The following is a 72,089-nucleotide window of genomic DNA, read 5'->3' as shown; positions in this document are numbered from 1 at the left end:
TCCTGAGGCTCAAGCCTCCCACGTTTGCCGGATCAAGCAATCCCCTCGATGCCGACGATTGGATGCGCACGATTAAAAGAAAGCTGGAAGCCATCGGATGTCCAGAAAATTAGCGTGTTCAACTGGCTGCCCATCAACTTTCCAGGATGGCTTTAGCCTGGTGGGATACCTTCAACGTCACCATCAGAGATGCTACCTAGGCAGAGTTTGAAGCGGCTTTCCGGGAGCACCATGTGCCCTAGGGGCTCGTTCAGCTTAAGGAAGACGAGTTCCGAGAACTGACTCAAGACGGAAGATCTGTCAGCGAATATGTGCACAAGTTCACGGAGTTAGCCCGCTACGCGCCAGATGACGTCAGTACCGAGGGCAAGAAGATGGCCCGTTTCCTGAAGGGACTCAGGACAGAACTCAAGACAATTCTGGCTAGCCAAGACTTCCTCAGTTTCTCTCACCTTTCCAACAAGGCTATGCAAGTTGAAAGGGCAAGGGAGGAAGAAAAAGGGCATCTCAAGAGAAAGTTCCAAGTTCTCCGGGCTCAGCAGCAAGACCGGCACCAGAAGACTCGATCATTTGGATTCCCACCCAAGGGACCAAACTTCAGTAGACCAGCTGGACCCGCCCCGTCACGGTTCAGTCAGCAGAGTCAGAGCTCTTTCCATGCCCCCTCAGTTGCAAGTAACCAACCCCCGGCGAATGCATGTTGGCACTGCGGAGATCCCAGTCATTTCAAGAACAACTGTCCCCAGCTGAAGCCACCAGGACCCGCCTACTCCAACTCGGTGAATGGCCCTAAGAATACCCCGGCATCCGCCCCCAAGGCGCCCTCCTCCAGCAGCCAACAGAACAAGACCCAGTACCAAGGAAGGGCACGAGTTAATCACGTCGATGCCCAGGAGGCTCAGCAAGCTCCGGGAGTAGTGCTCGGTGAGTTCCTTGTTGAATTTACTCCTGCTACCGTACTTTTCGATTCTGGAGCATCCCACTCTTTCATAGCCACTAGTTTTGTGGAGAAACACGGCATTCCCTCTACTCCTCTAGGGATTCCCTTGGTCACCCGAACCCTAGGGTCCGACCTTCTATGCCAGCTCAAATGCTCCCAAGTTAGAATCCATTTAAGTGGGGTAGTATTCTTGGCAGACTTAACCGTCTTGCCATCCAAAGGAATTGATGTGATCTTAGGGATGGATTGGTTAACTAAACACAAAGGTATCATCAGTTGCGCAGACAAGACAGTCCTCCTCACAGACCACCAAGGAAAGTCACTCTCTTGTCAGGCCCAGCCACCCGCCAATGATCCAATGATGTTCAATCTAGCAACAGGAAGTATATCAGTGGTAGAAGAATTCATGGATGTGTTTCCAGAAGAACTACCAGGAATGCCACCAGAAAGAGAAGTGGAATTCTACATAGATCTGATCCCTGGAACGGCACCCATCGCGAAGAGACCATATCGCATGGCTCCTACCGAGTTAGCAGAACTGAAGCTTTAAATCGCAGATCTTCAGCAAAAGGGATACATTCGTCCTAGCTCATCCCCTTGGGGAGCACCATTCATGTTCGTCTCTAAGAAAGATGGAAGCATGAGAATGTGAATTGATTACCGATCGTTAAATGAAGTCACCATCAAGAACAAGTATCCACTTCCTCGGATCGACGACCTCTTCGATCAGCTTCAAGGGGCCAAGTACTTCTCCAAGATAGACCTAAGGTCTGGTTATCACCAATTGAGGATCAAGGAAGCAGACATCCAGAAGACTGCATTTGTCACCCGGTACAGGCAATATGAATTCACAGTTATGCCGTTCGGACTGACAAACGCACTCGCCTTCTTCATGAACCTCATGAACAAAGTGTTTATGGAAGAGCTAGATAAGTTTGTCGTAGTCTTCATTGATGACATCCTCATCTACTCCAGGAACCACGAAGACCATAAGCGTCACCTTCGGATCGTCCTCGGAAAACTCAGAGCACACCAACTTTATGCCAAACTCAGCAAATGCGAATTCTGGTTGGAAAAGATAGCCTTCCTTGGGCATATCTTGACCGCAGAAGGAATAGAAGTAGACCCTTCCAAGGTGGAAGCAGTATCAAAATGGAGGCAGCCGACCAACGTCAGTGAGGTTCGGAGCTTCCTGGGAATGGCAGGATATTACCGCCGCTTCATCAAAGGATTCTCCAGCATAGCAAGACCGATGACAGAACTTCTCAAGAAAGACCATAAATTCGTGTGGACCCCAAAATGTGAAGGAAGTTTCCAGATCATAAAGGAGAAGCTCACAACAGCACCCGTTTTGTCACTACCAGATATTCATCAAGATTTTGTCATCTTATGTGATGCCTCGAGGCAAGGCTTAGGGTGTGTACTGATGCAAAACAAGAAAGTCATTGCTTACGCATCGCGCCTACTCAAGCTGCACGAACAGAACTACCCCACCCATGATTTAGAATTGGCAGCCATAGTGCATGCTTTGAAGATATGGAGGCATTACCTAATCGGAAACAAATGCCACATTTTCACCGATCACAAGAGTCTGAGGTATATATTCACTCAACCAGATCTCAACCTCCGTCAGCGAAGATGGTTAGAGCTGATCAAGGATTATGACCTGGAAATTCATTATCACCCCGGGAAGGCCAACGTGGTAGCAGACGCCCTCAGTCGAAAACCATTCGGAATAAAGAGAACCAACTGTTTAGAAGATTGGAAGAAAGAATCAGCTCAACTGAATACATGTCTGGGAAACAGCAACAGTCTCGAAGTCAAACCAATGCTAGAAGACCTCATATGCAAAGCTCAACATCTAGACTCAGAGACAGCAAGAGTTGTGGAGAAAGCCCGCAAGGAACAACTCCCGGACCTCAGAACAGATGACCAAGGAGTCCTTTAGTTCAAAAATCGTCTGTGTGTACCAAAAGGGGAGGCCCAAGGAGTCCTGCTCAAAGAAGCTCACAACTCAGCCTACTCCATCCACCCAGGGTCTACCAAGATGTACCTAGACCTCAAAACCAGATACTGGTGAAGAGGGATGAAGAAAGAGATAGCTCAGTATGTGGCCCGGTGTGACATCTACCAACGAACGAAGGCCGAGCACCAAAAACCTGCAGGCCTATTGCAACCCCTCCCGATACCTGAATGGAAGTGGGAAGAAATAGGCATGGACTTCGTAACCGAACTGCCCCGGACGCAAAAAGGGAATGATTCCATCTAGGTAATAATAGATCGCCTCACCAAGGTAGCCCATTTCATTCCAGTGAAACTACCTTTGGAGGAGCCACCCTTGCCAGGATTTATCTCAAGGAGATAGTCAGACTCCATGGCATCCCAAGAAAGATAGTGTCAGACAGGGGAACCCAGTTCACCTCCAAATTCTGGACAAGCCTTCAGAAGGCTATGGGCACCAAGCTAGATTTCAGCATCGCTTATCACCCTCAGACAGATGGGCAGACAAAAAGAGTTAACAAAGTCCTCGAAGATTTATTAAGAGCATGTGTGCTAGCATTCGATAGAAGTTGGGAATCCAGTCTACCCTACGCAGAGTTCTCATACAACAACAGCTATCAGGCCAGCATCAAGATGTCACCATTCGAAGCACTGTATGGACGAAAATGCCAGACCCCTCTCATGTGGTCCAACGTAGGGGAAAAGCACTAGAAGGACCTGCTTTGTCAAAGAGGCAGAAGAGAAAGTTGCCCTGATCCGCAGGAGATTACTTGAAGCTCAGAGTCGGCAGAAGAGTTATGCGGACAACAGGCGGAGGGAACTTAGATTTGAGGAAGGAGACTTCGTCTACCTCAGGGTCTCTCCGATGTGTGGTGTCAGGAGGTTCCAAGCAAAAGGAAAGCTAGCACCCCGGTTTGTCGGCCCCTATCCCATCATTGGCAGAGTAGGACCCGCAGCATACCGTCTTGAATTACCAGAGTCCATGTCTGACATCCACAATGTGTTTCACGTATCCCAGCTCCACAAATGCCTGCAAGCACCAGAAAGTCACATCGATGAAGAGGCAGTGCAGATTCAGAAAGATCTTCAGTACCGTGAGAAGCCAATGAAGATTCTTGATTCAGCAGTCAGAAATACCCGCACCTCAGAGGTGAAGCTCTGTAAAGTTTAGTGGAACAGAGAAGGAGAAGAGGAAGCTACCTGGGAGAGTGAGGACTCCTTGAGGAGGGAATACCCTTATCTTTTCTCAAATCCAGTCTGAATCTCGAGGGCGAGATTCCTTTAAGTGGGGTAGGTTTGTAACATCCCAAAAATCCCAACCCAAGGTTTGAAACCCTAACCTCTTAAACCCCCCCACTTTAATTTATTTTCTCCCTTAATTCTACCCCTAGATCACCTCATCATATGCATACACTTGTAATGATAGGAGCACCTCACATAGACTATATTTATCACTCAAGATCATTTAGAGAATTTTGATTCAAAGGAAAAAAGAAACAAAGAGAAACAAAATTTGAAAAAGGAAAAGAAAGGAATTAGAAATCAGAAAAAGAAAAGAAAAAGAGAAACTCCCCCCCCCCCCCCTCCTCGGCTGGGCCGAATCCGGCCCAACCAACCCCCGCGCGCCCGCACCTTCCCCTCCTCTCTCCCCGACCCAGGCGGCCCAGCTCCGCGCGCCGCGCGCCTCGCTGACATCCTGGCCCCGCCCGTCAGCGACCCGCCTCCCTCCCTCTCGCGCCACTCCCTCTCCCTGGCAGCTTCGCCCCACCTGTCAGCTTCGTCACTCTCGCCCATCCCTCACCGGCGCGTCCGCCGCCGAGCCCCCCCCTCGCCCCGTCGCCTCGCCATTAAGGCTCGCCCAACCTCCTCGACAACCGTGCCACTGTGCCCGAGCCATCCCCACAGCCTCGCCTGCCCGAGCCGTCTCAATCGGCGTTAGCGTCATTCCCGCCATCATGGCGAGCTCGCCGGTGCTCGTCGTCTCCTCCATCCCTCTCCCTCCCCCGGGCGCCTATAAAAGGACCCACCCGAGCCTCGTCTTCACCACACCAGCTCCGGCCACCTCCACTGCTCTCCCCCGAGCCAATCGAGCTAGCGCCGCCGTGCCTCCCTCGTCGCTCCAGTGAGCTCCTTTCCCCCTTTCTAGTGATCCTTTGTCCAATTAAACCATGCTCGAAGCTCCGCCACACTCTCACGGTCACAAGGCAACACTTTTCCCCTCCTATTGTGCCCGGCAACCGCACCGGCGACATCACCGCCGCGGACACCCGCCACCACGCCGCGGATCGACCGCCATAGGCCCTCGCCGGTCAAATTGGCCCCACCCCCGTGATCCCCTGCACCCGCCCGTGCCTCGCCACCGCCTCCCCGTCGAAGAACCGGACCGACGGCAGAGAACCGCCGCGGGATTCGCCACCGGCCGGACTCCGGTCGAAACCCCCCTCCCTCCGTTGCTGTCAACGTCGTCAGCCCCCTCCCTCTCTGTGGCATGCGGGCCCGCGCCACGGTGTCATTCCCCGCCGTCGCTCCCGCGCAGCTGGGCCAGCTGGGCCGCAAGCGCGCTCGCGCCCGAGTGGGCCGAAATCCCCCCCCCCCCGGCCCAGCTAGCTGGAAATTCCTTTTTCTTTTTCTTTTCCCCATTTTCATATATATATACTTATATGCTAATATTTTATGTACCAAAAATAGTTCAAATAAATTATAGGGCACCAAGATAATGAGATATAAGAAATGGCACACCCCCCCACTAAAAGTCACCATGTTTGATGTATTGTTATTATCTGTGTTTGATTAGCGGAAGAGGGATCCGATCCTCCGGAATTTATAACTTCGGAAGAAGGGCAAGAACCCGACCCCTCCGAGATAAACCTCTTGTGTCAGGAAAGCTTCAACGAAGGCAAGTCCATCCTTCCCTTGATGCATTATTTACCTATTTCTCTCTACCACTGCCTAAGCCTGGAATATGGGATGGGAATCGAATTGCATGGTGAGCATGAGAGAGCCCGCATTAACTGTTACCTTCGATTACAAGATATGGGATAAGTAAAAGGGTGCAAGTAACTTGTTTTCCAAAGAGTGTGCGATGAAGGGTATTCACCCTCATCACCTGGTGAGTAGGATGATCAGGGACTCCCTGGTTTAGGGGAAGGCCTAAGGTGAAGGCTCAGCTGGTTTAGGCATGAGCAGAAGGATCGTCCTCTCGTATAAGAACCGGTTTGTCATCTTTCATTACCTGTACTCACAAAAAGTACAACCACTCGAGGCTGTGTGGGCAGCCACTCGATCTGAACTCGTACGATCCAACCCCAGGGTTATGAAGGCTGGGGAGCACCGGGAGGATAAGGAGGGGGAATGTTTTGTCCGGTTTGGACATGGCGGTGGCCTGACTCCTTCCGGTATAACCGTTAAGGTTAGGACGTGCAAGGAAGGAAAGAGTTTCGGATTTGGATTTCATTGGCCATGAGATCGCAGAGCCAGACTAGTGGGTAAAGTGTACCCCTCTGCGTAGAGTGTAAACCTATTCGAATAGTTCGTGTCCACTGGTATGGACGAGTCTGGTATGGTATGGCAATTAGTGTTTCTACTACAACCGGGAACAGGGAAATGTGTGTGTGTGTTCTGGAAAGAAAGAAGTGCCACGGGAGCGAGAAGCTCAGTGGTGGTCAAGCAAGTGTTATTTCTAGTGTCTTGGGAAAACCTTGAACAAAGAGTACTGCCTTTCTCTAAAAAAGTATGAGTGACTTCAACTCCACCATATGAAGCATGTACAATATAGGTCACTTTCTCTTTACGGGAGCCGGGTGGGCTTGCGGAATACCTAGTGTATTCACCCAGATTTATTTATGTTTTTCAGCAGCTGAAGACTTCTTTTCTGCTATGCTTGATTGATGGGGCTGTGTCTTCACCCAGTTCTGCCTGTGGCCTGGGCTATTTTATCTTCCACTACGCTTTGTGATTTTCGGCTCACTCTCGAGCTTGTATCCCCCGGTATTGTAATAACATTATTCAGACTCTGTAACTATTTGAAGTAATGAATATGCTTACTAGCCTCCTGGGACTAGTAATTGTATCACATTTGAGTCCCAAAGGATCGGGACGCTTCAGTATAGTACCTCGCACCTTGGTGAAGCAGGAGATGAACGTCCGGAGAGCCTCCCCGGGCTCCTGCCTCACTGCGTGGAGGTGGGCCTCCACACCATGTTGCTGGTAAGCGCTGGCAAAGTTCGCAACGAACCGCGCGCAGAGCTCTTCCCAGGAGTAGATTGACCCTGTGGCGAGGTTCATGAGCCAAGTCCGGGCAGGCCTAGACAAGGCGACATGAAAATATGTCGCCATCACAGCGGTGTTTCCACCTGCTGCTGTGATAGCGGTGACGTACACCTACAGGAATTCCGACGGGTTTGACGTACCGTCGTACTTTTTCGGCAGGTGCGGCCGGAACTTGGATGGCCATGACGTCGCGCGGAGATGATCCGCGAGAGCGACGCAGCCCACGCCGGCCAAGGGGACACTCGCTTGGGACCGGGTGCCCATTTGGGCCTGCGATGCTACCGCAGCGAAGTCTTGATCGAGGTTGCGACCCTCGATGTTTTGCCGGCGCTCGTGCGCCCTCTCTAAAGAGATCCGGGCGTCCTCTCCCGCATGCCTACGGTTGAGCTCTGCCCGGAGGTCGTCGGTCTACGCGCCATTTACTGAGGGTGAGCGCACAGACGCCATCGCCTCACGTTGGCACCGGGATGATCGAGGCTTGGACCTGGTCGAGGTGGAATGCGCCATGCCGAGCAGCCGATCGACGTCGTCGTGCCACTGCTTCATGGCCCCTGACGAGGCCGTGGAGCTTGGAGGGTGGCACAGCAACTCTCTGGCCGCGGACAATGCGCCGGGCGCCGCCCTTGACGGAGTCCGGGACGCCTGTGCAGGCGTATGCTACCGCACAACGTGCACAGCAGCAGCCCCAGACACAGGGAGGTTGGATACTCGTGGCACGGAGGACGCAGCTTCTTCCTCCACCACGAAATCCTCTGAAGTGTCGGCGCGGTGCTCAACAATTTGCACCATCATGCCGAGCAAGAAAACAAGCAAAAACCTAATGCCAAGCTCCCTACCTGGCGTGCCAAATGTCGGAGAGGGAATTCTCCGGCCGGGTGGCGGAGTGCACCCGCCCTAAATCCTAAGATGAGGAGGGGGCTTAAGCGTTTTGCTTGTTGGTAGATGAACGATGAACTCAGGAACACATGAGGATTTAGAGTGGTTCAGGCCGCCGGAGCGTAATACCCTACTCCACTGTGTGTTGGATTGTTGTGAAAGCTTGAGAGCTGAGAGTCTAAGTCTAAGTTCGGTCTGTCCCTTTGTAACGTTGCATGCCTCCCCTTTTATAGCTCAAGGGGGGCGCGTACAAGGGTGCTGAGCCCCGACATGTGGGCCCAGGAATATAATGGATGAATACTTGGAGTTGCTAGAGCAATCTTCTTGCACCCTGACATCCGCGATCTGTGTGGTATTGGCGTGCAGGGGAAGCTTCCCTGGCAACGCGTAAGTGATGATGGACATAGTGCACCTTGCAGCACGGGTGTACTGTTTGGCAATGGACTGGACAGGCACGCCACCTGCAGGATGGCCTGGACGCCGCCTGCCAGCTGAGTGGATAGGTCACAATAAATGCTGAGGCGGCTCATCGCCTGTCAGCAGGGTGGACAGGCGGCGTGTCCTTTCCGCAATAAATGCAGAGACCGCGCGGCACAGAGGTCTTACGTCAGGCTCCGCCCGCTGGCTTACGTCACGGGCAACAAGCCACGTGGCAGCATTGGGTCTCCGCCTGAGCGGGGAGCGCAAGCGCACAGGATAAAGCCTGGACACGTGTCAGTACCGGACCCTTGCTTAGGCCAGGGTATCCCCTGTCCCGGGACCCTGCTTTGGGTGGCCCGGATCCCGCTCAGAGGGGTCCAGACCTCACCCAAGGGGTCCGGCTTGCTTGCATGGGAGCCCTGGACCATACTCGGAGATCTGGGTCGTGAGTGCAGGGGTCCGGCGCTTTCTCAAGGAGGTCCGGACCTACTGATGGTATCCTGGAGTATACCACCTTTTCCAGCCATGCGGCGGCCCCGGAGCTGCCCATGCGGAAAGGTTGGGTGCTGTTTACCGCGCGACTAGAGATAGTTGCGCGGGCACCGTGTTTTTAATGTTGTAGTAAGGGGTGCCCCTGATTCAGGGTACCGACAGTCCCATTTATATGGGTATATGGATTGAGTCGTATCTTAGACCTAAAGAATCATGTCAAAAGTGTTCCTTCACCCAGATATGTCTCTTGTGTGTGTGTTTGCACTTACTCACTTATATAGCCTTTAAAATACGGGTCATTTATGTAGGTTGTACATGTACTTAAGGCCTTGTTTGGTTACATAAGATTGGAGGAGATTGAGGGTATTGAATCTTTCCTATTCAATTTTGACTAGCAATGAATTTAATCTCTCCAATCTTATTAGCAATGAATTTAATCTCTCCAATCTTATTAAATCTACTTCTAACCAAACAAGCCCGAAAGGTAGGAGGGGGCATCTCTTTAATCATATTATTCTTCACTATGGTTCCTTGTAAGAGCTTTGATAAGCCCTAACACAGTTACAGGTAAATAACGTGTTTGTTCCTATCCTTCTCCGCCCGACCTTTCGCTTATAGGGTTTTACACGCAGTCGGCTCGGAGGCCTAACCGCGCGGCAATGACAGTGCACTGACCTGTGTGCCGTCGGGTACGCCCAAGACCAACAACCGGAAGCACGCAGACATGCTTCCGGTTGAGAAGACCATCGTTGAGAAGACGGAATTTCACACTCCTGGTCAACCGTTGTTGAATTCTCTTGGCTTTCTCGGTCCAGCGCGCGCGGCAAAGTTTTGTTTGAATGCCGTCACGTTAGTTTATGGGCTGTAACAGCTTTGGTTTGGTGATTGATCATCTCCAAACCTCGGGCGGGCTACATACCTAATAATAGCCTTCATTTCTTCAGCCCATGATTCTTCTACGCGTACTGTTAGGACCATGGCCCAATAAGGCAAGCAATTGTGGCCTACTTAGCAATAGAAAATGTCAATCTACCTCTTTCAACTATCAGAAAAGTCAGTTTTTCCTACTTCGACCCTACAGCCACAAACAGGTGCTATCTCACCTCTTAGAACCGGAAACTTTTTTAAAATTTTATGTTTATTTTGGTCAATTTTTAAATATATATATATATAATAATTCATAAAAAATATAAAACAAAACAAATCAGTTGTGTTGAACTCCATTTGAATAAATCTATACAGTGAATATATGATATGATATAATTTTAGTACAGAATTTTATTGTAATTTTAGATCTATTCTTTTTTTGCAATTAATTCATAGTTTATCTAATTATGAGCAAATTTTTAAGGTGGGTTAATCGTTGCATATTTGAACTGTAGTAAAAATCTCAAGCTTGATGGATTATATATATGACCGAGTTATAGATTTATCTAGGTTTATATATTGATTTATCTATGTTTATATAGACAAGGCCATAACTTGGTCATACTGCATGACCCAAGATTAGCCCATCCTAAAATTTTTGACTATATAAAAAGGAGGACAGAATCTAAACTATAGATTATTTACAAAAAAAAATAAACGTAAAGATATAATAAAAACTTTGTATTGAAGTATACCATACCATATGTTCATTATTGTGTGTATATATACTCATGTGTGGAATATATGATTGAGTTATAGATTTAACTTCATTTAAAAAATATATAACAAATATAAATCTAAATAAATCTGCAACTCAAATCATGCATGATCCAATAAGCATGATATTTTTTTACTATAGCTGAAGAATGCAATGACTGTCTTATTTTAAATATTTCAGCGTAATTGGATTGGATCCAATAAGCTGATGGGGGGGAACCGTCGCGCCCCCAGATAAAGGCGAGCGGGGACCGTGCAGTGCAGACGCTTTTGCGAGATTCTGCCCTTGCCCAGCGCCGTTTTGGCTTTCGCGTATCGTATCTCTGGAAAAGCTCGAGGAGGCCAAAGAGGCAGGGCGATTCTGCCGCGACCAATGGAAGCACCGCCGCTGTGTTGTTTAGGTTATCTTACAGGAAAGCAAAAGTTGACGTCGCCCATGGGTGTTTATATATCAACAGTACTTGTGTTGGGTTTATCAACACCAGTCGTAGTAGTGCCCTCAACGTACTTGTATGACCTCTACCCGGAAAAAAGAATATATTGATATTTATGACGTCGAATAAGTGTTTATATATTACAAAAATGATGATAAACAATTTTTATGTTTATGTCTCATAAAAACTTTAAAATCCCATGTAGGAACTTGGATTGACGGACTAGTTTGACAAATGACAATACAACATTTTGGTCAGCAGTTGCGGCCCCCCCGAGGATGGGGCAGAGGAGAGGCCCAAATTTAGAGCCCCAATCTTAATATAAATTTAGTATAGGATATAGTAGTTTAGCAATGAACTATCAAAGAGATGACCAATACGGCGTGGCGTGTCCACAACCTGAAATAATCTTTTAAGATAATGTTGTAATATGTATATGTTGCTTAATATTGAATGTTTTCATATGTATCTTGAGTGTTTATATTGGTAATATTTGTATAAACATAATTAAAAGGGCTTTAAAAATCTTGTCTAGGACCTCTAAAATCTCAGAACCGTTCGTTGTTGGCCAGTATTTTTTAATTTTGAAACCTATTTTTATTTACCGTTTCCGACTTCGAGATGGCAATATTCTAGAACATTCTGTATCACTTCTGCTCTTTCAGCACATCACTGTTTTTTGTGTTGATTGATTCTCTTCGCGCAGAGGTTTTATGCATGCATGCAAGCAAGCTCTCTTTCCTTAAAGTTAATTCCCTCTCCAAATTAAAAGAACAACACGTCCGTGGTCACCTTTCGCTAGTGCCTGTTGATGGGGAATTGGGAAGCTCGCGTGCATGCATGGGTGCTGACTGCTGAGGAGGAGCTAGGCAGCTAGCAGCGCACAGCACAGGAGAAAGGGCACGCAGACGCAGGCAGGTGAGGTCGATCCTCCTCGTGAGCAGGGCAAAGCCATGCAGCCAAGTGTCTGATGAGCCCATGCATATCTCAACTTTTTCGGAACACTTTAACATAAATAAATAAATAAAATTCATGCATGGGGCTATAAATTGCACGGCACGCAACAGGGCCGGCCGGGGGGTTGTTCCTTTTGCAGCAATCGAATCCTGGCTGCCCTCCTTTTAAGGTTCTCTGTAGAGGATTCGGAGTTGTTTACTACAAACATGCATGGATCATGTATCCAGCTTTCTTCCTTTGCAGCTTGTCGCAGGGTATGTATCTCCTGCAGACTGCACTGCCTGGAACATGCATGTACAGAGTCTTAAACCCCCCTCTCAGCCACGCGAAATCTACCTGGGTTCCTTTCATGCATCTTCTACGGATCTTTCTCGCACTACCAGAATCGGGCGCTAGCACTCGGCTTTATCGAGTGTGACACTTGGCAAAGAGAGCTCGACAAAAAATACATCGGCAATGACTTCTTTGTCGAGTACTTTTTATCGGCCCTCGACAAAGACTTTACCGAGTGTCACTCGGTACTCGGCAGAGAAAAGCCGCTGTCACGGCGCCTGGTAACGGAGACGCCGCCTTTGCTGAGTGTTCTAGGTGACACTCGACAAAGAAATTACCTTTGCCGAGTGTCACCTAATACACTCGGCAAAAAGATTACCTCTTTTCCGAATGTCCACCAGCCTGCACTCGACAAAGGGTCCACCAACGGGGTCCTTTGTCAGTTTCTTTGCCGAGTGCTATAGGAGGCACTCGGCAAAGCTTGCTTCTTTGCCGAGTGCCAAAATTCAGCGCTCGGCAAAGATAATGGCCGTCAACTATAGATGGCCGCTGATGGCCCGTTGCCGAGCGCCGCCATTCGTCAAGTGTTTGACACTCAGCAAAGATTTCTTTGCCAAGAGTCATGCTCTCGGTAAACGCGGTCGTTACCGAGAGCAGAAATTTGCCGAGTGAGGCACTCGGCAAAGACTTCTTTACCGAATGCTCGACAAAAAGCACTCGTCAAAGCCCCAAACACTCGGCAAAGAGTCGAATTCCGGTAGTGTCAGCATGTATATCTTCATATTTTTTTTCTTCATTGCTTTTATTTTAAAAGACACAAAGAGTACTATTCTTAGCACATATAAAGAAAGTATATAGAGAATAAATATAAAGGAAACAAGATCATGAAACTCATGTTAGTTTCGGCGTGGGGCGCAAATTCCGAAAGATATATATATATATATATATATATATATATATATATATATATATATATATATATATATATATATATATATATATATATATATATATATATATATATATATATATATATATATATATCCTTGTGTTGAGATTCTTCCTTTTGATGGTTCTTTCTTCAATACGCACATAAGTTACGGGTTCAAATAGAGTGATGCACTTGGTTGAATGGAGGGAGAATCAGATGCCCTAGTCATGAAAAGACTCTACCCCTAATCTGTCTTTTCATTTCTTTTTGCATATTCCATGTGGGTGTGCCGCGAGTTGACAATTGACCTTGACCGTTTTGACCCAGGTTCATGCATGCATGGGCCATGACAACAAGCGCTTCTCTGGGGAAAAGAATGTGTGCCAATTGGTGGTGGTGGTGCCCATGACTCCACGAAAGAAGGCAGCTCGGTTTACTATACATACATGTCACAAAAGGAGATGCTCTATGAGAAATGCCGTGGCAGAAGAAGACAAGCAAAAGGCATTATCTCAACCTCTCCTTTTCTCGTACGCAGATTTTGCAGGAATGCAGCTGAGTACGTAGGAAGAACCGCAGGTTAGTTTTATGTTGTAGTATAAGCTATACTTGTGGTGTATAATTAATAAGGCCAGTTCCAATGACAATTTTAAAGTATTTTTTTATTCTTATTACTTCTGTGATACATATGAGTTAGTACATTAATTAATTATAAAAAAAGAAGAGACATAGGCAAGTGATGACATAGGCAAGTGATGCCACTTTAGATTTCTAGTGATATGAAAAAGAGAAATAGAGAGAGAAAAGAAACATGCTGCTCCCTGGTAGCCAGCTAAAAAAACAGAGTAGGACATATACACCACATCTAACATCTAAAAAACGGTCATCCACGAGCCAAGGATTTTCAACCATGAGGAAATGGTGGTGCTGGCGACGCCTCCTCTTATAATAGAGATGACAATGCTACTTTTGCATTTTGATAGGTGAGGAAAAATACTACTTGTATAATATAGATGACTTGTATAATAGAGAACACTTCCCTGTATTGCTATTGCTACTTGTATAATAGGGAACACTAGAGCAATTCTACTTGTAGGAACATGACTTGTATAATAGAGATGACACATACTAGGTAGAAAATAATGCTACTTGTATAAAAGAGATGATGTGCTACTTGTATAATAGAGATGAAGTATGCATTTTTGATATGCTATTGCTTGTTTTGGTTTCATTTTATCCGTACCTCTTGTCTTATTTTTAAACCTCCCGACACAATAGAAGCACTTGTGGTTGAACCTGGAGTAGAAGGGAAAGAATCTAAGACCCCTATAGACGCGGTTGATCAAGTGTTGACATCATCAAAATTTCTTCAAAATATTGGTCTTGTACCTGCCACAAAGAAAAGTGGCAATAGTTGTGATCCTACACGTGTGTCAGAACTTGAATCAGAGAAGCAAAACTCATTAGAAGTTAGAGCTCAGTTAGATGCCCTCAAGAAGAAGGTAGACGAATCAGAAGAAGCAAGGGCTAAGGAGTTAAAAAAGATTATTGCTCTGCAAAAGGAGCATATGAGACCAATGCTCTCCTTCGTCCTCTTTAGCCTCAATAAGTAGTTGGTCGATTCATTTTTGTGTAGCCCTTTGCTATTGTATGGCCCTTATTTTGCTATTCTTTTGGTACTATCCTTTGCAGCTAGTGTGATGAAAACATGATACCATTTTTTATTTTGCTATTTTCTTTTGGTACTATCATCGACACACTGCATGATGCTAATGACGAAACATGATGCTAGTATTAATTTTTTTGAAGGATTTGGTTATTGATAAATGATATCTATGATAATATGTTGCTAAGTATATGTGATGATCATTGATTGTTTGTTTAATTACAATAGATTTTGCTTATATTACATTGTGATTTGTAAAATTGACGTTGCCCGAAACCCACCAGCGAGAGACGGCATGTGACACGAGGAGCCGGGAGGCTCCCAGGACTGCTGGTGGGTCCTGGTCTTAGCGTACGACCAGGACTGCTGGTGGCTCCCAGGACTGCCGGGAGGCTCCCAGATCTTAGCGTACGACCAGGCTTCGAGGTTCGCCTGGCATGCCACCTAACCTATATGAAAGGGAAATGTGCCCTTGGGCCATTTCTAAGTATTTTGGTGATTGAGTGTCAACACAAGTGCTTAAATGTGAATCAATACCCATGGATGAACAAAGTGCAAATCTAGAGCAAAGGTATGTTTCTAAGTCTTAGTACATTGGTTTTGTGTACTAATATACTTGTCTAAGTATTAGAAACAGGAAGAAGAAGAAGAGAAGAAAGTTGGCTGTGTACAGCCAACAGGTTGTTTCGGTCTGGGGCACCGGACTGTCCGGTGGTGCACCGGACAGTGTCCGGTGCGCCAGGCTATCTCGGCCGAAGAGGCCGCTCTCGGGAATTTGCTGACGGCGTACGGCTAAAATTCACCGGACTGTCCGGTGTGCACCGGACTGTCCGGTGAGCCAACGGTCGGCCAGGGCCAACGGTCGGTCGCGCGATCCGCGCGGGACACGTGGCCGAGCCAACGGTCGGAAGGGGGCACCGGACTGTCCGGTGTGCACCGGACATGTCCGGTGCGCCAACGGCTCCCGCATCTGCAACGGTCGGCTTCGCCATTTAAGGAAAGGAATCGGGCACCGGACACTGTCCGGTGTGCACCGGACTGTCTGGTGCGCCAGACGACAGAAGGCAAAGATGGCCTTCCAGATTTGTTCTCAACGGCTCCTAGCTGCCTTGGGGCTATAAAAGGGACCCCTAGGCGCATGGAGGACAACACTAAGCAACTCTTGAGCATTCTTGATCATCCACACTCAGTCTTTGCGCATCCGTTTGTGATTCTAAGTGATTCGAGCTCTGTTCTTGTGAGAAACTGTGAGATAGTCTTTGAGCTCGAATCTTGGCCGTGTGTGTGCGCGTTTCGCTGTGGATTTGTGTGTGTTGCTTCCCTCCCTTACTCCGTGCTTCTTTGTGAATCTTAAGTGTAAGGGCGAGAGACTCCAATTTGTGGAGATTCCTCGCAAGTGGGATAAAGATAAGCAAGGCAAAATACTGTGGTATTCAAGTGGGTCTTTGGACCGCTTGAGAGGGGTTGATTGCAACCCTCGTCCGTTGGGACGCCACAACGTGGAGTAGGAAAGTTTTGTACTTGGCCGAACCACGGGATAAATCACCGTGTCTCCTCTGTGTTGAATTCTCTGTGATTGTCGTATTGTGCAAGATCTTCTCTTTAGCCACTTGGCAATTATTGTGCTAACCTCTAACAAGTTTTTGTGGCTATAAGTTAAGTTTTTACAGGATCACCTATTCACCCCCCCCCCTCTAGGTGCTCTCAATTGGTATCAGAGCCATTCTCTTCACAAAGGGACTTACCGCCCGAAGAGATGGATCCTAAGGGGAAGGGAATCGTGATCAACGACAAAGAGAAGGAATCCTTCGTCAACGAGCCGAAGGACGACAAGCCTACCGACTCCGGCTCGGGGCATAGACGGAAGGAAGGGAAGAAGAAGAAGACAAGGCGCATCAAGGAGATCATCTACTACGACGATAGTGATGAGTCTACTTCTTCCCAAAAGGATGATGACAACGACTACAAAAAGACGGTCAATTCGAACTTTTCATTTGATTATTCTCGTATTCAACATAGTTCGAATTCGCATTTGCTTTCCATTCCTCTTGGCAAACCTCCACACTTCAATGGGGAGGACTACGGATTTTGGAGTCACAAAATGCGTAGTCACTTATTCTCTCTCCATCCAAGCATATGGGAGATTGTGGAGAATGGAATGAAATTTGATAGCTCGGATAGCCCTATGCTTATAAATGAACAAATTCATAGAAATGCACAAGCTACTACTGTTCTCTTAGCGTCTTTGTGCAGGGAAGAGTACAATAAGGTGAGTGGCTTGGACAATGCCAAGCAGATATGGGACACCCTCAAGATCTCTCACGAGGGGAACGACATCACCATGCTCACCAAGATGGAGTTGGTGGAGGGCGAGCTTGGACGATTCGCCATGATAAGGGGAGAGGAGCCAACTCAAACTTACAACCGGCTCAAGACTCTTATCAACAAAATAAGGAGCTACGGAAGCACACGTTGGACGGATCACGACGTCGTCCGCCTAATGCTCAGGTCCTTTACCATTTTTGATCCTCATCTCGTGAACAATATTCGTGAGAATCCCAGGTACACGATGATGACGCCCGAGGAAGTACTTGGAAAATTCGTGAGCGGGCGGATGATGATCAAGGAGGCAAGATACGTCGACGACGCGTTGAACGGTCCACTCCATGAGCCTCAACCCATTGCTCTAAAGGCAACGAGGAGCAAGGAGTCGCTACCTAGCAAGGTGGCGCAAGTTGAGGCGGCCGGGCTCAATGATGAAGAGATGGCTCTAATCATCAAGAGATTCAAGACGGCGCTAAAAGGTCGAAAGGGACAGCCAAGCAAGGCCAAGACCAAGGGAAAGCGATCATGCTTCAAATGCGGTAAGCTTGGTCATTTTATTGCTAACTGTCCCGAAAATGATAGTGACCAGGAGCAAGGGAAAATGGGAAGAGAGAGATCAAGAAGGTTTACAAGAAGGCCAAAGGCGAAGCACACCTTGGAAAGGAGTGGGATTCGGATTGCTCTTCGTCCGACTCCGACGACGAAGGACTCGCCGCCACTGCCTTCAACAAATCGGCTCTCTTCCCCAACGAGCATCACACTTGCCTCATGGCAAGGGAAAAGAAGGTAATCACTCGTAATGCTAATACTTATGATTCTTCTAGTGATGATGAATCTAGTGAGGATGAAATTGATTACTCTAGTTTATTCAAGGGATTGGATAGAACTAAGATAGCTAAGATTAATGAGTTGATCGATGCCTTAAATGAAAAGGATAGAACCTTAGAGAAACAAGAAGACCTCTTATATGAAGAACATGATAAATTTGTTAGTGCACAAAATTCACTTGCTCTAGAAGTTAAAAGAAATGGAATACTTTCTTGTGAACTTTCTACTTGTAATGAAACCATTTCTTCTTTAAAAGGTGAAATTAACGATTTAACTGCTAAACTAGAAGTAGCAAGTAACTCGTATGTTGAAAATATTACAATTTGCACTAGGTGTAAGGATTTTGATGTTAATGCTTGTAGTGAACACTTAGTTTCAATTTCAAAACTAAATGATGAAGTGGCTAGTCTTAATGCTCAACTTAAGACTAGCAAGAGTGAAGTTGATAAAATAAAATTTGCAAGGGATGCCTACACAGTGGGTAGATGATAGTCGCCTAGAGGGGGGGTGAATAGGGCGAAACTGAAATTTACAAATATAAACACAACTACAAGCCGGGTTAGCGTTAGAAATATAAACGAGTCCACGAGAGAGGGCGCAAAACAAATCCCAAGCGAATAAGCAAGTGAGACACGGAGATTTGTTTTACCGAGGTTCGGTTCTTGCAAACCTACTCCCCGTTGAGGAGGCCACAAAGGCCGGGTCTCTTTCAACCCTTCCCTCTCTCAAACGGTCCCTCGGACCGAGTGAGCTTCTCTTCTCAAATCAAAGCCGGGAACAAAACTTCCCCGCAAGGGCCACCACACAATTGGTGCCTCTTGCCTTGATTACAATGGAGTTGTGATCTCAAGAACAAGTGAGAAAGAAAAGAAGCAATCCAAGCGCAAGAGCTCAAATGAACACGGCAAATCACTCTCACTAGTCACTAGGGCTTTGTGTGGAATTGGAGAGGATTTGATCTCTTTTGTGTGTCTAGAATTGAATGCTAGAGCTCTTGTAGTAGTTGAGAAGTGGAAAACTTGGATGCAATGAATGGTGGGGTGGTTGGGGTATTTATAGCCCCAACCACCAACTTGACCGTTGGCTGGAGGCTTCTGCTCGATGGCGCACCGGACAGTCCGGTGCACACCGGACAGTCCGGTGCCCCTGCCACGTCATCACTGCCGTTGGATTCTAGCCGTTGGAGCTTCTGACTTGTGGACCCGCCTGGGTGTCCGGTGCACACCGGACATGTACTGTTTGATGTCCGGTGCACCGGCATGGGCAAGACTGACGTCTGCGCGCGCTGCGCGCGCATTAAATGCACCGCAGGGAGCCGTTGGCGCCGCAGGGAGCCGTTGCTCCGCTGGTACACCGGACAGTCCGGTGCACACCGGACAGTCCGGTGAATTATAGCGGAGCGGCTGCCGCGCGAACCCGAGGCTGGCGAGTTCAGGAGGCCGAGCTTCCTTGGAGCACCGGACATGTCCGGTGCACACCGGACAGTCCGGTGAATTATAGCGCGCCGGCTTCCGAGAATTCCCGAGGGTGAAGAGTTTGAGTCTGAGTCCCCTGGTGCACCGGACAGGTTCTGTTCACTGTCCGGTGGCACACCGGACAGTCCGGTGCGCCAGACCAGGGGTGCCCTCGGTTGCCCCTTTGCTCCTTTATTGAATCCAAAACTTGGTCTTTTTATTGGCTGAGTGTGAACCTTTTACACCTGTATAATCTATACACTTGGACAAACTAGTTAGTCCAAAGATTTGTGTTGGGCAATTCAACCACCAAAATTATTTAGGAACTAGATGAAAGCCTAATTCCCTTTCAATCTCCCCCTTTTTGGTGATTGATGCCAACACAAACCAAAGCAAATAGAGAAGTGCATATTTGAACTAGTTTGCATACTGTAAGTGTAAAGGTTGCTTGGAATTAAGCCAATATAACTACTTATAAGATATGCAAGGAATGTTTCTTTCTTATATAACATTTTGGACCACGTTTGCACCACATGTTTTGTTTTTGCAAATTCTTTTTGTAAATCTATTTCAAAGATCTTTTGCAAATAGTCAAAGGTAAATGAATAAGAGTTTGCAAAGCATTTTCAAGATTTGAAATTGTCTCCCCCTGATTCAAATGCTTTTCCTTTGACTAAACAAAACTCCCCCTAAAAGAGATCCACCTCTTAGTGTTCAAGAGGGTTTTGATATACCATTTTTGAAATACTACTTTCTCCCCCTTTTGAACAAAATAGGATACCAAATGATAAATACTTTTGGAAAGCACTAAGTTTTTAAATTTGGTGGTGGTGGTGCGGTCCTTTTGCTTTGGGCTCATTTCTCCCCCTTTTTGGCATGAATCGCCAAAAACGGAATCATTAGAGCCCTTGAAGTAAGTTCCTCCCCTTTGGTCATAAGTAAATGAGTTAAGATTATACCAAAGACGAGGTCCGGTCCTTTTGCTTTTGAGCTTTTACTCTCTCCCCCAAGGATAGAGTCCTTTTTTTTTGATGCTCATTTCTCCCAAGGAATAGAGAGTTGCTCGGAGTGATGGCGAAGCATGAGTTACGGAGTGGAAGCCTTTGTCTTCGCCGAAGACTCCAATTCCCTTTCAATATACCTATGACTTGGTTTGAAATAGACTTGAAAACACATTAGTCATAGCATATAAAAGAGATATGATCAAAGGTATTCAAAAGAGCTATGTGTGCAAGCTAGCAAAAGAAATTTCTAGAATCAAGAATATTGAGCTCATGCCTAAGTCTGGTAAAAGATTGTTCATCAAGAGGCTTGGTAAAGATATCGGCTAATTGTTCTTTAGTATTAATGTAAGAAATCTCGATATCCCCCTTTTGTTGGTGATCCCTAAGAAAATGATACCGAATGGCTATGTGCTTAGTGCGGCTATGCTCGACGGGATTGTCGGCCATTTTGATTGCACTCTCATTATCACATAGCAAAGGGACTTTGGTTAATTTGTAACCGTAGTCCCGCAGGGTTTGCCTCATCCAAAGCAATTGCGCGCAACAGTGACCTGCGGCAATATACTCGGCTTCGGCGGTGGAAAGAGCGACCGAATTTTGCTTCTTTGAAGCCCAAGACACCAAGGATCTTCCCAAGAACTGACAAGTCCCCGATGTGCTCTTCCTATTAATTTTGCACCCCGCCCAATCGGCATCCGAATAACCAATCAAATCAAACGTGGATCCCCGAGGGTACCAAAGCCCAAACTTAGGTGTGTAAGCCAAATATCTCAAGATTCGTTTTACGGCCGTAAGGTGTGATTCCTTAGGGTCGGATTGGAATCTTGCACACATGCAAACGGAAAGCATAATGTCCGGTCGAGATGCACATAAATAAAGCAATGAACCAATCATCGACCGGTATACCTTTTGATCCACGGACTTACCTCCCGTGTCGAGGTCGAGATGCCCATTAGTTCCCATGGGTGTCTTGATGGGTTTGGCATCCTTCATCCCAAACTTGGTTAGAATGTCTTGAGTGTACTTCGTTTGGCTAATGAAGGTGCCCTCTTGGAGTTGCTTGACTTGGAATCCTAGAAAATACTTCAACTCCCCCATCATCGACATCTCGAATTTTTGTGTCATGATCCTACTAAACTCTTCACATGTAGACTCGTTAGTAGACCCAAATATAATATCATCAACATAAATTTGGCATACAAACAAGTCATTTTCAAGAGTTTTAGTAAAGAGTGTAGGATCGGCTTTTCCGACTTTGAAGCCATTAGCAATAAGGAAATCTCTAAGGCATTCATACCATGCTCTTGGGGCTTGCTTGAGCCCATAAAGCGCCTTAGAGAGCCTATAGACATGATTAGGGTACTCACTGTCTTCAAAGCCGGGAGGTTGCTCAACATAGACCTCTTCCTTGATTGGTCCATTGAGGAAGGCACTTTTCACGTCCATTTGATAGAGCTTAAAGCCATGGTAAGTAGCATAGGCCAATAATATGCGAATTGACTCAAGCCTAGCTACGGGTGCATAGGTTTCACCGAAATCCAAACCTTCGACTTGTGAATACCCTTTAGCCACGAGTCGAGCTTTGTTCCTTGTCACCACACCATGCTCATCTTGCTTGTTGCGGAAGACCCATTTGGTTCCTACAACATTTTGGTTAGGACGTGGAACCAATTGCCATACCTCATTCCTTGTGAAGTTGTTGAGCTCCTCTTGCATTGCCATCACCCAATCCGAATCTTGAAGTGCTTCCTCTACCCTGTGTGGCTCAATAGAGGAAACAAAAGAGTAATGTTCACAAAAATGAGCAACCCGAGATCGAGTAGTTACCCCTTATGAATGTCGCCGAGGATAGTGTCGACGGGGTGATCTCGTTGGATTGCTTGGTGGACTCTTGGGTGTGGCGGTCTTGGTTCTTCCTCATCCTCCTTTTCTTGATCATTTGCATCTCCCCCTTGATCATTGCTATCATCTTGAGGTGGCTCATCTTCTTGATTTTGCTCTTCATCATTTTGAGCCTCATCCTCATTTTGAGTTGGTGGAGATGCTTGCATGGAGGAGGATGGTTGATCTCGTGCATTTGGAGGCTCTTCGGATTCCTTAGGGCACACATCCCCAATGGACATGTTCCTTAGCGCAATGCATGGAGCCTCTTCATTACCTATCTCATCAAGATCAACTTGCTCTACTTGAGAGCCGTTAGTTTCATCAAACACAACGTCACATGAGATTTCAACTAGTCCAGTGGACTTGTTAAAGACCCTATATGCCCTTGTGTTTGAGTCATAACCAAGTAAAAAGCCTTCTACAGTTTTAGGAGCAAATTTAGATTTTCTACCTCTTTTAATAAGAATAAAGCATTTGCTACCAAAAACTCTAAAATATGAAATGTTGGGCTTTTTACCGGTTAGGAGTTCATATGATGTCTTCTTGAGGATACGGTGAAGATATAACCGGTTGATGGCGTAGCAGGCGGTGTTGACCGCTTCGGCCCAAAACCGGTCCGGTGTCTTGTATTCATCAAGCATGGTCCTTGCCATGTCCAATAGAGTTCGATTCTTCCTCTCCACTACACCATTTTGTTGTGGAGTGTAGGGAGAAGAGAACTCATGCTTGATGCCCTCCTCCTCAAGGAAGCCTTCAATTTGAGAGTTCTTGAACTCCGTCCCGTTGTCGCTTCTAATTTTCTTGATCCTTAAGCCGAACTCATTTTGAGCCCGTCTCAAGAATCCCTTTAAGGTCTCTTGGGTTTGAGATTTTTCCTGCAAAAAGAATACCCAAGTGAAGCGAGAATAATCATCCACTATTACAAGACAATACTTACTCCCGCCGATGCTTATGTAAGCAATCGGGCCGAATAGATCCATGTGGAGTAGCTCAAGCGGCCTGTCGGTCGTCATGATGTTCTTGTGTGGATGATGGACTCCAACTTGCTTTCCCGCCTGGCATGCGCTACAAATCCTGTCTTTCTCAAAATGAACATTTGTTAATCCTAAAATGTGCTCTCCCTTTAGAAGCTTATGAAGATTCTTCATTCCAACATGGGCTAGTCGGCGATATCAGAGCCAACCCATGTTAGTCTTAGCAATTAAGCAAGTGTCGAGTTCAGCTCTATCAAAATCTACCAAGTATAGCTGACCCTCTAATACTCCCTTAAATGCTATTGAATCATCACTTCTTCTAAAGACAGTGACACCTACATCAGTGAATAGACAGTTGTAGCCCATTTGACATAATTGGGAAACAGAAAGCAAATTGTAATCTAAAGAATCTACAAGGAAAACATTGGAAATGGAATGGTCAGGAGATATAGCAATTTTACCCAATCCTTTGACCAAACCTTGATTTCCATCCCCGAATGTGATAGCTCGTTGGGGATCTTGGTTTTTCTCATATGAGGAGAACATCCTTTTCTCCCCGGTCATGTGGTTTGTGCACCCGCTGTCGAGTATCCAACTTGAGCCCCCGGATGCATAAACCTACAAAACAATTTTAGTTCTTGACTTTAGGTACCCAAACGGTTTTGGGTCCTTTGGCATTAGAAACAAGAACTTTGGGTACCCAAACACAAGTCTTGGAGCCCTTGTGTTTGCCCCCAACAAATTTGGCAACTACTTTGCCGGATTTGCTAGTAAGCACATAAGATGCATCAAAAGTTTTAAATGAAATGGCATGATTATTTGATGCATTAGGAATTTTCTTCTTAGGCAACTTAGCATGGGTTGGTTGCCTAGAACTAGATGTCTCACCCTTATACATATAAGCATGATTAGGGCCAGAGTGAGACTTCCTAGAATGAATCTTTCTAATTTTGCTCTCAGGATAGCCGGCAGGGTACAAAATGTAACCCTCGTTATCCTGAGGCATGGGAGCCTTGCCCTTAACAAAGTTAGATAAGTTCTTTGGAGGGGCATTAAGTTTGACATTGTCTCCCCTTTGGAAGCCAATGCCATCCTTGACGCCAGGGCGTCTCCCATTATAGAGCATACTTCTAGCAAATTTAAATTTTTCATTTTCTAAGTTATGCTCGGCAATTTTAGCATCAAGTTTAGCTATATGATCATTTTGTTGCTTAATTAAGGTCATGTGATCATGAATAGCATTAACATCAATATCTCTACATCTAGTGCAAATAGAAACATGCTCAACATTAGATGTAGAGGGTTTGCAAGATTTAAGTTCTATAACCTTAGCATGCAACATTTCATTCTTAGTTCTAAGGTCGGAAATAGTAGCATTGCAAACATCAAAATCTTTAGCCTTAGTAATTAAATTTTCATTCTCTAATCTAAGGCTAGCAAGAGATGCATTCAATTCATCAATCTTAGCAAGCAAGTCAATGTTATCATCTCTAAGATTGGGAATTGAAACATTACAAACATGTGAATCAACCTTAGCATTTAAAATAGCATTTTCATTTCTAAGGTTGTCAATCATCTCACGGCAAGTGCTTAGCTCACTAGACAATTTTTCACATTTTTCTACTTCTAGTGCATAAGCCTTTTTAACCTTAACATGTTTCTTGTTTTCTTTAATTAGACAATCCTCTTGGGAGTCCAAAAGGTCATCCTTTTCATGAATAGCACTAATCAATTCATTTAGTTTTTCTTTTTGCTCCATGTTAAGATTGGCAAAGAGAATACGCAAATTATCCTCCTCATCACTAGCATTATCATCACTAGAAGATTCATATTTAGTGGAGGAGTTAGATTTAACCTTTTTCCGTTTGCCGTCCTTTGCCATGAGGCACTTGTGGCCGACGTTGGGGAAGAGGAGTCCCTTGGTGACGGCGATGTTGGCGGCGTCCTCGTCGTCGGAGGAGTCGCTTGAGCTTTCGTCGGAATCCCATTCCCGACAAACATGGGCATCGCCGCCCTTCTTCTTGTAGTACCTTTTCTTCTCCTTTCTTCTCCCCTTCTTGTCGTCGCCTCGGTCACTGTCACTAGACATAGGACATTTAGCAATAAAATGACCGGGCTTACCACATTTGTAGCAAACCTTCTTGGAGCGGGACTTATAGTCTTTCCCCCTCCTTTGTTTGAGGATTTGGCGGAAGCTCTTGATGACGAGCGCCATCTCCTCATTGTCAAGCTTGGAGGCGTCTATTGGTTGTCGGCTTGGTGTAGACTCCTCCTTCTTTTCTTCCGTCGCCTTGAATGCAACGGGTTGAGCTTCGGATGGCTCGCCAAGCTCGTTGATTTTCCTCGAGCCTTCTATCATGCACTCAAAACTTACAAAATGCCCGATAACTTCCTCGGGGGTCATTTTAGTATATCTAGGATTACCACGAATCAATTGAACTTGAGTGGGATTTAGAAAAATGAGAGATCTTAAAATAACATTTACCACTTCGTGGTCGTCCCACTTCTTGCTCCCGAGGTTGCGCACTTGGTTTATCAAAGTCTTGAGCCGGTTGTACATGTGTTGTGGCTCCTCCCCTTTGTTAAGCCGGAACCGACCGAGCTCCCCCTCGATTGTTTCCCGCTTGGTGATCTTGGTGAGCTCATCTCCCTCGTGCGCGGTTTTGAGTACATCCCAAACCTCCTTGGCGTTCTTCAACCCTTGTACTTTGTTATACTCCTCTTTACTTAGTGAGGCGAGGAGAATTGTTGTGGCTTGTGAGTTGAAGTGCTCGATTTGGGCTACCTCATCCTCATCATAGTTCTCATCCCCTACGGATGGTACCTGCGCACCAAACTCAACAACATCCCATATGCTTTTGTGGAGCGAGATTAGATGAAATCGCATTAAATCGCTCCACCTAGCGTAATCTTCACCATCAAAAGTTGGTGGTTTGCCTAGTGGGACGGAAAGTAAAGGTGTATGTTTGGAAATGCGAGGGTAGCGTAGGGGGATCTTACTATACTTCTTGCGCTCTTGGCGCTTAGAAGTGACGGAGGGCGCATCGGAGTCGGAGGTCGATGTTGATGAAGTGTCGGTCTCGTAGTAGACCACCTTCCTCATCCTTTTGTGCTTGTCGCCTTTCCGATGCGGCTTGTGGGAAGAAGATTTTTCCTTCTTCTCTTTGTGGTGAGAAGAAGATTTCTTCTCCTTCCCTTTGTTGGAGGAGCTCTTCTTCTTCTCCCTCCTTTTGGTGCGGGACTCTTCCGATGAAGTGCTCCCGTGGCTTGTAGTGGGCTTTTCGCCGGTCTCCATCTCCTTCTTGGCGTGATCTCCCGACATCACTTCGAGCGGTTAGGCTCTAATGAAGCACCGGGCTCTGATACCAATTGATAGTCGCCTAGAGGGGGGTGAATAGGGCGAAACTGAAATTTACAAATATAAACACAACTACAAGCCGGGTTAGCGTTAGAAATATAAACGAGTCCATGAGAGAGGGCGCAAAACAAATCCCAAGCGAATAAGCAAGTGAGACACGGAGATTTGTTTTACCGAGGTTCGGTTCTTGCAAACCTACTCCCCGTTGAGGAGGCCACAAAGGCCGGGTCTCTTTCAACCCTTCCCTCTCTCAAACGGTCCCTCGGACCGAGTGAGCTTCTCTTCTCAAATCAAAGCCGGGAACAAAACTTCCCCGCAAGGGCCACCACACAATTGGTGCCTCTTGCCTTGATTACAATGGAGTTGTGATCTCAAGAACAAGTGAGAAAGAAAAGAAGCAATCCAAGCGCAAGAGCTCAAATGAACACGGCAAATCACTCTCACTAGTCACTAGGGCTTTGTGTGGAATTGGAGAGGATTTGATCTCTTTTGTGTGTCTAGAATTGAATGCTAGAGCTCTTGTAGTAGTTGAGAAGTGGAAAACTTGGATGCAATGAATGGTGGGGTGGTTGGGGTATTTATAGCCCCAACCACCAACTTGACCGTTGGCTGGAGGCTTCTGCTCGATGGCGCACCGGACAGTCCGGTGCACACCGGACAGTCCGGTGCCCCTGCCACGTCATCACTGCCGTTGGATTCTAGCCGTTGGAGCTTCTGACTTGTGGACCCGCCTGGGTGTCCGGTGCACACCGGACATGTACTGTTTGATGTCCGGTGCACCGGCATGGGCAAGACTGACGTCTGCGCGCGCTGCGCGCGCATTAAATGCACCGCAGGGAGCCGTTGGCGCCGCAGGGAGCCGTTGCTCCGCTGGTACACCGGACAGTCTGGTGCACACCGGACAGTCCGGTGAATTATAGCGGAGCGGCTGCCGCGCGAACCCGAGGCTGGCGAGTTCAGGAGGCCGAGCTTCCTTGGAGCACCGGACATGTCCGATGCACACCGGACAGTCCGGTGAATTATAGCGCGCCGGCTTCCGAGAATTCCCGAGGGTGAAGAGTTTGAGTCTGAGTCCCCTGGTGCACCGGACAGGTTCTGTTCACTGTCCGGTGGCACACCGGACAGTCCGGTGCGCCAGACCAGGGGTGCCCTCGGTTGCCCCTTTGCTCCTTTATTGAATCCAAAACTTGGTCTTTTTATTGGCTGAGTGTGAACCTTTTACACCTGTATAATCTATACACTTGGACAAACTAGTTAGTCCAAAGATTTGTGTTGGGCAATTCAACCACCAAAATTATTTAGGAACTAGATGAAAGCCTAATTCCCTTTCAGTAGACACCCCTCAATTAAGGATGGTCTTGGCTTCAAGAGAGAAGCCAAGAACTTAACAAGCCATAAGACTCCTATCTCCACCAAGGAGAAAGGGAAGGCTCCTATGGCTAATAGTGTTAAGAAGAATCATGCTTTCATGTACTATGATAGGAGATACTCTAGAAATGCTTTTAGAAGTAATGATGTTTTTTCACATGCTTATGACTCTTATGCTATGACTGCTTCTAGTTCTCATGTTATGCATGGTAGAAATGTGTTTAGAAGAAATGTTGTTCACCAAATGCCTAGGAGAAATGTAGTTCATAATGCTCCTAGGAAAGTAGTGAATGAACCTTCCGAAATTTATTGTGCTCTAAATGCTTCCTTTGCTATTTGTAGAAAGGATAAGAAAATTGTTGCTAGGAAGTTAGGGGCAAGATGCAAGGGAGATAAAACTTGCATTTGGGTCCCTAAGAATATTTGTGCTAACCTTGTAGGACCCAACATGAGTTGGGTACCTAAGTCCCAAGCCTAAATTTGCCTTGCAGGTTTATGCATCCGGGGGTTCAAGCTGGATTATTGATAGCGGATGCACAAACCATATGACGGGGGAGAAGAAGATGTTCACCTCCTACGTCAAGAATAAGGATTCCCAAGATTCAATTATATTCGGTGATGGGAATCAAGGCAAGGTAAAAGGGTTAGGTAAAATTGCGATTTCTAATGAGCATTCTATCTCTAATGTATTTTTAGTAGAGAGTCTTGGATATAATTTGCTATCTGTTAGTCAATTATGTCATATGGGGTATAACTGTCTATTTACAAATGTAGATGTGTCTGTCTTTAGAAGAAGTGATGGTTCACTAGCTTTTAAGGGTGTATTAGACGGCAAACTTTATTTAGTTGATTTTGCAAAAGAAGAGGCCGGTCTAGATGCATGCTTAATAGCTAAGACTAGCATGGGCTGGCTGTGGCATCGCCGCTTAGCACATGTAGGGATGAAGAACCTTCACAAGCTTCTAAAGGGAGAACACGTGATAGGTTTGACTAACGTGCATTTCGAAAAAGATAGACCTTGTGCAGCTTGTCAAGCAGGTAAACAAGTGGGAGGAGCGCATCACAGCAAGAACGTGATGACCACTTCAAGACCCCTGGAGCTGCTGCATATGGACCTCTTCGGACCTGTCGCCTATCTGAGCATAGGAGGGAGTAAGTATGGTTTAGTTATTGTTGATGATTTTTCCCGCTTCACTTGGGTGTTCTTTTTGCAGGATAAGTCTGAAACCCAAGGGACCCTCAAGCGCTTCCTCAGGAGAGCTCAAAATGAGTTTGAGCTCAAGGTGAAGAAGATAAGGAGCGACAACGGGTCCGAATTCAAGAACCTTCAAGTGGAGGAATTCCTTGAGGAGGAAGGGATCAAGCACGAGTTCTCCGCTCCCTACACACCACAGCAAAATGGTGTGGTAGAGAGGAAGAACAGGACGCTAATCGATATGGCGAGGACAATGCTTGGAGAATTCAAGACCCCCGAGTGTTTCTGGTCGGAAGCCGTGAACACGACTTGCCACGCCATCAACAGGGTCTACCTTCATCGCCTCCTCAAGAAGACTTCGTATGAGCTTCTAACCGGTAACAAACCCAATGTATCTTACTTTCGTGTATTTGGGAGCAAGTGCTACATTCTAGTGAAGAAAGGTAGAAATTCTAAGTTTGCTCCCAAAGCTGTAGAAGGGTTTTTGTTAGGTTATGACTCAAATACAAAGGCGTATAGAGTCTTCAACAAATCATCGGGTTTGGTTGAAGTCTCTAGCGACGTTGTATTTGATGAGACTAATGGCTCTCCAAGAGAGCAAGTTGTTGATTGTGATGATGTAGATGAAGAAGATGTTCCGACGGCCGCTATACGGACCATGGCGATTGGAGAAGTACGGCCACAGGAACAAGATGAACGAGATCAACCTTCTTCCTCAACTATGGTGCATCCCCCAACCGAAGATGACGAACAGGTACCTCAAGTGGAGGCGCTTGATCAAGGGGGAGCACAAGATGATCAAGTGATGGAGGAAGAAGCGCAACCGGCACCTCCAACCCAAGTTCGAGCGATGATTCAAAGGGATCATCCCGTCGATCAAATTCTGGGTGACATTAGCAAGGGAGTAACTACTCGATCTCGATTAGTTAATTTTTGTGAGCATTACTCCTTTGTCTCTTCTATTGAGCCTTTCAGGGTAGAGGAGGCCTTGCTAGATCCGGATTGGGTATTGGCCATGCAGGAGGAGCTCAACAACTTCAAGCGCAATGAAGTTTGGACACTGGTGCCTCGTCCGAAGCAAAATGTTGTGGGAACCAAGTGGGTGTTCCGCAACAAACAGGACGAGCACGGGGTGGTGACGAGGAACAAGGCTCGACTTGTGGCAAAAGGTTATGCCCAAGTCGCAGGTTTGGACTTTGAGGAGACTTTCGCTCCTGTGGCTAGGCTAGAGTCCATTCGTATCTTGCTAGCATATGCCGCTCACCATTCTTTCAGGTTGTACCAAATGGATGTGAAGAGCGCTTTCCTCAACGGGCCAATCAAGGAGGAAGTGTACGTGGAGCAACCCCCTGGCTTCGAGGATGAACGGTACCCCGACCACGTGTGTAAGCTCTCTAAGGCGCTCTATGGACTTAAGCAAGCCCCAAGAGCATGGTATGAATGCCTTAGAGACTTTTTAATTGCTAATGCTTTCAAGGTTGGGAAAGCCGATCCAACTCTTTTTACAAAGACATGTGATGGTGATTTGTTTGTGTGCCAAATTTATGTCGATGACATAATATTTGGTTCTACTAACCAAAAGTCTTGTGAAGAGTTTAGCAGGGTGATGACGCAGAAATTCGAGATGTCGATGATGGGCGAGTTGAACTACTTCCTTGGGTTCCAAGTGAAGCAACTCAAGGACGGCACCTTCATCTCCCAAACGAAGTACACGCAAGATCTGCTAAAGCGGTTTGGGATGAAGGACGCCAAGCCCGCAAAGACTCCGATGGGGACCGACGGACACACCGACCTCAACAAAGGAGGTAAGTCCGTTGATCAAAAAGCATACCGGTCAATGATAGGTTCTTTGCTTTACTTATGTGCTAGTAGACCGGATATTATGCTTAGCGTATGCATGTGTGCTAGATTTCAATCCGATCCTAAGGAGTGTCACTTAGTGGCGGTGAAGCGAATTCTTAGATATTTGGTTGCTACGCCTTGCTTCGGGCTCTGGTATCCAAAGGGGTCTACCTTTGACTTAGTTGGATACTCAGACTCCGACTATGCTGGATGTAAGGTCGATAGGAAGAGTACATCGGGGACGTGCCAATTCTTAGGAAGGTCCCTGGTGTCATGGAACTCTAAGAAACAAACATCCGTTGCCCTATCCACCGCTGAGGCCGAGTACGTTGCCGCAGGTCAGTGTTGCGCGCAACTACTTTGGATGAGGCAAACCCTCCGGGATTTTGGCTACAATCTAAGCAAAGTCCCACTCCTATGTGACAATGAGAGTGCTATCCGCATGGCGGAGAATCCTGTTGAGCACAGCCGCACAAAGCACATAGACATCCGGCATCACTTTTTGAGAGACCACCAGCAAAAGGGAGATATCGAAGTGTTTCATGTTAGCACCGAGAACCAGCTAGCCGATATCTTCACTAAGCCTCTAGATGAGAAGACCTTTTGCAGGTTGCGTAGTGAGCTAAATGTCATAGATTCGCGGAACCTGGATTGAATTGTAGCATACATGTACTTATGCTTTTGATCATGTTCCTTTTTGCATTTTGTTGCTTATTATGGTGCTCAAGTTGTACAAACACTCCCTGGACCTCACAAGTCCGTTGCAAAGTGATGCACATGTTTAGGGGGAGATGTGTTACAACTTGACCCTTTGAGACTAACCATGTGCTTGAGTTTGATAATTTAGTCTCGAAGGAGGATTGAAAGGGAAAAGGTGGACTTGGACCATGAAAGACTTCCACTGCACTCCGATGAGAGGGTAACTAATTCCAAGTTCATCTCATGAAATCTTATTGCCATTTGCTCTTAATTGAAGACTTTGGTGAGGCAATGGGGTTTAGAGGCCAAGATTGATCCCGTTTTGGTGCTTGATGCCAAAGGGGGAGAAAATAAAGGCCAAAGTGATAAATGGATCAGCTACCACTTGAGAGATTTTGAAAATAGTAGAATAGAGTTTTTGTTGTGTCAAAAGGCTTTTATTATCTCGTATTGTCTCTATTGTCAAAAGTTGGCTTCTTGTGGGGAGAAGTGTTGATTATGGGAAATAGGGGGAGTTTTTGAAATCTTTGATCAATCTCTTTTGGAATGACTCTCTTTATGCCTCAACATGTGTGCTTGACATAGAAATAGAGATTTGAGTTTGATTTGCAAAAACAAACCAAGTGGTGGCAAAGGATGATCCATATATGCCAAAATTGAATCAAAACCAATTTGAGTTTTTATTTGAAGTGATTTTGCACTTGTTCTAGTTGCTTTATGTTGTGTTGGCATAAATCACCAAAAAGGGGGAGATTGAAAGGGAAATGTGCCCTTGGGCCATTTCTAAGTATTTTGGTGATTGAGTGTCAACACAAGTGCTTAAATGTGAATCAATACCCATGGATGAACAAAGTGCAAATCTAGAGCAAAGGTACGTTTCTAAGTCTTAGTACATTGGTTTTGTGTACTAATATACTTGTCTAAGTATTAGAAACAGGAAGAAGAAGAAGAGAAGAAAGTTGGCTGTGTACAGCCAACAGGCTGTTTCGGTCTGGGGCACCGGACTGTCCGGTGGTGCACCGGACAGTGTCCGGTGGTGCACCGGACAGTGTCCGGTGCGCCAGGCTATCTCGGCCGAAGAGGCCGCTCTCGGGAATTTGCTGACGGCGTACGGCTAAAATTCACCGGACTGTCCGGTGTGCACCGGACTGTCCGGTGAGCCAACGGTCGGCCAGGGCCAACGGTCGGCCGCGCGATCCGCGCGGGACACGTGGCCGAGCCAACGGTCGGAAGGGGGCACCGGACTGTCCGGTGTGCACCGGACATGTCCGGTGCGCCAACGGCTCCCGCATCTGCAACGGTCGGCTTCGCCATTTAAGGAAAGGAATCGGGCACCGGACACTGTCCGGTGTGCACCGGACTGTCCGGTGCGCCCGACGACAGAAGGCAAAGATGGCCTTCCAGATTTGTTCTCAACGGCTCCTAGCTGCCTTGGGGCTATAAAAGGGACCCCTAGGCGCATGGAGGACAACACTAAGCAACTCTTGAGCATTCTTGATCATCCACACTCAGTCTTTGCGCATCCGTTTGTGATTCTAAGTGATTCGAGCTCTGTTCTTGTGAGAAACTGTGAGATAGTCTTTGAGCTCGAATCTTGGCCGTGTGTGTGCGCGTTTCGCTGTGGATTTGTGTGTGTTGCTTCCCTCCCTTACTCCGTGCTTCTTTGTGAATCTTAAGTGTAAGGGCGAGAGACTCCAATTTGTGGAGATTCCTCGCAAGTGGGATAAAGATAAGCAAGGCAAAATACTGTGGTATTCAAGTGGGTCTTTGGACCGCTTGAGAGGGGTTGATTGCAACCCTCGTCCGTTGGGACGCCACAACGTGGAGTAGGCAAGTTTTGTACTTGGCCGAACCACGGGATAAATCACCATGTCTCCTCTGTGTTGAATTCTCTGTGATTGTCGTATTGTGCAAGATCTTCTCTTTAGCCACTTGGCAATTATTGTGCTAACCTCTAACAAGTTTTTGTGGCTATAAGTTAAGTTTTTACAGGATCACCTATTCACCCCCCCTCTAGGTGCTCTCACTATACCCGATCAAGAAGGTGTCGACAAGCTCCGGAGAGATTCCCTGCATACACAGACACATGTAAACGTCAGTCCGAGCTGTGTTCGGCTCCCCAGGTCGTATCGGTTGTAAAGAGTCAATCGCTCTCCGCAGGCTTGCATCAGATCCATGCTTCGATAGCATGTAGAGCCGATGGTTCTCAAAGCCCTGCTTTATCCACACCGAGCGGACCTAACCCACCACAGCTAAAGCTTCACCGCATGACCGGAACATCCTACACGCAATTAGGCCCAGCGATCATGATGAGCGCCTCAACATTGATTAGATTCAAAAGCCTAAGAACCGGCACAAGCCGACTTCCGGAACAATCCCTGTCCCAAACCGATGCCAGCCATCCGACACGTCACAGAAACATCCAACAACCATGCAAGTCCTAGCCAAGCTGATATTAAACATATCCTTGTCATGCCATGTCATTTGTATGTCTACTTTTATGACATTTTTACCCTACGTGGAAGCATGATCTTGCGTTTTTTAGAGATGGTAAGTGACGAAAATAGTGTGTCACGAAACTATGACGACATATAATATGTCACTAAATTTATGACAAAAAATCATGAAACATCACAGATGATGCAATGCTACGCATGATAGGTGATGAAGTGAATTTCATGATGGATGACATAAATTCAAGGTTTGGTGACATAAAGAAAACGTCATAGAAGGTCACAAGTGTTGTAGTGTTGAGTTGTGAGTTTTGAAAATGCTGCTATGAGATGTGGGCTGTGAAAACGCTGTTGTGTTATATGGGTTATTATAAAGTCAAGAGCTATTTAGGTTGAGAACGGTGCCTTTCGAAAAAAAACTTTAAAGTGAACCATATATATGATCCATGTTTCTCACCACTCAAATATGTCTGTCACTGACAAGCGAACCTCGCTAATTTACCCCTTTTTTCTCTTATAGACAGTGTAGGTCGTCCGTCTCTTTCTCCTCACACGCATCTAGGACAGGTCGCGCCATGCCAATGTTATCCATGCCTTCATTAGGGCTAGATGCACTGCCACCATGGCTTACTGTGCCGTGTTGGAGCAGGCCTCGTCCCCACTGGGTCCGCCCACATCGCGCTGTGACACATCACGCTACATCGATTGAGCCACCACTAGGGTTGACCATGCCACCACCGGGGTGCCCTAGTGTTCTAGACGACTTGCTGTCCAGACTATAGTTGTGGGCGATGAGAAACAATCACGTATATGGAAAAAGTGATATCTTCTATAACTAGTGACATGCAAACAATTTTTGTAAATAGTATAAATTCAAAAGCATGTGACAGTAGAAGTAATGGTGTTGTCAAACTTATACTGGATAAAAGCTGCTTTTGGTTGTGGATTTTAATGGGAGCCAACTCTTTTTTGATTGGCTTTTATAAAAAAAACCAAAGCAAGTTGAAAAACTCAGCCAAAGAAGGCCTTAGATTAAGGTACTTCTATATTTAAAGAAGATCTATAGATGTCTAAATAGGTCGTCTGGCATAACCCGCTAAAGCACGACACGGACTGGTTGAGCCAGGCATGGCACAGATTGGCATGTAGATCATATGCTGTGTCAGGCCACGAAGTCACAAACCACGAGCGAGGCCCACTAGGCAAGCACGGGATTGCTTGTTCAAACTTTTCTAAGCTTGATAAAATTCAGAAAATAGTATCAATATGTTTACAATAAAAATATATTTCATAACTAATTTAACAACAACAACAATGATGATGATGATTTTTTAAATCGTATATTTTTAGTTTTCAGATTCTAATCTCTGCATTCTAAACTATTCCATCCATATTCTAAATCATAGATTTTTTTAGTTTTCAGATTTATTACTTATATATATATATATCAAAATATAGTGTATGCCTAAATATATATAAGAAAGATATGTGTATAAAAAGTTAAAATATTTTACAATTTAAACGAAGATAGAAAAGCTAGAATGATTTACAATTTCAATGCAAATAGAGTAGTAAACTAAACCCAGAAGCAAAACACTGCGTGGCAACAAAAGAACGCAGTATCACGAGAAAGGAGGGGGGGCACGTAGAACGGTAGAAAGCCCAAGAATAGGGCGCCGCGTCGGCGTCTTTGACTTGGGAAGGGAAATGCTACAAGTAGCTTTCTAAGCGAAGAGAGAGAATCGCCTCTGCGCGCGCGACGCGAGCAAGAGCAACTTTGAACGCCCGCCCAAAAGAAGCCTATCGATCTACGTCGTGCAGCGCAAAGCGGGATCTGGCAGTGCTAGACTAGATTCGATGCACGCGTCTCCATCTCCCGCTCTCTATCTCTCCGCTTTGATCTGTTCTTTTTTTTTTCATGGCGCGCGGGCCGGCCCGGGTGCGTGGGCTGGAGTATGAGCGTGCAGCGTACGTGCCTGCCTGCCTGCATGCCGACCGATAAAACTATGACCAAAACGAACGATGAGGGGAATCAAATCTTCTCGATCGGATTGCCGTGCTAGCTAGCTGTTATCCTGCCAAGGGCTATCAATCTAGAGAGCAGCTCGCTAAATAAGAGTGCATAATATATATATATATATATATATATATATATATATATATATATATATATATATATATATATATATATATATATATATATATATATATATATATATAATAGCTTAACGGCTGTTGAATACTCCTCCTGCACTGGCACTGCACGGTCAGCAGAATCTATCGGCCTTAAAGTGCGTATACGTTGCGAGCTAAAGCGATGCCGCCCGCCCGTCGTCAGTGTCGTCAGTGCCATCGTCCATGCATCGTCGACCCCAGCTGCCTGCATGCAAGCGTGCGTGCGTGTGGCTGCATGTTCGCGCCCTCGAGAGCAAGTTAGTAATAAAAAGCGGAGCGAGGCGAATCTCCTCGGCAGGCGCAGGGCATTGCTCGGCGATTTGGAGATTTGTAGATCAAGCTACCTGGGGCCCGCGCTAGCTTTCCTCAAATCAGAAAGCTTTGATTCCAGCCGAACTGGCAGCTCTCCGTGCGAAAGAGCTTGGACGTGTTGTGCAGTGATGATGGCGGGCGGAGGGCGAACGCCCGGCCGAGCGGTCCGCATGCAGCTCAGGGACGCCGCCGTCGTCGTCGCCTGCAGATCTCAGGCTCGGTCTCTGCCTCTCGGATGGGGCTGCTCTGGACTGGGCTCGGAGGACAGGCCAGGTTTGGGTTGCAATATAATGAGATGTTGGGCTAGCTGGGCCTATGCGTCGTATCCATATGCCCAAAGTCTGCGCTATTTCTCCTCCAACTGCCGGATCAGACGTCTTTACCCGCCCGACCCCGAAGCCTCAAAATTAATTGCCCAAATTGCTTCCCCACCTTGGGTTCAAGTGTGCTATGAATTTCAGAGGGATTTGAGGTTTATGGTTGACTAGATGATCAACTTGCATATGCCATACATATTATCCATTTATCCAATTCATCTTTGACAACGAAGGCGAAGGTCATGCGGGTTTGTGTCAATAGATCGTGAGCGACAGATGGTGAACGTTGAGCCTTGATCGAGGGACCGGAGAAGCTGGATGACTAGCCATGGCGACTAACACCTAGGAACACTGATAGGCGCAAGGACGTGGAGGCGCGGATGGTCGTGGATTGGCGGGACACGTGTCTAGGACATAAGGGATGCGTATGGGGTACGCTACTCATGGAGGTTTCAGTGGTTGAGCCTCAAAACCACTCCGCTTTATAGTTCGCTAGTTTCGTCGGGTTTGGGCCTCAAAATCCGGTGGTGCGGTTCCGACAAGAATCAGAGGTAGCACGTGGAGTCATCACGAAGAGTGTGTCGAGGCAAAGCAACTTCGTGAAGAGCGCGTGGCTGTCAGATGCATATTTTAGGAGTTGGTCCATTTTACCCCAGCTAAGTGGATAAGCTTTATGTAACTAGGGATAGTTTGGTCTAGTAGAATAACCCTCTATAAATAGGAGGGAGGGCTAGTTGTTTCAGTCATCTTTGGGCATTTGGGCATTTAATTTCAAACTCTTGTTTTCTATTCCCTAGTTTTGTATTAGCTCTAGCCCGGACATCTAGGTACTTTGAACTTCCACATCTGCACACATGCATGAGTTTTTTTTAAGGAAGTGTGGTCATAACCACATGGTGCTAGTGTGCTTTCGTCGTTTATCTCTAATCCGATCTCGATGAGTTTTTGATTCATTTTCTCACTTCTCATCCCCTCTTGTGGTTTTTTTGTGAGAATCTCTATTTTCTTGTGTTTTGGGATTGCTTTTGGGATACTTCCTGGTTTGAGAACTTCTCTCGGATCTTTGCTGTATCTGATTTGAGCACATCACACTCGTGGGCTAGTTCCAAACTGGTTTGATCAAGTCTGCAAAACCCAACGAAACCCCATTCAGAGTTGAGATTTTAAATCTTTTTGTGAAGTTTTGATCGGTTCCTGTTCAATCTTCACGAAACATCTTCTCTCCTCTGCGCTTGTTGCTGGTAAATTTTGAGATCTTTCTGAGAATTTTTGGCCGTGACACTACCGCTGTCCGGCACTGCAAGCCACTTGCGCGACACTGCAACTCACTCTAAACTTCTTCTATGTAAACGGTTTTCCGCAGTTTCAGATTTTCTGCTAGCAGTTTGGTACAATCAATCGACTCTTGATTGAACTGTATTGTATTAAGCAGTTTTTTTGGTGTCCCTCGTGGTTGAATTAGAATTGGGATCAAGTCACGTGTGTTCTTGTGCAGAAAAATTGTGTGGCTCCCATTCATCCACTCTGGTCGTCTCACAGGTCCTTCGGTTATTGTGCACCGTCGTAATTCACGGACACTGAACTAGTCTTCTCTAAGGTAGTGTTTGGTTCCGGAATCAGTTAGGATAGATCGGCTCCGTCCAGAAGATTTTGGAGAGCCAGATGGTTCAGCATCTGAGCATAATTTTTTTAGAGTCACTATGTCCTACATGGAATCAATCCAAAAAACAACAAATTAGAAGCGCAGGGGCTCCGTTCCATCATATTTCGGAACCAAACACTACCTAATAATTAGTACGTTTAATTCTTATTATATCCTACGACATGCTTCCGGATGCTGACAAGAACCGCCCCCAACTAATTGACACCACAAGTACCTTGTAGTTTGTTTTGCTCGGTGCCCGGCCCCTACACTTCCCATAGTCGTCAAAACCTAACTCGCTGTACAAATGGAAACACGCACAGCTACAACTGCAGTACGTCTACAACACCCACTTCCACTAACCTCTGCTGTCACACGAACAACAAGCACCTCTACTTCTTTCCACGTCCCACTTGATGATGAGCTGATGGAAAACACGACAACGTGCTCCGATCCAAGCAGTTCAGGCCCCTGTCCACGAGAACCGAGGCGCTGTTTTGCCGTGCAAATCTCCTTCCACAGAGGACACTGCTGCTGCCACTGTCGGTCGGAGTTATATAGTAGTAGTAGTATGCTTTATTTGACGAGGACAGCCCCCACGCACTCTCTGCTCGCAGCATGATCGGTTGCAGCACATTATCGCCTCGCGCGTCAGTTTATCGCCGGCCGGGCGAATGCGATGCCGAGGAGCCAGCCAAGGTCAACTCCCAGAAAGGAGGCTAGCTAGCTAGCTAGCTGCTGCTGCTGCTGCTGGCCCCAATAACTCACCGATCGAGACGACCGCTGCGGTCTTGTCTTTGTCACACAAGTCCCAGAGAGCAACTTGTGTGTGTTCTTGAGGGCCATGCGTGTGATCGTGCATGAGTACATTGTCATTGGCCTGCCTGATCACATTGTTCTTGAGGGTCCATCGTACGTGACTATTTCGCCTTAGGGAGCATAGTAGTGAATGAAAGTGTTCAAACTGATTGATGTGAGGTTGTCCAACTGCTAGTAGTGAAAGTGTTCCTGTGGCCTTTTGGGTCCTGTGGTCCTATATATTCGCACTACTTGAATTGGTTCGCATGCATGCTAGAAAGAACAATAATATTGTTGCTGTAAACAAAAAGAAAGAAAAAGAATTCAGAAATGCTTGAGAAAACGAGAATAGTAACATATATATATTCATGCTAATCTAGATTATTATATATCTCTTTGAAGTCACATCGTCATCTTCTTTCAGAAATCCTTGAGAAAACGAGAATAGTTAGGATTAAGCAACGTCTTTACTTGACTCGTCGAGGTAGTCATCATATTCGAAGGTTGTCTAAAGGATGTAACCTGTTGAGAGCGGAGACATCCACCGAACTCGATAGGAAGGAAGAACAAGACGGCAGGAAAAGTTCTCCTCTATCAGTGAGTAGTGAGCTCAAGCATCTGCCAAATGGATCGATCGTTGCATTGAATAGCGGCAACAACTCAACCAAATTAACTAGGCCGATGATCGATGTAGATTTTTGCATTGCGCCATTATCCCGATTTCACCAGTGCTGCGCTGCCACTTGGCTCGCTCACATCAATCGCCTCCACTCGCCGGACAATGGCCGGGTGGCATGCCTGGTCGCCGGCCGGCACCTTTCTGATCTTGCAGTTAGTTGGGCATCGTCACCCTGGGAAATAAATGTATTGATGGTTGGCCTAGATTTGGCAGCGTGGCCAGCAAGTTGTCGAACGTTTTTTAATCAGAATACGCAAAAGACTTGTGCGTCGTATGTAATTAAGGTATGTATAAAAATTTAACGAGCAGGCTTACAACAGAAAAGTACTCCACAGATATGCATGCTTGACACTCTTCATTTTTTGTTTGATTTATGAAATAGAATGAGTTGATCCATCACTATCTCATTCTTAGTAGTCTGTGAAAAGATGGCTCACAAGAGGAGAAAAAAACATGTACGTCCCTTCCCTCTCCTCCTCCTCCTCGTCGTGACCTTGGCCTCCATGGTCGCTGCCATTCTGGACCTCTGGAGCGCGCTCTGTCCCCTCATGGCGATCCCGTGGCATCGGCTCGACCCAGGCCGTCTCCCCCTATAGCACCCTTCGGTTTTTAGGTTAGAGTGCGTGAGGACAGGTGGAGCCTAGTCTTTTCTTATCCGACTTTTCGTGGCACTGATCTGACTTTTCGTGGCACTGAGTCTTTTGCAAACCCTTGCATTTTCAGAGTTAGAACTCGAAGTTCTAAGCCTCCACTTGTGCGCGGATCAGGCCACATGGTTCCTTCGCGCTCGAGGTAGACCATTTGTGTCGGACCATATTGTGACCCTGTTAGGTTTCAGTTATGCGAGCGTCGGACCGAGAGAGTGAGCATCAGATCCATATCGTGCTACTATTTCCAGCATGCTATACGTCCGTATTTTGAGCATAAATTTTAGCTCTAAATTCCTATTTTTATGATTGATAGAATTTTTTTTCTATTGTAATGCACATGCATTTTTGTTAGTATATACTAATAGAAGAAGAAACATAGTAATACATGTACATTCACTACCGGAATCCGGGCCTTTGCCGAGTGCCAGGCTCTTTGCCGAGTGCTTTTTATCGGGCACTCGGCAAAGAAGATTTTGCCGAGAGCCGCACTCGGTAAAGTCCTGCGCTCGTTAAAGAACTTGTTTACCGAGTGCGGAACACTCGGCATAGAAAAACACTCGGCAAAGATGGCTCTCGGTAAAGGGCCGTCAGCGGCCGTCTACATCTGACGGCCGTCAGCCTTTGCCGAGGTCCGAAAGCCGGCACTCGGCAAAGTAGATTCTTTGCCGAGTGTCAAATATCTGGCACTCGGCACAGAGGGTCCTTACCGAGTGTCTTCTGTGGACACTCGGCAAAGCATATTTTTATTTTTTTATTTTGGCCACCAAACTTTTTGTGGTATGTTTCTACACTATGTAGACCTACATGTGACATTTTGTGACAATTATAACAATGTTTTCAATAGCTAGTAGATTTAGTTCGTTTATTTGAATTTCTTCGAAAAATTCAGATTTGAACTGCAGGTCACTCGAAACTTGAAAAACCGTGCATTAAAAAATGATATCCATGCTACTTAGCACAAGTTACGACAAATTTCAGGAGCGGACCGGAAACTTCGAGCAACATACTCACTAAACATGGTCGTGAACTTGCCATCCACGTGTTTAAAAATTGTATAAAACACAAACAAAGTCAGAAAATCATGAAACATGTTCACGTGTCATGATATCATATATAGAGGCTGTGATAAAAATTTGAGAAAGTTTCGAGAAAGCTGTGACACACTATGTGTACAAACCTAAGAGATCCACATATGAAATCATAGAGATCCACACATGATCTCTTATGTTTCTACACATAGTGTGTCACAGCTTTCTCGAAACTTTCCCAAATTTTTATCACAACCTCTATATATGATATCATGACATGTGGACACGTTTCATGATTTTCTGACTTTGTTTGTGTTTTATACAATTTTTAAACACATGGATGAAAAGTTCACGACCATGTTTAGTGAGCATGTTGCTTGAAGTTTCCGGTCCGCTCCTGAAATCGGTCGTAACTTGTGCTAAGTAGCATGTATATCATTTTTGCATGCACGGTTTTTCAAGTTTCGAGTGACCTGCAGTTCAAACCTGAATTTTCCGAAGAAATTCAAATAAACGAACTAAATCTACTACCTATTGAAAACTCTGTTATAATTGTTCCAAAATGGTACATGTAGGTCTACATAGTGTAGGACCACACCACAAAAAGTTTGGTAACGGAAAAGAAAAAAAATCTAAATATGCTTTGTCGAGTGTCTATAGGTGACACTCGACAAAGAAGGTCTTTGCTGAGTGTCTAACGTGGGGCACTTGGCAGAGATGCTAAATACAAACTTTGCTGAGTGCCTGTCAGCACGCACTCGGCAAAGACATGTTTGCCGACGGTGATCTGGCACTCGGCAAACTCTATTTTTAAATTAAAAAAACCTTTGCCGAGTGCCCGCGATCTGGCACTCGACAAAGAAGGAAAACATAACACCCGACCCTTCTCCTTCTCCTTCTCTCACTCACTCACTCACGCTCTACCAGTGCTGCCGCCGCTCCCCGCCGGCGCCCGCCCCTCGCCGTCGCGCCCTCCCCCGCGCCGCGCCCGCCACCCGTCGTCGTGGCCGCGCCCTCCCGCCCGTCGTGCCTGCCCCCGCCGCCGTGCCCTCGTCCAGCCTTCACGCCCCTCTCCCTCGCCCTCGCCCGCCCGCCGCCCCGACACCGCCGCTCCGCGCCACCGCCACGCCCGCACACCTCCGCGCCCTGACACCGCCGCGCACCCACACTGTCGTCGCCGCGCCCCAGCCTTAAGCGTTGTCCCCATGCCTCGCCCTCAACCGCCATCGTGCTCGGCACCACGCCGCCGCTTGGTAATGTGATTGATAATTGATAATGTGATGGATAGTAATTGATAATGTTAGCATGTAATTGATAATGTGATGGATAGTTAGAGTTAAATTATCTTTAGCCACTAGGTACTTAGAATTTGCATTGTGTTGATAACCTTTTTTCTAATAGATTAAAAAAAGAATAGAAGCGGATATATATATGTGTGATTGCCGGCCATCGTGCCGTTGAATTATACGTGTATGTCAGCCATCGTGCTGATAGTTTTATTTTCAGCATTTTGAAACCTCCCCGTGCAGGGGAGGTGCTGCCGAAATTTTCTGCTAGGCTTCTGTTAGAGGATGGAGGACCGTGAGTGGATGTACACGGGCCGTAGAGGAAGGAACGATGTCACCATTGAATGGATTAGAAAGACCGATGATTTCGTGGAACGAGCATATAGCGAAGCTGCTAAAGGAGCGAGTCTAGTCCCATGCCCGTGCAGCAAATGTGCCAACCGAAAAAAAACCAAAGAAGGCCATGGTAGAACATATTTGGAAGAATGGATTTACGTCGGGCTATACTCGGTGGATCTTTTATGGTGAAGCGCATCGTACAAGAGAGGAGGTGCTGAGACAACGTGTCGAGGATTATGACGCGGATGCGGGGTAGCGGATATGTTGAACGACTATCAGGAGGCACAGTACACGGGAGGTTGTATGGATGACGAGCTAGAGCCGACTGCAAAGGCGTTCTACGACATGTTCGACGCGGCACAGAAGCCCCTTCACGGCCAGACAAAGGTTTCTCAATTGGATGCCATTGGGCGTGTAATGGCGTTCAAGTCGTAGTATAGCATGAGTAGAGACGCATTCGATGGCTTGTTGACGGTTATTGGGAGTCTGCTTCCGGATGATCACGTTCTGCCAAAGAGCATGTACGAGGCACAGAAACTCCTTCGTGCACTCAAGATGACGTATGAGCATATTCATGCTTGTCCGAAGGGCTACGTGCTATTTAGGAAAGAATACGCGGAGGCAAAGTACTGTCCCAAATGTAAATCGTTTAGGTTGATGGAGGTAGACTCTAGTGATGGACAGAAGAGGCAGCTCGACATCCCCTTGACAATCCTACGACACCTTCCGTTCATACCGAGGATCCAGCGTCTGTACATGACAGAGGAATCCAGCATCTAACACATAAGTCTGGCTTGACTCGGCTCCCCTATTATGATGACCTGCTCCTTCCACACAACATTGTCGTGATGCACACTGAAAAGAATGTTGCCGAGGCACTGTGGGCAACAATTATGGACATTCCTGATAAGTCAAAGGATAACGTAAAGGCAAGAGTGGATCTGTCAGCGTTATGTGATAGACCAAACCTAGAGATGAAGCCGCCAAGTGGCGAAAAGATGTGGAGAAGGCCTAAGGCCGATTTCATCCTAAGCAGGGCCCAGAGGAAGGAAGTACTTTAGTGGATCAAGATGTTGATGTTCCCTAATGGGTATGCAGCTAACCTGAGTAGGGGGTGAACTTATCTACTATACGAGTCTTAGGGATGAAGAGTCATGACTTCCACATATGGATTGAACGGATTCTTCCTGCGATGGTTCGAGGCTATGTCCCTGAGCATGTCTGGCTAGCGCTTTCAGAGTTGAGCTATTTCTTCCGTCCCCTTTGTGCAAAAGAGTTATCTCGGACCGTGGTTGCAGACTTGGAAAGATTGGCACCCGTGTTACTGTGTAAGCTTGAGAAGATATTTCCACCCGGCTTCTTCAATCCAATGCAGCATTTGATTCTTCATCTCCCCTATGAGGCACGAATGGGGGGCCCATGCAGGGATGTTGGTGCTATCCAATTGAGAGATGTCTAAAGACTATTCGAAAGAAATGTAGAAATAAATGCAAAATCGAGGCTTCCATTGCAGAGGCATACATTCTAGAGGAGGTGTCAAACTTCACAACAACTTATTATGGTGACAAACTGCCGAGCGTGCATAATCCACCCCCTCGTCACAATGATGGCGACAATGAATCGAACCTTAGCATATTTCGAGGCCAACTCAGAAGCGCAAGTGGCTCGACCACCAAGACCCTGACACATGAAGAGTGGCGGCAAATCATGCTATATGTATTGACCAACCTTGAAGAGGTGACGCCATACATGGAACAATTTCTTCATGAATTCTAGCGTCGATCAAGGGACCCCACTCCACAGGAATATGACACTCTTCTTAGAAAGGGTGCGAGAAATGGGTTGCCCGATTTCATTTCCTGGTTCAAACGTAAGGTACGTGCTTAGTTTGTAAAAGAGATACGTCTTTGAACTCAATTTAGTGTCTTTTAACTTGCGAATACTTGCAGGGCCAAAGAGATCCGTCTATGAGTGCCGAGTTGAGACAAGTAGCCAACGACTTTGCTTATAGGGTCAAGAAATATCCTGGGTATGACGTCAATGGATACCGTTTTCGCAGCACAAACTACGACAAAAGTCGACCCAATCGGAAAACAACGTGTTCTGGAGTCTTTACGCCCGGCCTTGACGATGTCGATTATTTTGGACGAATCTAAGAAATATATGAGCTCAATTTTTATGGTTCCAAACCTCTTACTCCAGTGATATTCAAATGTCATTGGTTTGACCCTCAAGTGACGAGATGGACACATTCTAATCTTGGGATAGTCGAAATTCGACAAGATTCCACCTTACCAGGAGACGATGTCTATATCGTGGCCCAACAGGCCACACAATGACACAAGTGTATTATCTCCCATATGCGTGCCAAACGAAAGAACATCTTAAGGGTTGGGATGTTGTGTATAAGGTATCGCCGCACGGGAGGTTACCTGTTCCTAACGATGAAGATTACAACTTAGACCCGAACACATATGATGGAGAGTTCTTCCAAGAAGATGGGCTAGAAGGGCGATTTGAGATAGACTTAACCGAAGCTATCGGAATGGACGTAGATATTGAAATGGTTGTTGATGAGGAGGATGATGAGGTGCAAAATGATAATGATTTAGTAATCCTTGAAGGTAATGACATTAATGACGAACTTGCATCTTCCGATGGTGTTGAGATTGAAATGGTTAATAGTGATGATGAGAGTTATGATCCGGCTAACCCCGACACATATGAAGATTATTTTTAATCGATGTAATGCTATATGACTTTTTATTACGCACCTGTTTTTAAATACATCTTTTTATATGTGCTTATTTGTTTACTCTTAATTGCAGGTTTTTGGACGAATATGGTGGACGTTAATTGGCTGAGGAGGAGGAGGGGAGGAGGAGTAGGACGGCGGACGAGGCAGAGCAGGCGGCGCAGCAGGACGACCTTGTCCAGCAGCAGGACGACCTTGTCCAGCAGCAGGCGGCGCAGTAGGACGACGACGAAGCTCAGCAGACCGCCTTAGATTCTGGCGCCTCAGGTTCGAGGAACATCTACCTACGAGGTCCCGCAAGTCTGCCTCAGCGTCCCATACTTCGGGATAGACGACCGCTGATTCGGCCCGATGGGGAGAGGCATGTAACTTTATGTTCTTCATTCTTGTTCAAAATCATAATATAAACTAATACTTTTTTATTTATTACTTGGACAGGTCTTGGACGATTGTGGATTATGTTGGGGGTCATCGTCGCCTCCCAAATGGCATCCTCGGCCTGCTGTGCAGGGAACACTTCCCTAGACTGGTTGAATACGCTGGAGTGGCGGGTCCAGCCTACACCTTCGACCACTACGCCGTCGCCCCCGATGCAGTAGACCGTGAAGGCCGAGAATTCAATAACAAGGCGGAGCGAGTGAAGCAAGAGCTATGGGTAAGTCTTAGTATAATATAAAATATCTCACATTCGTTGCAAATTCTTGAAATAATGTATGTATACATCGTTTTTGTATGCATGATTTCTTCAGATGCGAGGCTAGATACGAGGCTAGGGCGGATGTGGTGGCCACCACGAGCTGTAAGAAGCTCGTCGTGGACATGCACTATGAGGCCTGAATCCAGGCCATCGTCAGCTACCACGGCTCCGTCCTTGGGGAGAGGGTGACCAAGCAGCAAGCTTGAACCATGTCGTTGACCAGGGACCAGTACCTGCAGGTAAAGTCATGCATGTTTGGTACCAGTACTCCATGCATGAATTTTATTTTATCTTCTGATATACACTTTACGTGTTTACTTTGTAGATGATTCCACATTAGTGCGCCACACATCCTCTATGCTGGGAGCAGATGGTGGATAGGTGGTGTTCGCCTGAGTGGGACGAGGCGCACAACGCTAGCCGGGAACGGCGTATGCTGAAGCAAGGTCCCTCCCACCACCAAGGCAGTCGGAGTCTGGGTCAATATGCCGAAGCATGGGTACGCCCTCTTTTTTATTTAGGTATATAACACTGGATTAGATATTATTTCTAACTATCTCGTTGGTTTTCTTGCAGTCGGCGTCACATGGTGGCCGGCCTTGCTCCACCTTCTCGGCCTATGCTATGGCCCATAAGGGCAAGGCGGCGTCCGACGTCACCTACAACCCGGATGACGGGCCCGAGGCCTACACCAACCCCGCCGTCTACAGCCGCCTTCATGACTACACCGCCATAGAGTAGGAGGTCCATGGCCCAGATTATGATCCGAGCACCGAGCCGATCGACCCCGATGTGCTCATGAGGGTCGGAGGAGGCAAGAGACATGGGCGGTACTGGATTGCCGACGGGGCAATCGGCTCGTCCTCCACTCCCGCTCTGTCTCAGGTGCGAGCAAGGAGCATGCGCTCGAGTCCAGCCATACGACCTCGGCACGACAGCTCACAGCATCGCATACATCAACTCGAGGTTAGTGCTTCTGTAACTCGTCCTTCCTTGAGTTATATACCTTCTCTTTGAGTTACTATAACGTTGGCTTGTAATATTACAGACCCAACTAGAAGAAGAGGGGAGGGAACGTCAAGAGATGGAGGCGAGGATAATGGCGGAGCGGGAGGCTCGCCTGGCGGCTGATCAGAGGATGGCGGAGATGTTCCAGTACATGCAGAGCCTTGGCGCCGCACAGGGTTTTGCTCCGCCACCTCCATTGTTCCCTGCAGTTGACCCTGCTCTATTCCATACTCCTGTGAGTATCAAAATTATAGTTACATGTTGATAATGCATCTGGTATAACACATGCAATCTCTTCTCTGTGCAGGGCCAATCTGGGGCGGCATCCAACAACCCTCATGAAGGGTTCAGCCCAACGCAACACCAGTCCAACCGCCCACCTCTATGAGATTTATGTTTTTAGTGTTTCGAACACAAAACTTATGTTGAATACTTGTCAGAGCTTATGAACTTGTGTTGATACTTCTGAACTTTTGTTAATACTGTTTGTGTTGAGAACCTCTCAACTTATGTTGAATACTTATGTCAGAATTTGTGTTAATATTGTTTGTGTTGGCTATATATATCTGTGATGATCTATGATGTATATATGTGATATCTGTGATGATCTGTGATGTATATATGTGATATCTGTGAAATATCTTTTGTTTGTTTGGATGGAATAGGGAAAACAAATAAAAAAAGTGTGTACTGGTCACTTTGCCGAGTGTAACACTCGGCAAAGCACTTCTTTGCCGAGTGTCAGAACCATAGCACTCGGCAAAGAACCAAGACCTGAGCACCGGTATAGGTTCTTTGCCGAGTGTAGTGGCTCTGACACTCGGCAAAGAAGCACGCTTTGCCGAGTGTCATACCAGGCACTCGACAAAGTACCTGACATGGGGACCCCTCTGGCGGATTCTTTGTCGAGTGCTATCAGGCACACACTCGGCAAAGGTAACTGCTTTGCCGAGTGTCGACCGGGACACTCAGCAAAGACTCCGTCTCCGTCACCCGTCGTCGTAACGGATGCTTTTCTTTGCCGAGTGCTCTATGGCACTCGGCAAACCACTTTGCCGAGTGTCCGAGAAAAAATACTCGGTAAAGACGGTTTTGTCAATGCACTGTATGCCGAGCCCTCTTTGCTGAGTGCGACTCTCGGCAAAGAGTTTGCCGAGTGTTTTTAAGTCTTTGCCGAGTGGTTCAGTCACTCGGCAAAGCCGTCGATTCCGGTAGTGATTATCCACAAGCGAAAGCGTGTTAACCACCGTGTCAATGACATTTGTTTTGTCAATTAGGTCCTGAGTCGTGACTAACGCTGCCCACAAACACCAACCGAAAAACAAAACACGCTTCTCTGTCAAGTCGCTCTCACCCAAACATATATAAGAAAATAAACAATCATCTAGGACAGCTACATACAACTTAGGAGCATGCATCAGTTGCAAATCCGACCTCTTCAATAGTGCATGGCCGCCACCCCCCCTCGCGTCCATTTCTTTCGTCCGTCCGGACCCCGGGCCGCAGCGACAGGACGTCCATCCAAGCGGAGCTCACCGGCGGCAGCGCGGTCCCTTGTCGTTTGTGGGCAAAACAGTTGGATCCTATGAATCGAACACGGCACCAAAAAAAAATATACCGTCGTGGCCGTCTCTGTCTTTCCTTGATCTCCTGTTTTATTTATCGGAAGGAACTTAAAAAAAGATTGCTAAGGTTTTTTTTTTCTTTTTTTGAACTCAAAAGATCGCTAAGGTTGATGGATTGTGGATACGGTCGCTTGGACGACACTACTCATAGCCTAGATCGCGTTGTCAGAAAGGCACCACTTGGAGCACACCCACCCTCCAGTATAAAACGCGGGGCGGCGGCGGTGGCGGTGGCCCGGCAGATCCTCGCTGATCCCCTCGCCGCGGCTTTTGTCGCCTGAAAGCTCTCCGGCTGGTATCCTGGCAGGGCAGGTCCTGATAAACAATGGAGAAAAGATTCATTAGAATTCCTGCGAGGCATGGAGACGAGGTAAATCTATCCAGGAGTGTCGCCCTCGCGTACCTAATCCCCGGGGATAAGTGTCTCTGCAGCTTGATACATTAACCAGCTAACGCCCTTTCTGCTCCGGGTCATCACCGGTGCTGCGCATCGGCCTCGACAGCGTCGTTGCCAGCAGCCTGTAGCGCAACAGCGATGGGTCGGCGGGCGGGCGGGGGAGGGGGAAGGGGGAGAGGGTCGGTCGGTCGAGGTCGCCGGCTCGTTTCGGACCAGTCGACAGCGAAAAATCTGTTCCGTTCCGTACCGATGAGGTGATCGGATTGATGGATCTCATCTCGCCGATGGGTGGCCGCACGTGCCAGACAAGCTGGGCCGTCCTGATGAACCCACACAGCTGGGCGAGATCGAGGCCGGCGTGTAACCAATCATCCTGTCCTTGAAGCAGCGCCCATCTGTCGCGACGGATGCTAGCAGGGTGCAGCAGGGACGACGCTCGTCGAGCCGCTTCCGTCGCGATCCGGCTCGCATCACGGAATGCGACTGGGCACGACAGGGAAAGGAAGACTGGTTGTATACGTACCGATCGTTTTTTTTATATATACAAGTAGAAGTCCACAAAATTTCCAAACGAAAACGCCGCCCGCGCCGCCCCGGCCCAGAGACGAACGACGGTCGCCGTCGCGCTCGGGCGGCAACAACCGTCACGTCCCTGCCGCTCGGTCCCCGTCGCCAGCCAGCACAGTGCCGATATCGATCGACCCGACCAGTTCTCTGGTCCCGCGCGGATGGCCCCAGAGTGATATTCCTCCTGTCCCGTGGGCGCGTCCGCGGCGGCGGCGGCGAGACCCGTCGGTTTTGGCCGCGCTTTGTTCGCGGTCGTCGTGTACTGCGGCCAAGCTACTACGGAACGGGAACGCGAACCAACGGCCCCGCGCGTCGCGGTCGCGGCGTTTGGATCGGGCTGGTGTGCCACGTGGGGTGCCGGGCGGGGGGGACCAGGACGGCGAGGGGGGGAAGCTACCACGGAGGAACGGAACGAAACGGAACAGAAGCGCGCGGAAGGAACAGCTTGCGGGCGCACGCCACCGGGGTGGCCACGGCGGCGGAGCAAAGCAGAGCAGACAAATCCAGCGTCGCCACCACCCGCTCGCTCGGCCTCGGCGGGCGAAGGAATAATAACAAGGGGGAGAGGGACACGCGGACACGAACGGCAAGCATGCATGGAGCAAAAACTCGTGCAGATCTCCACACAGCAATCCCTTTAATTTGCGCCCCCGGATGCACACCTAACGGTGGCCCTATCGCCATCATTGCCCGGCCCTGCGGCTTCCTCGATCGTCCATCATCATCACCAGGATCAGCAGCGTAATCGCCATCATTACCGGCAACAGCAGCGGCGATCCATCAGCCTCCCCTCCTCCTCCTCCTCCTGTCTTGGCTGGCAGCTGGCTGGTCCTCCCCCCTTGCTCTACACGGCGACGGACGCCGGGACCCGAGGGAAGATCTTCTGGCCCGGCGCGAGGATCGCCAGCGGGTCGTACCGGGCCTTGCGGTCCACGAAGCGCCTCCACCTGGCGGCGCCGAAGTGGCGCGCCCAGTCGGCCTCGCCGCGGTAGCTCGGGAAGTAGGCCTTGTAGTCGTAGCCGTTGGCGCGGCAGGCGCGGAGGATGGCGCCGTTCTGCGCCACCAGCTCGTCCACCGCCGGCCCGCCGCTCCGGCAGAACCGCAGCAGCGCCACCAGGTAGAAGACCTCGCCCTCCGGCAGCGCCACCGACGTGTTGGGGTCCCACCTGCACGCACGCACACGCACGCAGGTCCCTTCAGGCATCAGCATCAGGACGGAAACCACACAGCCAGGCCCACATGACATGGACTGTGCGCTAGCCTCGGGTCGGGCGAAGCAATAATTTGTCAATCATAGTACTCCTCCTCCTCCGTAAGATCTGTGTGACACGGCTAAATCCAAAACAGAAGCGGCGGTGGAGGCTCGGGACCGTCGTCTTACAGGTACGTACGGGCCGGCTCAGCAACTGTCCCGGAGGACCAGGCGTCAGTGACACGACGAGCAGAGAGAAGGCAGGGCGGCTCACATGCGTCCCGGCCCCTAGCTAGCTTGGCGGGCCGCAAACGGCAACTGCACACTGAATGGCAGTACCACCACTCAGCCACTCCTGTACTGTACTACTGCACGCAGGGCGAAGGAGCGGAGCGGAGCGGAGGGCAACTCACTTGCTCTTGAGCATAGGGTAGACGAGCATGGGCCCGTCGATGCCGTCGGCGAGCATGCCCTTGATGACGGCGCGGTCGAAGTCGGCGATGTCGCGCGCGGAGACGAAGAGGTTGAGCCACGGGTGCGGCGCGTCCCAGCTGCCGTTGCGCCGGGCCTCCTCCTCCACCCGGTTCACGCGGGACAGGAAGTCCACGTACCCGACGTCCGCCGCGAACTCCAGGCCCCGCACGTGCTTGAGCGGCGCCATCATCCGGCTCACGGTCACCGCCGCCTGCAGGCACGCACGAACCATAACCAACGAGAGCGAGAGAGAGAGAGAAGAAACAAAACCAATGGCAATGGGTTGGTCAGCATGACGGTAGCGCCTGCAGTGCACGGACGGACGCGGATCGACCGGTAGGAACAAAATCCAAATAATGAATGCCGCCGAAGCGTGCGTGGCGGAGAAAAGGTTGGCTGCGCTGCGCTGCGCTGCGCTGTGCTCCGTGGGGACGACAAAGAGCGCGATATGATGACGCGGGCGTTGCCAAAAGACGCGACGCGATCCGCTGGGTCATGGGCCGGACCGGAGGCAGCGCAATCGCGTCACGGCCACTGCGGGTGTGGGGCTCGGGGCCATGCCGCATTGTACGCGCCGATTCGATCACCAGCGAGCGAGCGAGCGAGATCGGGGCGCGGCCGTGCGGCGCGGCGCACTCACTGGCGCCGGTCCCCGCGTGCGGCCAATGGCGCGACCCCTGCCCCTGGGGGTCTGTCTAGTCTAGGGTGGTTTGGTTTGGCAGGACGCAGCCCCCCCGTCACCGAATCCAGCGGGAGATACACGACGAGGCGAGTCAGACATGCCCTGCCCGCGGAAAAGTACACGCCAGAGCGGGCGAGGGGGTCAAGTACGGGAATGCGCCAAGTCTCAGCGGGGGGAGAGGTTGGCAATTACTGCTACCTACCTGGTCCTCCTCATCGTCGTCGTCGACGTCGTCGGGCCGGTGCGCGTACTGGTACAGGGCCACCTCCAGGCAGTAGAGGACGGGGCCGGCGCCGGCGGGGAGGAGGGACGGGTCGAAGCGGGCGCCGCCGGGGATGGGCACGGACGGCCAGCCGTTCACGGGGTCGTCGCTGTTCACGAACGCGAAGCCCTCCACGTAGTCGAACGCCGCGTCGGGGGGCCGCGTCACCAGCCACTCCGCGTCCGCCGTGTAGTCCGCGATGCTCGCGTACACCACGCGCGTCCACCGCACCTGAATGGCAACGTCAGTCAGTTAGTAGTGCCCAAGCAAAAAGCAAGCTTTAGCTTTCGCCCCGACCCGATGTCCGCGCGCTCACCGCCTGGGGCGCCCTGTGGAGCGGGATGCGGGCGCGCGTGATGACGCCGAACTGGCCGAGCCCGCCGAGCACGGCGAAGAAGAGGTCCGGGTGGGAGGAGGGCGAGCAGACGCGGCGCTCGCCGTCGCCGGTGACCACCTCGAGCTCGGCCACGTTGGACACCTGGGGCCCGTAGCGGAAGGACTGGCCGCTGACGCCGCCATTGGAGAGCGTGCCGCCCACGGTGAGGCGGAGGTAGTCCGTCCAGGACGCCGGGGCGAGCCCGTGGTTGTCGACGGCCCAGTGGAGCACCTCCTCCCAGAGCGCGCCGCCGGGGACGTCGGCGAAGCAGCGGCGGCCGCCGCCGCCGTCGGGGCACTGCACGACGAGCTGCATCTGCGCGCGCCGGGACGGCGCCGCGAGCGAGCGCATGTCGAGGACCAGCCCGCCCTCGGCCATGGCCTGGCCGGCCACCGAGTGCCCGTTCCCGCGGGCGGCCACGGTGAGGTGCGGCGTCAGCGCCGCCGCGCGGATGGCGCTGGCCACGTCGTCCGCGCTCGCCGGGCGGACCACGGCCGCGGGCATGGCGCTCGCCAGCCCGCCGAAATCCGTCGCCGCCGCCGCCGCGCACCCGCCCGCCGTGGTGGCGGGCTCGCGGCCGGCGTCCTCTGGCTCGGCGGCCGCCGTCGCGCGGTCCATGTACGCGAGCATCATCTTCTTGCTTTGCGACGAGGAGCTGGCTGCTGATGGAGGGGAGCTCGGCTGTGTCAAAGGGGGAAACCTTCCCCTCCGCGAGGTGATTGGTGAAGCAGAGGCAGAGCAGCTAGCTCTATATGTTTCGTGATGTCACGGCGCTCTGCTTGCTTGAGGCTTGAGCTCGTGGTAGTTTGGGTCGCCGGGGGGTTTTATAACGAGCGGACACGCGGCTCCCTCACGTTTCTCAAAGAAGACAAACAAAGCAAAAATAAAAACATACGGTGGCAGCACAGCATGCTGCGAATGCCAACCAAAGTTCCAAACGCTTCGTTTTTTTTCCCTTAACCTCGTGCGAGGCCGGACCTCTGTTTTTTTTCGAGTTCCACAGACGATTGCATATTTGCATCGCGCTGCGAGATGGATGGATGGATAGGATCGGATCTGACTTGTAGTTTGTCTGCCACTATTGTGCAAGTAAAAGCAACCGATAGAGAACCAGATAGATGGGCCATGCATCTGGGCCTGCAAGTAATTCGCCCTACCAATTGATCGCCTTGTACTGGAAGTCTGGAACCCAGAAACTCCGCCCGTTCCAATTCAACACAGAGCTGAGCTGCAAGCCTGAAACTCGGAGGCGTTCTTGGCGCCTGGGGGTGGATGGTAGTATGCGACAGGGCAGATTCGCCAGGTTGCAAAATTTCTCGGCCGCGGCGCCCATCCCCGGGATGCCCCCACGCTCCGCTGTTCAAGCTGAACGTTCCATCAGGAGAGGCCGAGCCGAGGAGATCTTGTGCAGGGCAGTACGCTGGTGTGTTGTATGCAGGCTTAACCAATGGCATGGCAAAACTGTACTGTGCACATCGCCGCTAGATCGCGTCGAGAGCGCAGCACGGCCGCGGCGCGACGCGACCTGGCTCCATCGGCGAGATAAAAAAATTGCCTCCTTTTATACTCAGCCATCATTTAAAGGTCTATTTGAAACAGCTTCTGTAATTAGTAAAAATAGCTTCACGCCATGAAACAAAATGCCGAATGCTCCAGTGACACCAAATTTGAATCCTCCAAAAAAGAGTGCGGGCTAGATTCAGCTTTTGGTGGAGCTCCTCAGATAGTGTGCTTCACGGAATCCTGTTTTAATACGCTCTCGCAAAAGCCGTGTTCCAGGATTATATAATCCAGCTTATCGATTATGTAAACACCTATTAACCGACTTATAAATTATTATCATCCAGATTTCTAGATAACATAATCCACCTAATAATATATGTTGTTTGTTTACATCTCAACTTTTTTAAGCTGGATTTTATAATCTAGGGGTAAATAAACAGGGCCGTAGTTAAGTGGAAATTATCCACAATTCCCAGCAATTACACAACTCATCATACTAACATGTTCAATTTTTTCCGTTCATACCTCTAACACTACCTCCTGACGTGCACATGTCGGCCTTCCCTGATGCCGGCCCTAGAATTGGGCTACCCCTTTCCCCTACCATGGCCGACACTCAAGCCACCGTGGCCGCACTCCAGAATTGACCTACCCCTTTCCCTCTACCATGACCACTCTACCATGATCAAGATGCAAGTCACTATGTCCACCCTCCCTCTCCTCTAGTCCACCTGATTTACAAAACATATCCATGATTTACAAACATATCATATAAAATTACAAACATATCCATGAGCCTTGCACATGATTTACAAATCCCACAAGGGCAAAATTGTATTTTCTCCTTTTTATTCCCACGCTGGACAAGCCTTCTGAGTCTTCTTCTCCCATGCTTCGTAAGTCGATGCATTCAGAGCCAAAGCTTCCTCCTTCGGCACGCTCTACGCAGACGAAGCTCCATAGCTTCTCCACCTGGTTCATTGAGCCACTTTTGACGAAGGATAGCTTCGCTGCTGCTTTGCACAGTACCTGAAACACACCTTTTAATTTGGTAATAACATATTCTGAGGATCGTCGACGATAATGGTCCCCAACAGATATTTTGAGAATTTTAGGCCCTAGTTGAGAACCAAATTGATAGGAATTTTTTTACCATGCAAACTGACTGGGAGGTGAATATCAGAAACTTAATTCCTTTTTTTGTGCAAGTATCCATATCCCACCATGTCTCATGTTCCTATGCTCATGAATGAAATGGCTCAGCCAAGCATAAGCATCACCCTATATTTGAAGTTGTGCTTGCCATTCTCACCCTCGCATCCATACCACTTAAATTCTAGATCAAAGATTTTACCATCATGTCTACCTTATTAATCGTACTTTTAGTCGACTCCTCCAATAGTTCACTTCCTTGAACGTCTCACACATCAACAACTTGACTATATTAGCCTTGTGTACCTTTGGCTATACTTGCTGGCTTTATGCCCATACAACTCCTATAAGGTTCATTCTGATCTTAACAGTATACTTTCCTTGGCTACAACATAAAGCATAAAGATTTAAATTCCCTTGATTCATCTACTATATGTATCTATACCTCTCGAGACATGCTCTTTAATGAATAGGTCTTTCTATTTTCTACCCTACATTCTAATGCAGGAGACCGCTTGCAATGTGAAATTCTTCTCTTCCCAGCTTGTTTCCCTTCTCGATTTCTGAGACAATAACTAGGGGTTGAATATGCCTAGAACTTATACTGTGCATGATGTTAGTCTGGCTATTTTGCAAGAAGAAATAGATCATATGGTGTTGGATCATGTATCTCCTAGCATGAATCATGAGTATGATTCTATCGAAGATAATATGTATTATGGTTGCCCCTCAACATGCTAGGAGATAGTATGTATCTCCTAGCATGAAACATGAGTGTGATTCGATCGGCTTGTCTATGATTGGAGCAGACTTGCTACTGTCTGAAGGTTCACCATCATCTAATTTGCATGATCAACATCACCATTAGACTTTCATTCATAGTGGTATTCATAAAGAAAATGTGTTTATAGATGATACTGTTAGATATGGTTTTTCACATATCTGTAGGCGACCCTCATGATCTTTAAGAAGCCCTACAGGACAATAACTGGAAGGAAATGATGGATACTAAGTATGGACTGGTCATAAAAATTGGACATGGCCTATTGTTCTTTCACAAAAGGTATTACTATAAATTGGTATACAAAATTAAAATAAAGTAAGACCATAGTATTGACAAATACAAAGCTTGACTAGTTGCCAACTATTTTAAATATCGGTATGGTATATATTATGAACACACGTTTAGCACGGTAATTTAAGCAAACAACTATTAGAGTTATACCATCAATTGTTGTCTATAGAGGTTGGACATTATGACAACTAGACATGTAGAACACTTTTCTTCATGGGATACTTAAGAAGGGAGGTATATATGGAGCAATATCCATCATATGTGGTATCAAAATCATTCGAGTTATATATGCAAGCTGGACAAGGTGCTCTATGGTCTCAAACATGCGCGAAGAACTTGGTACTCACGCTTTAGTAAGAAACTCTATGGTCTGGATTTTGAAAGCTCAAAAGATGATACATTATTGTCCTTTTCTACAAACGTGGAGATGTGAGCATATTTATGCTGGTTTATGTCGATGATATCATTATGGTGAGTTGCAAATAGGAAGACGCGCGTGTATGTTCTCCTACATGACTTACAAAAAATGATTTTACATAGAAAGACTTATAGCAGTAGAGTTTTTGATACAAAATGGTTTTACATAGAAAAAATATTTAGGTCGTGATCCATTATCACTCCTGCTCTTGTCCCTGTCCATGCATGGAGTAAGTAAGTGGCTATTAGCGGTAGAGTTTTGGTACAACGCAGCTTTTCGTTCAGCGTTGGGTCATTCGCTCTGGAGTTTCTATTTGGTCACAATCCAAGACATGTTGGAAGCACTACCGGAATCTGGGCCTTTGCCGAGTGCCAGGCGCTTTGCCGAGTGCTTTTTCTCGGGCACTCGGCAAAGAAGCCTTTGCCGAGAGCCGCACTCAGCAAAGTCCTGCTCTCGGTAACGAGCTCGTTTACCGAGTGTAGGACACTCGGCACAGAAACACACTCGGTAAAGACATATTTACCGAGTGGCGAACACTCGGCAAAGGTGGCGCTCGGCAAAGGGCCATCAGCGGCCGTCTAAAGCTGACGGCCGTCAGCCTTTGTCGAGGGCCGAAGGCCGGCACTCGGCAAAGAGGTTTCTTTGTCGAGTGCCAAATATCTGGCACTCGGCAAAGATCTCTTTACCGAGTGTCTTCTTTGGACACTCGGCAAAGCATTTTTTTAATTTTGGCAACCAAACTTTTCGTGGTATGTTCCTACACTATATAGACTTACATGTACCATTTTGGGACAATTATAATAGAGTTTTCAATAGGTAGTAGATTTAGTTCGTTTATTTGAATTTCTTCGGAAAATTCAGATTTGAACTGCAGGTCACTCGAAACTTGAAAAACCGTGCATGCAAAAATGATATCCATGCTACTTAGCACAAGTTACGACCGATTTCAGGAGCAGACCAGAAACTTCGAGCAACATGCTCACTAAACATGGTCGTGAACTTGTCATCCATATGTTTAAAAATTGTATAAAACACAAAGTCAGAAAATCATGAAACTTGTCCATGTGTCGTGATATCATATATAGAGGCTGTGATAAAAATTTGAGAAAGTTTCGAGAAATTTGTGACACACTATGTGTAGAAACCTAAGAGATCATGTGTGGATCTCTATGATTTCATGTGTGGATCTCTTAGGTTTCTACACATAGTGTGTCACAGCTTTCTCGAAACTTTCTCAAATTTTTATCACAACCTCTATATATGATATCATGACACGTGGACAAGTTTAATGATTTTTGACTTTGTTTGTGTTTTATACAAATTTTAAACATGTGGATGGCAAGTTCACGACCATGTTTAGTGAGCATGTTGCTCGAAGTTTCCGGTCCGCTCCTGAAATCGGTGGTAACTTGTGATAAATAGCATGAATATCATTTTTTCATGCACGGTTTTCCAAGTTTCGAGTGACTTGCAGTTCAAATCTAAATTATCCAAGAAAAATCCATCAAACGAACTAAATCTACTAGCTATTGAAAACACTGTTATAATTGTACCAAAATGGTACATGTAGGTCTACATAGTGTAGGAACACACCACAAAAAGTTTGGTAAGAGAAAAGAAAAAAATAGAAATATGCTTTGCCGAGTGTCTAACGTGGGGCACTCGACAAAGATCCTAAATACATACTTTGTCGAGTGTCTATCAGTAGACACTCGGCAAAGACCTGTTTGCCGAGTGCCGGCGATCTAGCACTCGGTAAAGACTATGTTTAAATTAAAAAAGCCTTTATCGAGTGCCCGCGATCTGGCACTCGGCAAAGAACTAAAACATAACGTACTCGAGGCCCTTCTCCTTCTCCTTCTCACTCACTCACTCACTCGTCGTCGCCGCTCCCCGCCGTCGACGCCGCCGCTCCCCGCGCTCGGCCGCACCCGCCGCCGCTCCTCGCCATCGAGGCCCCTCCCGCCGCGCCTCCCCGCGACACCAGCGTCGCCCCCACGCCCCGCCGCCCCCACGCGCACCACCGTCGCCTGGCCCCGCCACACGCACCATCGCCGGCCCCACGCGCACCACCGCCGCCGGAGGCCGCCTCCTCGCGCGCCGCCACCGCCGCCCGGCCACGCCACGCGTACCATCGTCGCCCCCACGCGACCCACGCCCAACCTCGACGATCTTCACTATCTAGGTATGAATTTATTATGTGTCAATTTTTATTTATTATTGATTAGATGATAGAATGTATAAATCATGTAAATTTGTGAATGATAGGATATGTAAATCATGTAAGTTAGGCTATAGTCTCGTTGAAAATTTGTGAATGAAATATGTAAATTGTGCCGTTAAATTATGCGTACTATAGTCTCATGGATTTAATACATATATATATATATATATATGTGTGTGTGTGTGTGTGTGTGTGTGTGTGTGTGTGTGTGTGATTGTCGGCCATCGTGCCGTTGAATTATGTGTGTATGTCAGCCATCGTGCTGATAGTTTTATTTGCAGTATTTCGAAACCTCCCTGTGCAGGGGAGGTGCTGCCGAAATTTTCTATTGCTAGGCTTCTGTTACAGGATGGAGAACTGTGAGTGGATGTACACGAGCCATAGAGGAAGGAACGATGTCACCCCTGAATGGATTAGAAAGACCGATGATTTTGTGGAACGAGCATATAGCGAAGCTGCTAAAGGAGCGAGTCTAGTCCCATGCCCGTGCAGCAAATGTGCCAACCGGAAAAGAAGACCATGTTAGAACATATTTGGAAGAATGGATTTACGTCGGGCTATACTCGGTGGATCTTTCATGGTGAAGCGCATCGTACGAGAGAGGAAGTGCTGAGACAACGTGTCGAGGATTATGACGCGGATGCGGGGGTAGCGGATATGTTGAACGACTATCAGGAGGCACAGTACACAGGAGGATGTATGGATGATGAGCCAGAGCCGACTGCAAAGGCATTCTACGACATGTTTGACGCGGCACAGAAGCCCCTTCACGGCCAGACAAAGGTTTCTCAACTGGATGCCATTGGGCGTGTAATGGCATTCAAGTCGCAGTACAGCATGAGTAGAGACGCATTCGATGGCTTGTTGACGGTTATTGAGAGCCTGCTTCCGGATGATCACGTTCTGCCAAAGAGCATGTACGAGGCACGGAAACTCTTTCGTGCACTCAAGATGACGTATGAGCAGATTCATGCTTGTCTGAAGGGCTGCGTGCTATTTAGAAAAGAATACGCGGAGGCAAAGTACTGTCCCAAGTGTAAATCGTCTAGGTTCATGGAGGTAGACTCTGGTGGTGGACAGAAGAGGCAGCTCGGCATCCCCTTGACAATCCTACGGCACCTTTCGTTCATTCCGAGGATCCAGCGTCTGTACATGACAGAGGAATCCACGAAACAGATGACATGGCACAAAAATGAAAAATGATACAATCCTGATAAGATGGTGCACACATCTGATAGTGAAGCACGGAAACACTTTGATGCTATTCACCGTGAGAAAGTCGAAGAGGCTCATAATGTACGTGTTGCGCTGGCCACAGATGGGTTCAATCCCTATGGAATGAGCGCTGCCCCATACACACGTTGGCCCGTGTTTGTTATCCCAATCAATCTCCCCCCTGGTGTGTGCTTTCAAAGGCAGAATATATTCGTATCGTTGATAATTCCCGGACACCCGGGGAATAAAATGGGCGTGTACATGGAGCCTTTGATCGATGAATTGGTACGTGCCTGGGAGGAAGGGGTATGGACGTATGACCGAGCTACGAAGACAAACTTCAGAATGCATGTTTGGTACCAGTACTCCATGCATGACTTACCGGCGTATGGGCTATTCTGCGTCTGGTGTGTTCACGGTTTGTTCCCAAACACAGTTTGCAAGGAAGCTCTCAGGTTCATTTGGTTGAAAAAGTGAAAGCTCTCTTGTGGTTTTGGTGTTTGGATGACAACTCAATTAAAGGACTAACAAGTGTGTTAAGTGTTGAACAGGTACTTAGTGTAAAGCTGACAGGGTTCAACACAAGTGAACAAATGTGATGGTCCAAGAACTGGATTATGGATACATGATGGACATCACAAGTATGATGGACATTGCAAAAGTGATACTCGGGTGAGTAGCTCGGAGACAACTGATCAAGCCAAGGACTGAGGCAAGAAGAGCTTCGAGGTACCAAGTGCACGGGAGAAGGTCAAGGAGACTGAGGAACCCAAAGCCAAGGGTGAAGAAGAAGGCTTGCAAAGTCAAGGGTGATCGAGTTGAGAACAGCTACGACACATCAAGGATCACTACATAAGGACGTGACTTACAACCAATAAGGTAAAAGCTACAGTCATGTGGTGTAAGTCATAAGGCTCAAGATCAAGCTCTAAGAAGGAGATCAAGGTCACTAGAAGGAGAACAAGTGTCAAAACCAGAACTGGAAGCAACCCAAAAGAGCTAAGTTCATCTTGATCTTTAGTTTGGGTTGTTCCTATGTTTGGAGATGTTCTATGTGACCTTTGCAGGATGTTGGAGCGAAGAAATGTCAATCTAGATCAAGTCAAGCCAACTTGATGATTTATGAGTCCAACATCAAAGCTCAAGCATGTGGAATGCTATAGATTTAATGGTTAAGAGAAGGTATGTTTCTATACTTAGTACATTGGTTTTGTGGACTAATATACTTGTCTAAGTGTTAGAAACAGAAAGAAGAAGAAAAGAAGAGAGGTGCAAAGGGCCATGGCTATGTACAGCCAAGGCAGCTCAGTCTGGCACACCGGACAGTGTCCGGTGGTGCACCGGACAGTGTCCGGTGCGCCAGGCTGAACTCCAGTAAACAGGCCGCTCTCGGGAGAAGTCTGGCGACGATCGACTATAATTCACCGGACTGTCCGGTGTACACCGGACTGTCCGGTGAGCCAACGGTCGGCTTGGGCAACGGTCGGCCGCGCAACCCGCGCGTGACACGTGGACGAGCCAACGGTCAAATGGGGGCACCGGACTGTCCGGTGTGCACCGGACATGTCCGGTGCGCCAACGGCTCCAAGACTGCCAACGGTCGGCTTCGCCATAGAAGGAAAGAAATCGGGCACCGGACAGTGTCCGGTGTGCACCGGACTGTCCGGTGCGCCACCCGACAGAAGACAAGATTTGCCTTCCTGGTTTGCTCCCAACGGCTCCTAGGCCCCTTGTGCCTATAAAAGGGACCCCTAGGCGCCTCAAGCAATATAGAAGTGCAGCCAACAAGTAGAGAAATCACTCGAATCAATTCTCACTCTCCCTCGTGTGTGTAACTCTATAGTTTGTGTAGAAGGCACAGCTATAAGCCTTTAGAGAGAGGAGAAGTGCTGCTTAGAGCTAGAGCAAGGTCTTGAGCGTGTCGTTACTCTGCCGGAGTGCTGCCAAGAAGTTTGTAAGCAGCCGCGGTTCTGTTGTAACCCCACTCAATAGTGAAAGGCTCTATCTGTCATATTGACAGATCTGAGCAAACGGAGGAAGGAGTTGAAATAGACTCCAAGCCCAGGTGTGGCTAACTCCAACGAGGACTAGGCAAGCATTTCAGGCTTGGCCGAACCTCGGGATAAACCCTTGCGTCTGTGTGCTCTGTTCTATCCTGACTCTCTGCCTTACTCGTTTTTATATCTGCACTTCAATACTTATCTGTGTTATAAGCTTGATTTGAAGTGCAGGACATATTGAGACAGGATCTTCCATTCCGCTGCGACCTACTCGAAGAGTCTTCTCATTCCACTGCGTACTAAGTCTTCGAGTAGAGTAAGAATTTAAGTTTTAAAGTAATAAGTTTTATTCGCCTATTCACCCCCCCCTCTAGGCGACATCCAGATCCTGTTCCCGGGTCAAAGGGAACTTTCAATTGGTATCGGAGCTAGGCCTCTCCAGTGTGGGCTTAGCCGTCCGGAGATAACGATGTCGTCACAAGAGGTAACTGTAGAACTTCTTTTAGGCGATGGCTCTAATTACAAATCTTGGTCTGTCTCTATTTATAATGCTTTCATGAGTGTTGATCCTGATTTGAGACAGATCTTTAGGAGAAGTATTTTTCCATCTGATATTAGTAAAAATCCCTCTAATGATGAACTAAGATGTTTTTCTCTCAATCACCGTGCTTGCAGCATCTTAGTTGATTCTCTTTCTAGAGGTGCTTATTTTGCCATCATGAGTAATGGTAATAATTTAATTGTTGATGCTCATGATTTATGGAATAGGATTAAAGAAAAATATTTTGTGGCCAATTGTACTACTTCTACTCCCTATGTTGCTTGTGGTACTAACCTTTCAAAGGGAGAAGAAAAACGATGGCAACCAAACGATGAATCCACCTCACCGACAGGTTCGTCTTTCACTAGTTATAAATGTCTTATTGCTAATAATGATAGTGGAGACGAAAGCGATGATGAGGAGGAATATGAGGATGATAGCGAGGATGAGTCTTCATCACCACAAGGTACATTTTCCTGTATTGCTTCCACTAATAATAATGACAGGGAAAATGAGACCGGTGATGTGGAAGAAGAGGAGATTCGTCGGTTCTACACCAATCTCAACAAAGAAGACAAAGTGCTCTTGGTTAAGTTGTTGAGTAGGAACAAGGAACAAGGCGAGACGCTTCTCAGGCTAGAGGAGACTCTCATCAAAACCAACGACAGCCTGGAGAAGATGACCAAAGAACATGAGGAGCTGAGGTGCTCTCATGATGTCTTGGTCCAACGGTATGATTCAATGTTAATTGAGCAAAGTAATAATGATGACGCTCTATCTAATGTTGCTCAACTTAAAACTGAAAATTCTATGCTTAGAAGTCAAGTAGAAACAATGAATTTAGAAAAGCTTGCTCTTAGTGAAAAGTATGATATGTTGTCATACTCTCATAGTAAATTAGTTGATGACCATATCATGCTTAATGTTGCTCATGAGGTTGTAATTTCAAACTTAAATTCATGTGAACCTCATTCTCGCACGTGTGCGCATTTAGATTGTATATCATCATGTGCTAACCCCTGTTGCTCAAAAGAAAGCCAATCATTGATTGAGCAACAAGTTTTAGGGTCACAAAAGAAGTTCTGTGGGAATAAGAAGCAACGACAACTGAGGAGAAGACGCTTAGCTCAACTCTCTCAAGATATCCACGGGCGCGTGGTGAAGAAGCTTGAGAAAGGAAAAACTGCAGCAAGTGTTAAGCTCAATAAGAAGAATGTTCCCAAAGCTATAAATGAAGAAATCAACATGAACAAGAAAAAAGGTAAAAATTCAATTAGTCATGTTGTTTGCACTGATCATCTCTCCATGTCATTCAAGTACAAAAAGGGAAAAGGAAAAAGGAGGTGCTTCAAGTGCAAGAAGTTAGGCCACCTCATCGCGTCTTGTCCGTACAAAGACAAGAATGAAGGGACAAGGAGTTGTTTTGGATGCAACAATAAGGACCACATGATCACTTCATGTCCGGTCATGAAGAATCAAGAATGTGCATCCTCCAAGATGACTCTCACCAAGGAAAATGACAAACAGCAAGCGTCATGTCAGGTTAAGCGACGTTTCTGCTACAAGTATGGTGAGCAGGGTCATCTATCTAAGGTATGTAATAAAGGTGAGGTTCCTAAGCAAGTAAATTTGTCTCAATCTTATTCGCTTAGGAGACCCAAATCATACACTTGTGCTAGATCTATAACGAGATCACCTAGAACTAGCACAAAGACTATTTGGGTACCAAAGGCACTTTTAGTTGAATGTCAGGGACCCATCCCTAGGTGGGTACCAAACTGTGCTAACTAGATCATGCAGGTGCCTTGAGATGGACTGGAGACCATGGGAGAGCTTAAGACGGTTATATCAAACTCTATGCTTAAGCTTTTTAATTGTTTTGGTGTTTATTGACCCAAGGTTGATTTATTATAAAACACTAATCCCATGTTCATCTCAAGTGAAATAAGGTGTATAGGTCCTGAATCATTATTGGTGAATCAAGTAAAGGACTTTGATGAGAATCTACAACGTGCTCTCCAAAGGACGGTACTCGTGTATTTTAAGTACATAACTGCAATTTAGTATTGCTCTTAAGTTAGCTTGTTGTGCTACCTGTCCTTGGAGTAGTTATGCTTTATGATTGCCTGTGCTAAATGAATCATAATGATGTTTGTTTAATCATGACTAGTGCACTATAGGATATATCTTTTGAATCATTCATGGGTAGCTCTTTCATTTGTTATATCCACCATGATTAACTCTCTTAGTGTATGTGGATAAACATGTATCTTTTTGTAAGTCATGCTATGTTTTTTAATGATTAACCTATGTGCAAGCATGATAGTTTTGTTTAGTCCATGTTCACATGATTACTCTGTCTTGATACTCTGTGTATACCAAAACAAGAAATCCATGTTGTGTCTCTAATGCACCCTCTCGAGCTATGAGGTGCATGAGCAAAAGGTGCCCTAAATTGGTGACAACATGTGCTCTCACTACACAATACCTAAAAGAATGAATCTCATGGCATTCAGGTAAAAGGCAAAGGTATGGAGAATGGAACTATGCAATTTCATTGAATATCTTGAAGTTCCGTTGATTGTGATCATAGCTATGTTCTTGCCTTTCAATTGGTAGTATCTTGGCTTAGGTGCTTTATGCTTTAAAATGTTGTTTCCTTTGGTGTACCTAAGAAAATACTTCTTAATCATGGTGTGCTTAGACATTGTGCTTTATATGTATGATCTTGTTGTTTTTCAATTAGTATATGTGTTGCAATGATCATCATGTGTGAAGCGTGCCTTGGTGTTTTTAAATGTTATATATCATGAGGCATGCATTGTTTCCACTAGTCATAAGTTGTATTATCTCATCTATTCAATTGGTATCTTGTTGTAATTGATATATTATGCCTAGACCAAAGTATGTTTCCCCTTTACTTCTGAGGATGCTAGAACGTGCAAGGTGCAAGTCATTCAAATACTTGATGCACAACTTTAGGGGGAGCACACATAACTTGTGTCTTTTGAGACTAACTGTTTTTTTGAGTGATCCTATATAGTCTCAAGGTGGAAAAGGGAAGATGAGCAAGAAATGGAGCGATCAGAACTTGGGTACCTCCACAAGTCTAGTAATTGGTATCTAAAGTTGTAAGTAATTACGTATTTAAAGGTTGCTCGTGCTCTATAATAGTTGGTGATCCTAGATGCTTATCTTGAAATATCATGGAGCTATGACAGTGATGATTTTTCAATTGGTAGCCTTGGTAGTGTGCTTCAATTGATATCTTTTGGTAATCACTAGAATAGAAGTTTCTTCTTGTGCCCAATACTATAACTTGTTCTAAGTTGGTGTATTAGCAACAAGAAAAGGTTAGGATAAAGAATCAGGCACAAGTGTGGAGAAGCTCTTGAGAGTATTTGTATCTCAAGATGGGAAGTACACTACAACATGGTAAAGGTACAAAAGGAAGTAGTAATCTTTTTGCGTATTTGTATCTTACTTAAATGTTGGTAGTGCATATGCTCAATAAGTAAGGGGGAGTTTTGATAATGTGTCTCTCCTCCTTAACACCCTGCTGTCCCTTGACATCATCCTATGTTCTTGCTTGAATATGGTTTTGGTGTTTGATGTCAAAGGGGGAGAATATGTGCATTAAAGCTTATCTCAACCTGAGAGGAAAGTTTATCCTAAGGGGTGATGTGTTAGTTTGAGCTTTGGTGATGTGTTAGTTTGAGCTTTGCTAGTGTGTTATTCATATGCTTCTTGCAATATTATATGTGTTGCATCATATGGACTAGTGCTTCCGTTGCTATGAATTAATTGGCATCTATTGTGTTCATTCTGAAATAGACAGTCATGTTGATAATGATGCATATGGTTTATGGTGCTTAAGATTGTTTTAAATTAGTATCTGAGTTTAAATTGGTATCTTAATGGTGAATAGTGGTAGGTTGATATTCCTGTGATATATCCACTAATTTGAATGGTGCTTAACTCTGATTATGTGCATTTGTGTGTTATAACATCATGGTTTGATTCTTGACACAATGCATTCCAAAAAGTGCTAAGGTTTAGAAATGCTTCGAATTGCCTAAGTATGTGCAAATTGGCATATTAGGCCAAAATTATGATTTTGAAGTAAGCACATATTTAGGGGGAGCAATTCTATAAACTTAGATTTCAAAGTTTGTGCTTTAAATCATATTCTAATGTAAGCTTTAATTGTGTTGCCATCAATCACCAAAAAGGGGGAGATTGAAAGCTCTCTTGTGGTTTTGGTGTTTGGATGACAACTCAATTAAAGGACTAACAAGTGTGTTAAGTGTTGAACAGGTACTTAGTGTAAAGCTGACAGGGTTCAACACAAGTGAACAAATGTGATGGTCCAAGAACTGGATTATGGATACATGATGGACATCACAAGTATGATGGACATTGCAAAAGTGATACTCGGGTGAGTAGCTCGGAGACAACTGATCAAGCCAAGGACTGAGGCAAGAAGAGCTTCGAGGTACCAAGTGCACGGGAGAAGGTCAAGGAGACTGAGGAACCCAAAGCCAAGGGTGAAGAAGAAGGCTTGCAAAGTCAAGGGTGATCGAGTTGAGAACAGCTACGACACATCAAGGATCACTACATAAGGACGTGACTTACAACCAATAAGGTAAAAGCTACAGTCATGTGGTGTAAGTCATAAGGCTCAAGATCAAGCTCTAAGAAGGAGATCAAGGTCACTAGAAGGAGAACAAGTGTCAAAACCAGAACTGGAAGCAACCCAAAAGAGCTAAGTTCATCTTGATCTTTAGTTTGGGTTGTTCCTATGTTTGGAGATGTTCTATGTGACCTTTGCAGGATGTTGGAGCGAAGAAATGTCAATCTAGATCAAGTCAAGCCAACTTGATGATTTATGAGTCCAACATCAAAGCTCAAGCATGTGGAATGCTATAGATTTAATGGTTAAGAGAAGGTATGTTTCTATACTTAGTACATTGGTTTTGTGGACTAATATACTTGTCTAAGTGTTAGAAACAGAAAGAAGAAGAAAAGAAGAGAGGTGCAAAGGGCCATGGCTATGTACAGCCAAGGCAGCTCAGTCTGGCACACCGGACAGTGTCCGGTGGTGCACCGGACAGTGTCCGGTGCGCCAGGCTGAACTCCAGTAAACAGGCCGCTCTCGGGAGAAGTCTGGCGACGATCGACTATAATTCACCGGACTGTCCGGTGTACACCGGACTGTCCGGTGAGCCAACGGTCGGCTTGGGCAACGGTCGGCCGCGCAACCCGCGCGTGACACGTGGACGAGCCAACGGTCAAATGGGGGCACCGGACTGTCCGGTGTGCACCGGACATGTCCGGTGCGCCAACGGCTCCAAGACTGCCAACGGTCGGCTTCGCCATAGAAGGAAAGAAATCGGGCACCGGACAGTGTCCGGTGTGCACCGGACTGTCCGGTGCGCCACCCGACAGAAGACAAGATTTGCCTTCCTGGTTTGCTCCCAACGGCTCCTAGGCCCCTTGTGCCTATAAAAGGGACCCCTAGGCGCCTCAAGCAATATAGAAGTGCAGCCAACAAGTAGAGAAATCACTCGAATCAATTCTCACTCTCCCTCGTGTGTGTAACTCTATAGTTTGTGTAGAAGGCACAGCTATAAGCCTTTAGAGAGAGGAGAAGTGCTGCTTAGAGCTAGAGCAAGGTCTTGAGCGTGTCGTTACTCTGCCGGAGTGCTGCCAAGAAGTTTGTAAGCAGCCGCGGTTCTGTTGTAACCCCACTCAATAGTGAAAGGCTCTATCTGTCATATTGACAGATCTGAGCAAACGGAGGAAGGAGTTGAAATAGACTCCAAGCCCAGGTGTGGCTAACTCCAACGAGGACTAGGCAAGCATTTCAGGCTTGGCCGAACCTCGGGATAAACCCTTGCGTCTGTGTGCTCTGTTCTATCCTGACTCTCTGCCTTACTCGTTTTTATATCTGCACTTCAATACTTATCTGTGTTATAAGCTTGATTTGAAGTGCAGGACATATTGAGACAGGATCTTCCATTCCGCTGCGACCTACTCGAAGAGTCTTCTCATTCCACTGCGTACTAAGTCTTCGAGTAGAGTAAGAATTTAAGTTTTAAAGTAATAAGTTTTATTCGCCTATTCACCCCCCCCTCTAGGCGACATCCAGATCCTGTTCCCGGGTCAAAGGGAACTTTCAATTGGTATCGGAGCTAGGCCTCTCCAGTGTGGGCTTAGCCGTCCGGAGATAACGATGTCGTCACAAGAGGTAACTGTAGAACTTCTTTTAGGCGATGGCTCTAATTACAAATCTTGGTCTGTCTCTATTTATAATGCTTTCATGAGTGTTGATCCTGATTTGAGACAGATCTTTAGGAGAAGTATTTTTCCATCTGATATTAGTAAAAATCCCTCTAATGATGAACTAAGATGTTTTTCTCTCAATCACCGTGCTTGCAGCATCTTAGTTGATTCTCTTTCTAGAGGTGCTTATTTTGCCATCATGAGTAATGGTAATAATTTAATTGTTGATGCTCATGATTTATGGAATAGGATTAAAGAAAAATATTTTGTGGCCAATTGTACTACTTCTACTCCCTATGTTGCTTGTGGTACTAACCTTTCAAAGGGAGAAGAAAAACGATGGCAACCAAACGATGAATCCACCTCACCGACAGGTTCGTCTTTCACTAGTTATAAATGTCTTATTGCTAATAATGATAGTGGAGACGAAAGCGATGATGAGGAGGAATATGAGGATGATAGCGAGGATGAGTCTTCATCACCACAAGGTACATTTTCCTGTATTGCTTCCACTAATAATAATGACAGGGAAAATGAGACCGGTGATGTGGAAGAAGAGGAGATTCGTCGGTTCTACACCAATCTCAACAAAGAAGACAAAGTGCTCTTGGTTAAGTTGTTGAGTAGGAACAAGGAACAAGGCGAGACGCTTCTCAGGCTAGAGGAGACTCTCATCAAAACCAACGACAGCCTGGAGAAGATGACCAAAGAACATGAGGAGCTGAGGTGCTCTCATGATGTCTTGGTCCAACGGTATGATTCAATGTTAATTGAGCAAAGTAATAATGATGACGCTCTATCTAATGTTGCTCAACTTAAAACTGAAAATTCTATGCTTAGAAGTCAAGTAGAAACAATGAATTTAGAAAAGCTTGCTCTTAGTGAAAAGTATGATATGTTGTCATACTCTCATAGTAAATTAGTTGATGACCATATCATGCTTAATGTTGCTCATGAGGTTGTAATTTCAAACTTAAATTCATGTGAACCTCATTCTCGCACGTGTGCGCATTTAGATTGTATATCATCATGTGCTAACCCCTGTTGCTCAAAAGAAAGCCAATCATTGATTGAGCAACAAGTTTTAGGGTCACAAAAGAAGTTCTGTGGGAATAAGAAGCAACGACAACTGAGGAGAAGACGCTTAGCTCAACTCTCTCAAGATATCCACGGGCGCGTGGTGAAGAAGCTTGAGAAAGGAAAAACTGCAGCAAGTGTTAAGCTCAATAAGAAGAATGTTCCCAAAGCTATAAATGAAGAAATCAACATGAACAAGAAAAAAGGTAAAAATTCAATTAGTCATGTTGTTTGCACTGATCATCTCTCCATGTCATTCAAGTACAAAAAGGGAAAAGGAAAAAGGAGGTGCTTCAAGTGCAAGAAGTTAGGCCACCTCATCGCGTCTTGTCCGTACAAAGACAAGAATGAAGGGACAAGGAGTTGTTTTGGATGCAACAATAAGGACCACATGATCACTTCATGTCCGGTCATGAAGAATCAAGAATGTGCATCCTCCAAGATGACTCTCACCAAGGAAAATGACAAACAGCAAGCGTCATGTCAGGTTAAGCGACGTTTCTGCTACAAGTATGGTGAGCAGGGTCATCTATCTAAGGTATGTAATAAAGGTGAGGTTCCTAAGCAAGTAAATTTGTCTCAATCTTATTCGCTTAGGAGACCCAAATCATACACTTGTGCTAGATCTATAACGAGATCACCTAGAACTAGCACAAAGACTATTTGGGTACCAAAGGCACTTTTAGTTGAATGTCAGGGACCCATCCCTAGGTGGGTACCAAACTGTGCTAACTAGATCATGCAGGTGCCTTGAGATGGACTGGAGACCATGGGAGAGCTTAAGACGGTTATATCAAACTCTATGCTTAAGCTTTTTAATTGTTTTGGTGTTTATTGACCCAAGGTTGATTTATTATAAAACACTAATCCCATGTTCATCTCAAGTGAAATAAGGTGTATAGGTCCTGAATCATTATTGGTGAATCAAGTAAAGGACTTTGATGAGAATCTACAACGTGCTCTCCAAAGGACGGTACTCGTGTATTTTAAGTACATAACTGCAATTTAGTATTGCTCTTAAGTTAGCTTGTTGTGCTACCTGTCCTTGGAG

At 46.9% G+C, this 72,089-nt stretch overlaps 1 protein-coding gene and 1 long non-coding RNA gene across 3 annotated transcripts; both read right to left on the bottom strand.

Annotated features, from left to right (window-relative positions):
• Window positions 1-49,212: 49,212 nt before the first annotated feature.
• On the bottom strand, window positions 49,213-50,410 carry LOC118476116 (uncharacterized). Its single transcript, XR_004855472.1, has 2 exons — window positions 50,002-50,410; window positions 49,213-49,913 (listed from the first exon to the last, which is right to left on the bottom strand). It is a non-coding gene; the product is annotated as an uncharacterized lncRNA (long non-coding RNA).
• A 663-nt stretch (window positions 50,411-51,073) lies between these two features.
• On the bottom strand, window positions 51,074-54,423 carry LOC100280446 (cytokinin dehydrogenase 10). Of its 2 annotated transcripts, NM_001153366.2 has the most exons (4): window positions 53,489-54,340; window positions 53,113-53,403; window positions 52,168-52,439; window positions 51,129-51,728 (listed from the first exon to the last, which is right to left on the bottom strand). In NM_001153366.2, the coding sequence occupies exons 1-4, from the start codon at window positions 54,179-54,181 to the stop codon at window positions 51,407-51,409; spliced, it is 1,578 nt and encodes a 525-aa protein (NP_001146838.1). In that variant the 5' UTR covers window positions 54,182-54,340; the 3' UTR covers window positions 51,129-51,406. The 2 variants fall into 2 exon arrangements, with proteins under 2 accessions (XP_020406103.1, NP_001146838.1); XM_020550514.3 differs by lacking the exon at window positions 52,168-52,439 and having other exon boundaries at window positions 51,074-51,728; window positions 53,489-54,423.
• Window positions 54,424-72,089: the final 17,666 nt, after the last annotated feature.

Source organism: Zea mays, chromosome 1 (genome assembly GCF_902167145.1).
Source record: "Zea mays cultivar B73 chromosome 1, Zm-B73-REFERENCE-NAM-5.0, whole genome shotgun sequence".
Lineage (NCBI taxonomy): Eukaryota > Viridiplantae > Streptophyta > Magnoliopsida > Poales > Poaceae > Zea > Zea mays.
This window is presented reverse-complemented; position numbering and strand designations above follow the sequence as displayed.

What these genes read in the sequence shown, in the direction of transcription:
- LOC100280446 (NM_001153366.2), bottom strand. Translation starts at nt 54,181, where the DNA reads ATGATGCTCGCGTACATGGACCGCGCGACGGCGGCCGCCGAGCCAGAG. An exon ending in TCCACAGGGCGCCCCAGGCG is followed by an intron (nt 53,404 to 53,488) that starts GTGAGCGCGCGG and finishes GTTGCCATTCAG; the next exon opens with GTGCGGTGGACGCGCGTGGT. An exon ending in TACCCTATGCTCAAGAGCAA is followed by an intron (nt 51,729 to 52,167) that starts GTGAGTTGCCCT and finishes GCGTGCGTGCAG; the next exon opens with GTGGGACCCCAACACGTCGG.